Source organism: Cyprinodon tularosa, unplaced genomic scaffold (genome assembly GCF_016077235.1).
Source record: "Cyprinodon tularosa strain WSP-4 unplaced genomic scaffold, ASM1607723v1 ctg192, whole genome shotgun sequence".
In the NCBI taxonomy this organism is placed as follows: Eukaryota; Metazoa; Chordata; class Actinopteri; order Cyprinodontiformes; family Cyprinodontidae; genus Cyprinodon; species Cyprinodon tularosa.
In genome coordinates, this window is record NW_024038688.1 from 492,595 (window position 1) to 558,214 (window position 65,620).

The 65,620-nt window shown below is 40.5% G+C and overlaps 6 protein-coding genes across 6 annotated transcripts in view; 4 read left to right on the forward strand and 2 right to left on the reverse strand.

Moving 5' to 3' along the window:
• hnf1a (HNF1 homeobox a) overlaps nt 1-6,923 on the forward strand; it is a 10,429-nt gene extending 3,506 nt beyond the window's left edge. The window contains exons 2-10 of the mRNA XM_038283316.1: nt 175-374; nt 485-665; nt 1,053-1,255; nt 2,468-2,610; nt 2,678-2,819; nt 2,910-3,098; nt 3,175-3,290; nt 3,364-3,448; nt 6,379-6,923. Of these exons, the coding sequence (XP_038139244.1) occupies nt 175-374; nt 485-665; nt 1,053-1,255; nt 2,468-2,610; nt 2,678-2,819; nt 2,910-3,098; nt 3,175-3,290; nt 3,364-3,448; nt 6,379-6,509 (1,390 nt within the window). The 3' untranslated portion in view covers nt 6,510-6,923. The remainder of the gene's footprint in view (nt 1-174; nt 375-484; nt 666-1,052; nt 1,256-2,467; nt 2,611-2,677; nt 2,820-2,909; nt 3,099-3,174; nt 3,291-3,363; nt 3,449-6,378) is intronic.
• cunh12orf43 (chromosome unknown C12orf43 homolog) lies at nt 6,655-11,588 on the reverse strand. The gene is made up of 6 exons (XM_038283322.1): nt 11,439-11,588; nt 11,280-11,310; nt 7,645-7,743; nt 7,500-7,570; nt 7,324-7,411; nt 6,655-7,231 (listed from the first exon to the last, which is right to left on the reverse strand). Exons 1-6 carry the CDS (start codon nt 11,557-11,559, stop codon nt 6,916-6,918), a joined length of 726 nt encoding a protein of 241 aa, XP_038139250.1. The 5' UTR covers nt 11,560-11,588; the 3' UTR covers nt 6,655-6,915.
• A 2,237-nt stretch (nt 11,589-13,825) lies between these two features.
• unc119.1 (unc-119 homolog 1) lies at nt 13,826-17,717 on the reverse strand. The gene is made up of 5 exons (XM_038283336.1): nt 17,394-17,717; nt 16,013-16,126; nt 15,667-15,775; nt 15,422-15,594; nt 13,826-15,346 (listed from the first exon to the last, which is right to left on the reverse strand). The coding sequence occupies exons 1-5, from the start codon at nt 17,626-17,628 to the stop codon at nt 15,234-15,236; spliced, it is 744 nt and encodes a 247-aa protein (XP_038139264.1). The 5' UTR covers nt 17,629-17,717; the 3' UTR covers nt 13,826-15,233.
• Nucleotides 17,718-17,939: 222 nt separating this feature from the next.
• On the forward strand, nt 17,940-24,003 carry pop5 (POP5 homolog, ribonuclease P/MRP subunit). The gene is made up of 5 exons (XM_038283337.1): nt 17,940-18,092; nt 18,185-18,327; nt 20,931-21,080; nt 21,166-21,249; nt 23,482-24,003. Exons 1-5 carry the CDS (start codon nt 18,073-18,075, stop codon nt 23,583-23,585), a joined length of 501 nt encoding a protein of 166 aa, XP_038139265.1. The 5' UTR covers nt 17,940-18,072; the 3' UTR covers nt 23,586-24,003.
• A 2,286-nt stretch (nt 24,004-26,289) lies between these two features.
• On the forward strand, nt 26,290-36,132 carry zgc:101664 (uncharacterized protein LOC450064 homolog). Its single transcript, XM_038283368.1, has 3 exons — nt 26,290-26,446; nt 29,011-29,629; nt 35,090-36,132. The coding sequence occupies exons 2-3, from the start codon at nt 29,081-29,083 to the stop codon at nt 35,291-35,293; spliced, it is 753 nt and encodes a 250-aa protein (XP_038139296.1). The 5' UTR covers nt 26,290-26,446; nt 29,011-29,080; the 3' UTR covers nt 35,294-36,132.
• A 519-nt stretch (nt 36,133-36,651) lies between these two features.
• LOC119782413 (phosphatidylinositol 3-kinase regulatory subunit alpha-like) lies at nt 36,652-60,713 on the forward strand. The gene is made up of 17 exons (XM_038283367.1): nt 36,652-36,850; nt 39,535-40,016; nt 42,012-42,141; nt 45,721-45,813; nt 46,195-46,266; nt 46,345-46,461; nt 46,617-46,815; nt 46,978-47,060; nt 53,850-53,955; nt 54,047-54,145; nt 57,305-57,485; nt 57,565-57,690; nt 57,770-57,912; nt 59,408-59,584; nt 59,666-59,740; nt 59,875-60,048; nt 60,133-60,713. The coding sequence occupies exons 2-17, from the start codon at nt 39,825-39,827 to the stop codon at nt 60,320-60,322; spliced, it is 2,157 nt and encodes a 718-aa protein (XP_038139295.1). The 5' UTR covers nt 36,652-36,850; nt 39,535-39,824; the 3' UTR covers nt 60,323-60,713.
• Nucleotides 60,714-65,620: the final 4,907 nt, after the last annotated feature.

The window sequence follows — 65,620 nt, forward strand, 5'->3', positions numbered from 1 at the left end:
TATACATTTTAAACAGGCAAATCAATCGACAGATAAAAAATGACTTCGGATATTAGCCCAGTTGACTTTTCTTGGATCAAAATAAATTTCCGAAATCACCTCCAAAATTTTGTAACGGAGAGTTTTTAATTTTTCGAATTGTTTTTTTTAATTATTTTTATTTCTGCTGAACAGAGAGGACCCCTGGCAGGTTGCAAAAATTGTGAAAAGCTACATGCAGCAGCACAACCTACCTCAGAGGGAGGTGGTAGAGTCTACAGGTCTCAATCAGTCCCACCTCTCACAGCACCTCAATAAAGGCACACCCATGAAAAACCAGAAGAGAGCTGCTCTGTACAGCTGGTACGTCAAGAAGCAGTGCGAGATCAGCCAGCGTGAGTACAACAGCTGCAGAGGGGTGCAAGCCATGCTTTATTTAAATCCAAACCTAACCCAAGAACAACAGAAGATGTAATTAGTGAGAGATGTCATCTGCTCTATCTAGAATTTACCAATGCTAAACATGGTCTTGCACCAGTGGAGGACCATGGAGAGGAAACCAAGAAAGGACGCAGGAACAGGTTCAAGTGGGGTCCGGCATCCCTACAGATCCTCTTCAATGCCTACGAGCGTCAGAAGAACCCAAGCAAGGATGAAAGAGAAGGGTTGGTGGAGGAATGCAACAGGTGAGACAAGATCTTAATTTCATGCAGTTAAAGGGCAATATGGGCTTACATTATGACCACAGAGGGGAAGCAAATAACACAGCTTGTGTCTTTTTTATAGGACCTCTTAATGGTTTGGATGCAGTATATCAAGCAGCAGGAGAACATTTTGGGAAATTTTAGCAGCATTAGGAAGTGTCAAGAAAAAGACTGTAGCCCAATTGACGTGGTCTAGGTTGTAATGGCAATAGATTTGGGGTTAGGCATTTTCAGATTGCATTATTCGTATCTATTTAAGGTGGTCAAAGTAAGCATCAAGGACCAAGAACATAATGCCCAGTACTTTATTTTATTTAGTCAGTTCCAGTTGTTGAGGAGTGATCTTTGAGTTTGTTCCTAATGTTTCAGAGCGGAGTGTCTCCAGAGGGGAGTATCTCCCTCCCAGCTCGCTGGTCTGGGATCAAACCTGGTTACTGAAGTCCGAGTCTACAACTGGTTTGCCAACCGGCGCAAAGAGGAGGCGTTTCGTCACAAGCTGGCACTCGACACGTCTTTCAACAGCCAGTCAGCTTCATCCTCTAATGCAAATCTTGCTCCAAGTCCTGAGCACGGTAATTATCCAACCTGCTTATGCAACTTCACATGTCAATACTTGGGAGACAAAAAGTAAAAACAGAAGGCAGTTCCTTTAAGATGGAGACCAAGATGGTCTCAAAATCACTGGAGTTTTTATTTTCTCCAAGTTTGAAGACGTTTCGCTTCCCATCCAGAGAGCTTTCTCAATTCAAAATGTTTGGGGTAATGTGGAGCTCCAGGCTTTATGGAATTGCCCTACAAAAGCCTTGTTATGGCTTAGAAAGCATGCAAACTGAACCGAAGCAGCATCATCCCTTGTAATAGGGAGTCGTTAAGGTCGTTGTTGGCCTGCCAGTTAAACCGAAACTGGTCCAGGTATCTGTAATGGGGAGTTGTTGGAGTCGTTATTGGCCTGGATAGCAGGAGCGATGTTTTGGACATCTGTGTGGCGATGAGGATTGAGGAGATAGTGGGAAGGAATCAACTCCAAAGCTGCTTTATAGGTTTTCTAGAGCTGAAACCTGAGTCTTCCCCCTTTGTTTAAGGTTGTTTTTTCTCTCTTAATGTAAATGGCTTCCTTCGCACCTCTTTGAAACCACCAGTCTTCTTTGTCCAAAATGGGAAAATGTTGGTCTTCAAAGCAATGTCCTTCATCCTTAAGGTGCAGGTGGACAACAGAGTCTTGTCTGGAGGACAAAGTCCTGTGTTGAGCCATGCGTCTGTGGAAAGGTTGTTTGGTTTCTCCAATATAAAGATCAGAGCATTCCTCACTGCATTAAGCTGCATACACCACTCAGCTGATCTTAGGTCTGGTTCTTTTGTTCTTAGGATGCACTAGCCTCTGTCTAAGGGTCCTGTTTGGTTTGAAATATACTGGGATTTTGTGTTTGGATAAAATTCTCTTTAATTTTTTTAGATACTCCAGCAACATATGGGATGGCGATGTTTCTGCACTCAATCGTTATGTTCTGCTGCATGTCTTTTGAATTTCTTTGCTGATTGGACAAAGGCCCAGTTAGGGTATCCACAGGTTTGAAGCACGTCTTTGATGTTTTTCTTAGAGAAAAAAAACTTCCAGTGGTTTTGTTTTTAACTTTTTTTTTTTTGAATGACTACGACCTGGATGACTGAGAATCTACACCAGCATCGGATTTCTTAAAAAATAGTTGGACCGGTTCTACCACTGATGTGTGAAAATCTACAGCCTGTTTTTTTGTCCTGAATTCTTTTTCGTGTTACCTTTGTAGGTGTGAAATACAGCCAGCAAATCTCCTGCGAAACAGGCAGCACAGCAAGAAGCAGCGTAGGGGAGCGCATGGGGCGTCTTGTGGTCAGTCCTGTCCAACTAGAACCCAGCCATACACTCCTAGAGTCTCATAACCCCAAACTGGTAAGTGTCCTGCTGTTGAACCAACCCACTAATGCTACCACCATGACCAAACCTCTCCCCCATGCAGGTGTCTGGCAGTGGACCACTGCCCCCAGTAAGCACTCTGACATCCTTGCACAGCCTTTCAGCCTCCCCAGCCTCCTCACAGAGCCTCATCATGGCCTCGGTGCCCAGCGTCATGAGTCTGGGTGAATCTTCCCTCCTAATAGGTAGTTCCAGCTCAGGACTCACTCTCTTTACTTGGCTGGGAGGAAAAATAAAAAATTCTAAGAGTGAGGTCTATGCCCGATGTTTCACAGGTTTGGCCCCTACGCAGTCACAGACCGTCCCCGTCATTAACAACATGGGGGCCGGCTTCACCACTCTACAGCCGATTTCATTCCAGCAGCAGCTTCACGCATCCCACCAGCAGGCCCTTCCCCAGCATCTTCAGGGTCACATGGCCGCCAGCCCGTTCATGGCGACCATGGCGCAGCTGCCATGTCACAGTAAGGCCTCAACAGAATAACATCAATTCAGCATCACCCAGGAGGCAAAGATTCATTCATGTCTCCCTCGTGACAGTGTATAACAAGTCTGAGTCGCCTCAGTACCATTCGTCCAGCCTGCTGTCTCAAGCCATGGTCATTACCGACAGCAGCAGCCTGGGAACGCTGACCAGCCTCGCTGCAGTCCGACAGGTACGGAGACTCCTTTGGACTCTTAGATCCTTAGAGAGGACTTAGCCATGATCTGAAACTTTGCTTCTGGTAGATCCTGACGGCAGATCCTGACGAGGACACAGAATCACCTCTACAGGAGGACTCTTTACACCTGCAGCCACAAACACCTGTGCCAGGTAGAGTACAGCGGCAAGTAAAGCTTCAGCACTCACTATCCAAATACCACAAAGGGAAAAAATCTCTTTCAGGGGCAATCAGGACCGCAGAGACGGTTCATAAAGCTGAACTAAGTACTGATATGAACAGCCCACCAAGTAAGGATTGTCTAAATTAGCTGTGATGAAAACTTCTGGGACTCAAAGGAACTATGTGAGATCAAAGGTGTGATGACCTTTAGAAGAAACAACCTCTTTAGGCTCAGTCTTGAGCTGAATAAAGGTCTGGCTACCACATTTAACCCATCAATGGTGGGATTTGGGACATTTTTATTAACTATGTTAGTAAAAATGTCTTAAATCAAGTGTATTTATCCTTAATTTGAGCAGGTAAATAAGATGATCTACCAATGGAATGAGTATTTTTATTCTTCAAATAAAATAATTAGATATCCACTTGAAATAAAACAATGCAATTATTTTTTTCTTATTTCAAATGTAAATTGTCTTGTTCCATTTGGCAAAGTATCTCCCTTTCCCCCTCAATTCAAGAAAAAAGAAGTACCTATTTTAAGAAAAAAATATTTTTGCAGTGTGACCCTATTTCTGCCAGGCGTTACACTGCAGTTTTTTCTTAAAATAAGTGCATTTTATTCTTGAATTGAGGAGGTAAGTGAGACACTTTGAAAATGGAAAAGAAAATTTTCATTTAAAATGATAAAAAAATAACTGCAGTCTTATTTCAAGTTCATTTCAGTTTATATAGCGCTAATACACAACACGTCATCTCAAGGCACTTTAAAGATATTTACCTACTCAAATTGAGGGCTAATAAACCTAGTTTAAGATATTTTTTTATATCTAGAATTTCTTTGCAGTGTAGCAATCTGACAGTTAACCCTATTGGAACATAAAGAAGGTTTGATCTTCAGAGGAGTACAGGTCAACTTGTTTAGGGTGTTTCATGCAAATCTGGATTTCCTCTTAGCAAGGGGCTATGTGCTTTAATTTGGTCCATCCATCTAACAGACATTGTTCACAAAGTCTTCCGGTTAATTCTGAAGTGTTCTATAAAAATAAAAGACTCTCTCTAATGCCACCATCTCCAAAAAAGTTATTCCTGTTGAGTCCAATTCTAACTGTACTATCAAACACCATCCATTTCCATTTTCTGTCCCGCTTAATCCCAGCTGGGGTCGCAAGGGCTGCTGGTGTCTATCTCCAGCTGTCTACGGGCATGAGGCGGGGTCCACCCTGGACAGGTCGCCAGTCCCTCACAGGGCAACAAAGAGACAAACAATCATTCAGACACTAACACCTAAGGAGAATTTAGAGAAACCAATGAACCTAACGGTCATGTTTTTGGACTGTGGGAGGAAGCCGGGGTACCTGGAGAGAACCCACACATGCTCAGGGAGAACATGCAAACTCCATGCAGAAAGAACCTGGGCCGGGAATTGAACCCTGACCCTTCTTGCTGCAAAGCACCAGTGCTACCCACTGCTCAGCCCACTATCAAACACTTTCGCATTTATTATTCTGTTGTTCCCAATTTTTTTTTTTGCAAAATAACCTGAGCAATTCTCAACTGAAAAATGTTGTATCCTTATATTATGATTTTAGTAGTACAGGTCTTTGTATAGTGTCTTTGTAACCACCCAGAGGTGGTTTCCTAACAATTTAGAGACATTTACGCTTTAGTTTTTTTTATTAGAGCATATAGAACTGATGCATACTTGCTGATATAGGTTTATTTATGGGAATGAAATGGGAATAGAACGGGGTTAATGGCACTGAAGAGGGATTTAACTAGTGTAGAAATTTAACTTTTGCTGTTTGAAAACCTGTTTATGAGTTTATAGCCTGTATTTTTCCTACTTGTGCACTGTGATAGAGCACGCCTACATGCTCTGGGCCAATAAGCAATCAGTATATAAAATCCATTTTGTTTGAAGTAACTTTCACTTTTGAACCCTGTGGATCATTTCTTTATCTTTACTCCTGTTCTGTTTATTCTGTTTTTATAAATAATAGTTTATAGACATTTAATTGCTAAAAACTTGAAATAATACTCTATGCATTTATTTATACACATCAGATTTATACTTAAAGTAATTTATTGATTTAACCAAAGCAGTTCCTCTAACTGGAAGTATCATTGATGTTTTGCAGCTGCACAGAGTATTAGAGTGATGGCAAAGAGACATTCTAACCTCTAAGATTTGGAGCTCATCACTAAAGAAATATCATCCAAGAACCAGGAAGGTCATTTTAATGCTGCTCAGTAATTATGTCAAGCTAAACAGCATTTTCAGCTTCACAGGGGAGTGTCGGCCTAGTAGTTAGAGCAGTGCACTTGTGCTCTAAGAAGAGTGCAAGTACCCGGTTCGATCCCCACAACCTGGACTCTGGGTCCCTGAGCAAGACCCTTATAGACAACATCTGTCGTTTTTAAAAATGTGCAGAAATCCTCTTTGCAGCAGGGAGCAGCAGTCTGGGTCCCTGAGCAAAGACCCTTTACCCCACACTGCTCCCCGGGTGCCACACAAAGGCAGCCCTCTGCTGCCAAGGGGATGGGTTAAATGCAGAAATAAATTTCTGCAATGTGAGATCACATTGGATAACATTAAATTATTTATTATATTACTTTTCATTAAACATTGATTCAGGTAGAAGTCATGTTTAACATGGCTTTTTCTTTTAGTAAGTTGTAATAAAGAAATTTTTTTTTCTAAATTAAAGCCCCTCTATCGTTTAATGAGCTTCTATAGGTTTTTTTTTTTTTTTCAGAAACAAACCTCTTTGGTAGATATAAATATTTTAAATCTGAATTTTCCAGGGAAAATTAGTGATATTATTTGTTTACAACCCAGATCCTAAATCAAGCAAATATTCAAACCATGAGACGTCCAAGCTGATGTTTTCTAAAATCACTCTTCTTTCATAAACAGCTTCCTCTGAGAGCCTGGAGTTGTACCCTTCCTCCCAGACGACAGAGCGCCATCAGTCTCACCTCCTCTCACCTTCGCCAACAGACATCAGCTCCTACATGCCCACGCAGATGGTGTCCACAGCCCAGTAAGCCCTTAGCGGCATCATCTGCCATAGAGCTGGACTCAGAAGGTCCAGGAGAACCAGAACCTGTGATGTCTGAGAGGAAGACTCAGCTCCTAATGGTACCAAGAACTGATATATGAGAGAAAATTCAAATGCTAAAAACTGCTGAATTCAGATCAACATCAACATGTATTTATTCAAATATTTTGCTGTTCTCAGAAATTCTAACTTCGGCGACGGAAAGTTACCGACATTGTTTTTAATTTGCTTCTTTAAATGCTTTTTTTTCACTTTCCACAAGGATTTTTTTTTATATATATATATATATAAACTTGAACAATGGATGTAAAGATGTTTCATAAACAAGCGGGTGTCTGAGTTATTTTCGCCTCAACATAAAGCACAGAATCAGTAAACGGTAGAATAAAAAATTAGCTCGGAGATTCTTCTTCTGTATTTTTTTTATGCTTCTTCTTCTTTTTCCGTCTGACGTCGCCTGCAGGGCGTTCCTGCTCGCCGCTGCTTTGATAAAGAGCGGAGCATTCAGAGTCCTCCTGCTTTTCCTCTTCCTTGTTCCGTTTCTTCTTCTTCTTGACACGATGCTCTTCTTCTACTCTTTTCTTTTTTGCTCTGACCTCTGAGGCAGGAGGCTCTGCAGAGGAAGAGGAGTGTGTTGCAGGAGGTAACAGGTCAGTGATGGACACCGCTGCTTCTTTCAGCCGTGTCTCCATCTCACTGTCGCTGTCGCTGCAAACAGCAAAGAAACGCAGAACTTTGTGTTAAAGGGAAACATTTCTACAACTTAATGTTTTTAAAAAATGGAGGAAAAATCTAAAAACCTTGAGCTGAGAGGAGGACGACATCTGGGAGGTGATGAAGGCTTAGCAGCTTCCTGTCCTGGAACCGACGTGGAAAACAGGCGAAATCCTGAACGGAAAGAAGCAGATGAGATTAGAAGGAGTGAAGCAGGTTTCCGTGGCACCAAATCTGCTTAAATATAATCCTAGATATCTACCTTCATCATCCTCATCATCAGATTGGGACTGCAGACCTTTCAAGGCTGCAGGTTGAGTTTCTGAGATGAAGCTGAAAGAAAAGAAACGCTGATTCATATTAGGAGAAACTGTCATGGTGATCTGAGGGTTCAGGTTTTTCTCTACCTGTCCAGAAGATGCTCCAACTTTTTAGCCACATGTGTCCGAAACCCCTGGGTGACCTGGAGCTCGTTTCCATCGTGGTCATGCTCCGCAACGACAACACTGTTAAATAACAGCATTTACTCACTGTGCATTTTTTTGCTAATTAGGGGGCTGAGGTAATAAATGTTGATTTTTTTTGTTTTTGTTTATTTCACAGTCAAAATTAGTTTGAATGTGTTTCCAAAAGGCAGCATGAAGTTAATTAGAGAGACTTTGTTGTCATTTTGTACACAGAGTGTATAAAAAAAGAAATTTTGTTCAGTACAGCTCTCAAGACATATTCTTTTTTTTTTTTTACTGCAGCCGTGATAAAGGTAAGAAGATATATATATTTTTTTATGTTGTATAAAATGTTTGTTGTTGTTTTTTTTTACATTTTATACAACATTCAGCAGTCTAACGGCGGTGGGAAAGAAACTGTTCTGGAATCTGCTGGACCTGCATCGGGCAGCAGGGAGAACAGTCCATGGTGGGGGTGCGATGGGTTATGTTTTACCCGTCATTGTCAGGTCAGAGACTTAAGTCCCCGGTTTGTTTGTTTTTTAAGTCCCAACACTTTGCATTAATAGAAACACTGACTATTCTGGAAGAGTCTTTACTAAGTGAAGGAAAACTGAGTGTTAAAAGGTATCTGTGTCTGTGAGACGTGGTGCAGAGAATGTTTATTTACCGTATTTTCACGACTATAAGGCGCATATAAACGTCTTTTATATAGTGCGGTGCGCCCTATGTGTGTTGTTACTGCGGACGTTGTTGAGACCACCATGAGAACGTTAAAGGGGGAAGTGTGGGTGATGATTGTGTATAAAAGAACAGGTACGTGCTTTATGCAGAACGTTGTTGTCTTAACAACCCTGAAAATGGCAAAGAGACACGCCTATGAAGCACAGTTTAAACTGAAGGCTATCAGCTACCCTAAATCGAGCAGCCACGAGAGAATTCAAGATTAATGAATCTGACAGGTGAAGAAGATGCAGCAAAGGAACTTCAACCGCTCGACATCGGTGTGAAGCGGCCGTTCAAAGTAAGGCTGCGAGCGGCATGGGAGCGACGGATGACAGATGGAGACCACAGTTTCACAAAAAGTGGAAGGCAGCGCCGGGCAAGTTACGCCACCGTTTGCGGATGGATTGTTGATGCTTGGACTAACGTGTCTGCTGGCTCTGTTGTTCAAGCTTTCGCAAAAGCCGCCATCATTTCCGAGGAGCTGCCCAGCACGGAAAGTGACTCTGACAGCGAAGAAGGGGAAATTGGCATGTCGGATTTAGCGCAGCTGTTTAATTCAGAAACAGTGGATGATGACTATGATGGGTTTGATTAATACTTTGTAATAAATACATGAATAAAGCACAAACATACTCAGTTTTGCTCCCACTCTATTTTTAAATACGCAGTAGAGGTATTTAAACGTAGTAGAGGACATGTACCGGTATATAAAACCCGCGCCCTATAGTCCGGTGCGCCTTATGTGTGTGTTAAATACAGTAATGGCACACATAACTGAGACTGCGCCTTTTAGTACGGTGCGCCTTATGGTCTTGAAAAATACGGTAATACAGTGAACCATCTTGCATCTAACTGTTGACATATTTAATTAGGTTTCCTGTTAAACAGACATTAACTGTCATTGAAATTATTTTGTTACTACCAAACTACATCCTCTCCCATTTTTAAAAAAAAATATATATATATATTTTTAAAGTAATTACTGTAAATGACAGACAGTTGTGTGTTATACACAGAACCTTTAGAAAATCACATAGTGTCTCAGCATGCAGTTAAATATTGATCATATTTCAGAAATTATTTTCAGTTGCTCATTTAGTTTTTATCAAAACATCTAATCCCTAATCGCATTTCACTTTAGCTTGTTTAATAGTAACATCTCATGACAGGTGATTTAAAATACATTATTAATTATGCAGAAAACATTTGTAATATCCTCAGTTCTTTTATAACAATAAATGCATTATATCTCCTCTTAATCTCTCATTTGATCTTTCAATAAATATTCTTTCTTGGATTTTATTTTTATTGTTATTTTTCAGGAAAAACTATCTTGTAATTTGTAAGATTGTGTGCTCGGGTATTTAGAAATTAAGGTTAAACGATAGGGATCTAGGTCTAACGATTCCAGGAAATGATTGGATTAAATAATGTTCATCATGGCACTGAAGCACAACCTCAACTAAAATAGATCCTACTGGACCTCTTCCAAACTGGCAAGACTGAAACTCAGAAACACTGATTATGTGGGAGATGTAATGGAAAGGTTGGAACTCTGCATATGTTATATGAGTGTGATAAAACTAAAGACATGTGGAATGTGATTATTTTGTTTGTGAATAAGTTGTTGGTCAGAAACCCTGCATTATGCCTGTTAGGATTACTTCCAGATAACATTAAAATGTCAAAACATCAGAAATCTTGGTGCTGTTTATCTATGACAACAGGGTGCAGGATTACGCCACTGGAAATCTCCCACTCAGTCCAGGTTTAAGGAGTGGATGCAGGTTCTAAGTTCAATGGCCGGCTACTAATGGGTCACCTATAGGGTGGCTGGGAGGGAAGACACATTCAATCAGGTATGGGGTCCATTCCTGGCTCAACTGCTGGACATGTAAATGTGTCTCCTTATATTTTATTAGATACAGGAACAGGATTGCTATAATAGACTTTCTAGGGTGTTTTAGTGATGTCTTGTTTTGTGATTTATGTTATATATTGTAGGTCTGGTTTGCATGGAAGAGGATTAGGGCCACTGGAAAAAAAAGTTAACTGATTTTAAAATTTTATTTCAGTTTAGAATGGGAAAAAAGTCAGAATTCAATTAATGTAGATGGGCGCCATAAAGGAAGAGATGTGGAGCACTCAGCTTCACTGACAAAGATGTGAGTTGTTTGAGGTGGCCATTGGTGGAAAATGACGGAATTAGGCAACTTTTTACGTGCCTGAGGGGTCCCCTCATTAATGGAGGAGCAGAAGGTCATTAAAACAAGAGAGCTAGTCTCTAAAACAGACATGGCTATGGCTTGATGCTAACATGTGTGTTAGCTGTCAGAATTCTGAGAAAAAAGTTAGAATTCTGAGATTAAAGTCAGAATTCTGACTTTTTTTCCCCATACTAATCTAAAATAAAATAAAAAAATAAGTTAACTTTTTTTTTCTTTTTTTAGTGGCCCTAATCCTTTTCCGTAGGTTTGTTATCTACGTTGTTGCTGTACTGCTTTTTTTTATTATTATTATTGTTGCCTTGTTTTATGTTATTTGTGTAGGGAAGACAAAAAAAAGAAAAAGCTGGACAGTTGCTGATAAGTGCTCACTGCTCAAAGTATGTTGTTCTGATCAATGTTACTGTAACTAGATAATTGGTGCTTTTCTGTATCTGTCTGACAAAAACAACAACAAAAGAAATAAAGGTTTAAAATGATAAATGACTGAAATGTCTGATCAGAGCATCTCAGATTAAAACTCTCTCCTTCATCCAGCTGTAAAAATTTACTCTCAGACTTTCCTTCTTTAACTTGAAGCCCAGATCTAGACAGTCTATTTCTATGAGGTTTAGTTTCTATAAAATGTGTGAATCTAAAACTCACCGCTTTGACTCCAGTTTAACTCCATCCACATCTGAAAACAGACAAACATGCATCATTTAAAGTGAGACTAACTTTAATTTAGAACACAGACTGGTGTGTTTTAATCAAAGATCTGCCGCAGGTAGATTTACTCGCTGCCTCTTAAACTAAAACCTTCACCTTTAGTCTTGTTATTCTGGTTCTGGTCCCAAACAGCCTCCCTGCATCTTTTAAGCTCCTCATCGTCGCTGCTGCTGGACTCACTGGAAACTCTCACCATCCTTCCAGCGCCAGACGCCATCTTCAAACCACGTGCTGCTTCTTTCGCTCTGTTTTCAACCGAGGATTCTGGGTAATGTAGTCCTTTATCTCATTGGACGCCGCCCTAACTGTTTTTAATTCATTAGTTTTCTTTTGTTTTCATACTTTAACATTTTGTATGTTAGTATTAGGTCCAAATACATCATTTGGACATTTTAAGATTTTTTTTATTGCATTTTATCATTAAAAAAAGACAGTAAAAACAAATGTTATTAGTGTCATTTGAGCTGTTGATTCTATCAAAACTGCATTTCAGTTTTTTATTTATCTTAAATTTCCAGGTTTTAAGTGGGAATAACAGAAAACATTATCTAAAGTGACGATTAATAAAACAGCTGGATGGTTCAACCATGGGCTAAAAATCCAACATGGGATCCTTTATATCAGCGGTAACCAATAAAAAATCAGCAGGACCTGAATAAAGAAAATCATCAATTAGTAAAGGTCTGAAGGTATTTTTAATTATAATCTGTTACTTTAAACAGAATTTAAAACTGAAATAAAATGCAGGTGTTTATGCATCCATGTTAGACATTGAGTTTTTAAACAAAAAATATTAAAATAAATTTTTCCATTTTAAAATCTAAAGTGTTTGTTAAAGTAGAGAAGAATCTTTCAGTTCCTGATTCCCATATTTTATCAAACACCTGAACTGTGCGTTTGTTATTTTCTTTCTACTTACTGTCTTAATGAGAGCAGTGGGCTTTAGGCTGCCCTGCAAGGCTTTAAACCTGGGTTTGAATGGAGACTAAGCCATTCTCAAGCACATATCTATGAAGGTAGATTTGTTTCTTTATTATTCAATAAAAAAAAGGTTGCTTCAATCAAAAAATATATTTTCAATTAAAAAAATCTTCACTTCAATAAAAAACAACTTTTCAATCAAGCAGCAGCAGCAACCCAGACTGACAGCTCATTGGCTAATTTGGAGCCGGACGCTCCTGAAGACTTTACCGTATTAACAGGAGAAGCAGCGCAAGTGAAATTAGACACTGTCATTGGACAACATGCGGTAATTTATAAATGTTTTAAATCAGGTTGGGTCCAGATTAGCCAGCAGGTGGGTCTGGACTGCAGTGGCTGGAAGTTGGAGGGATTACGCTGGGAGTTGGAGCGAAGTGGGCGGCCATTTGGCTGGTGTTTGACTGGAAGGGCCATTCTGGAGGTGTGGATTTTATTGAATCATTAAATCCTTAAAGAACATGTTGCTAAAGCTTGAAAGTGCAAAATAAAGAGAAATGCATACATTTAACCTGTTTGGCTAAACATGCTAACAAGGACAATAAAACTGAGTGCTGGGGTTGCTAATTAGCCATTGCATATACAACATTTGTACAAAACAACAGTAGCATGCTTTTACCGTGTAATATTATCTTTTGCACTCTTCGATCAAATAAAGTCGACTTTGTCACCTCACTGAATTTATTAGTAAAGTCAAACATATTTATTCTAAATTAAAGCAGGAACATAAATAGTTTTTGGAGTAATTTAGTTTCTTGGGTCGGCATTAAATGAATGCAGGTTAAGAAAACCGGAACTTCTTTATTACCTCAGCACAGCTTCATCACAGATTTAAAACAAACTTACTCTGTTCACCCAGAACTAGAACCAAACATGGAGAAGCAGCATTTAATTCTTAAGCTCCACTGATCTGAAACAAACTCCCAGAAGACTGGAAAAGAGCAGAAAGCCTGAGTTCTTCCTATTCATTTAGAGCTGCCTTTGACTGTTAAACAGTTAGCTGAGGTATTATAAGTTTCAGGTTGAGGTTGTGGTTCAATAGTTTTATTTTACTACCTGCTTTTGTGGTGTTTTTAATCTTTACTTGCTTTTATTTTTTTTCTATTTCAATGTTTTAATCTATCTAAAGCACCACTAATCATCTTTGTACTGAATTGAGCTTTATTAGTATAGTATTAGTAACTAACTTGTTTCTTAGTTTTCCTGGACTAACGTAAAATCGTTTTTAGGGCGTCTGTGGGAAGGAACATAGAACGGAACTTTCTGAACAGAAAATACTTTTTGTTTTTTCAGTTGCAGGGAATTTTATTTTCTAGTTTATTTGCTGTAAGATAATCCTTGAATGATTCAATTATAACATTTTTGTAATAAATCAAAATTTCACCTTCTAAATAAACTTTACATTTCTTTCTTAACCATAAAGATGCATCTTTGAACTGCTGAGAAACTTCATCTAAACAGAACCAGAGTTTAGGAACGATGAATTCAAACTATGAACAGCAGGGTGGGAATTTGTCCAACAATCACTTCTTTTTATTTATTAATATCCTAATCAAATAAAAAAATGGGATATTATACAACAGCTTACAGGAAGACGGTCAAACAAAGAGCGTTTATGTGCTTATCAAGGCATTAGAGCAAAACAAAAACATCTCAGACGTCTGCAGCAGCCAGAGTAGCTCTGCTCTGTAGAAACATTTAAAACGACAAACATCAGAAACAAACACTAGAATGAAATTGTTCAAACATACGACTGAAATCCCACCGATCGAAGCCATTAATGGCCTCCATTATAATCTCCTAAGGGTTTAAAAACATGTAGCATCAGATTTTAAGGCACATTCCTGCTCCGTGCGTTGTTCTTACTTTCCATGATTTTTATTTATATTTTTTTTTAGGCACCTTTGATTTGAAAAGGCCTCCTTCTCGTAGATTAAAACTCCACAAAATCACAGTAAACAACAAAGAGAGGAGAAATGAGGCAGCTGCTGGGAAGGAATTCAAACCAAACCGCTGAACTACATGGAAGTAGAAAGCACTGCATTTTTTAACACACACATTAAAAGGTCTCCAATGCCTTTGAGGGTTCCCTCTGGGTACTCCAGCTTCCTGTAAGGGTCAGGAAACATCCCTGTAGGGATAAATGGGCTCTTTAAAGCACCATTTGGTAGAAGTGTGCACCTGGTTGCTGAGTATAAAGTATGGTGACCCTGTAGGTTTTATTAAATTAGAAGTTACTAATAAATCCAGAAGACAGATTTCATGAACTAAACAGGTAGAATCACATCTACAGGTTGAATCTAAACAAAACAAACTAAACATATCGATGCAGACGCTGTGAAAATGTTAATAAACCTAATCTTTCGCAATTTAACCTTCATTCCTTCTAGATTTGATCAAACAGCAAACTTCCCACCACAGCTTAGACAGATGAAGGAGATCTGTGATGATGAGATGGTCCTGCTTTTTCTAAACTGAAGGAAATCGTCTACTGTGAGTCAGAAAGAAAAAAAAAACAACAAAAAAAAAAACGGTCTTTTCAGACACAAACAGCTCCAATAAGGCATCGTATTTAAGGTCCACACAGCTCAGCGTTCATCTAACGTTTGAATTAAAATGTCTGGAAAACATCCAGTTTGCTTTTCCACTCAGGAAATCCAATTGTTTAAAAAAAAAAGAGTAAATCAGTGAGCGGAGGCGTCCCCTTCCAGCAGAGACGGCGGTGAATCGTTCAAACGGGGACGAGTCGGATCACATCGGAAATCAGAACTGTTCGCAGTCTGTGAAGCGGAGCTTCTCTGAGGTACTTTAAGAAGGAACCATGCTCTCGTTGTAAGGCAGAGGTGGTCTTTATTAAGGTGTCTGCTTTCTAGCAATAAAAATACTTCCTGGACCCGTTCCTTCGTTGGGGCCTTAAAGCCCCCCGTTGTAGGCGTAGTCTGCCTTGTTGTGCATGATCAGCTTGTTGTCCACAAAGTAGAAGCTGTCGGATTTGGTCTCGTATGGATGCTCCACCATTTGGCGAACTGGAAGGAATCAGACAAGAGGGTCAGTGTGGATCAGAGCGGCGAGCCCGATCCTTTGAACCGTCAGAAACTCACTCAGGTCTTCGGGAAGCTGAGGGAACTCGTAGATGTGTTCGCACGTGTTGCGGCTGTTGGGTATGCAGAAGCCGAAGTCAAAGTCGAAGTTCTTCAGGAGCCGACCCTGGAAGTAATGCCTCTCGATCATCCGGAAGCTGTTGATGGGCCGGTCCCCCACGGTGAACTCAACGCTGCGGTTAAAGAAGGATCAGAGGGAAGGACAGAGGGAAGGACAGAGCAACGACGGACTTGGGAAAACTTACGTCGCCCCGACGGTGCGAAGCTTGAGGAAGGCTGGTGTGAACTGGTATCGGACGAAGCGTCCCGCGCTGGAGTCTCCGTCCACGCTGTCCTCCTCTTTCTCTGCATGACCTGAGGCAGAGAAACGGTTCACTGAATGGATCGGAACGCCTTAGGAGTGAACCTGCTGCATACCACCATTATGAAACAGGACCTCAACTGGTCAGTTCACTTCAACTTATTTCACTTTCTATCACATTAAACTTAATCTTCTTCTCATGTTTGTCGAACTTGTGAATCAAAGATTCATCAGAAAAGCATCGGTGTCTCTGACTGAACGCCCCTCAGTGACCTGCATGCATCACCCACCGCTGTTAGGAGGCTTGGCTATCTCAAAGAGGACCGTCCCCGTCTCCAGGTCTCTGATTTTAAAGCGTGTGAAGTCGATGTTGTAGATGTTATCCTCAGGTCTGCAAAGATAATCTGAAACAGTAGATAGAAGCAGGATTAGAAACTCAGCAGAGAAAACCTGAGTTTTTTGTTTTGTTTTTTTTTCTGCAGGAAAGAGAATCCTCCCAAAAGACGAAAAGCAACTATTGTGGTGTCTGGAAAAACTCCCCAACAACAAGAACAAAAAAAGTCCAATAGGCTTCGCTGACTAACTGAAGGCTTCACTGGAACTTGGAGTGTTTTTATGACGAGTCATGAGCCTCAAACCGTCGCTTTGTCACTTTAATTCAACTAAACATTGGCAGAAGAATGTCTAACTCTAAACACTCATTTATATGCATTCAAATGATGCATCTAACTAAAGAATTGGCTGTAACTATTATTTAATACAAACAATACAGCAGAAACAAAGTTCAAACAAAAATAAAATAAAAAAAGACCAACTAGACAAATATTTTATAGGATAAATATTAAAAAAGGATTATTAAAAATCAGAAAATGTTCTCATTGCTTTATTCCCGTAACAAACACTGATGATTTTAAACCAAAAAAGTTTGTTTTCACAAAAAAGTTTGCACTTTTGAGACAGTTTTGTTCACATCTCAAGTTTAAACTGTCCGATTTACAAGTTTGCACTTTGTTTTAAATATAACAGGAAAAAATAAAATACATGAGTGTTTTGAAACACAGTTGAACCACTTTTAATATTGTAAAAACAGATCGAATGGAAATTAATCGATTTAGAGCTGTATGAATCAAAATCGAATCAATTAAGGACTATGGTGAAAATACCCAGCCCTACAAATAATTGACTTAGACAACTTTTAGTGTTGTAGAGCTTTCATGACATTTCCGTTTCTTAAGGTGCAGCAGTGATCAGATGTATATAGTGTGGGAGAAAAAACATGGTGCAAAAAACTGATTCTGAAATGAAACGTTTTTAGCATATTTTTATTTTATTTTATTAATTTTAGAATTCTTAGTTTGCACATTTATTTAACTAGAATCTGGGATTCTGTTGAGAAACATGTTTCATGGCGAGATTTTTTGAAAGGTAATTTTAAAGTTATTATTTTTTTCATGCCTTTAATAATTTCTCTCTTTTTTTTTGTCACAGTTGTATCTAAAATGGTACCGAGCATGGAATATTTTTTCTGGAGTTTGAAATGTTTGTATAAACAGCAGATTTCCCCTAAACAATAGAATATATTGTTCATATAACAGGGTTTAATTAACACATCGTCTTTAGTTTCCGTTATCAAACCGAACAACAAGCAGGAGTTTCGGGGACAGTAGATACCTTCCGTGACCACCCGCAGACCCAGAACCTGGTCCGGGGAAATATCGGTCCCCAAAACCCGGAGCTCATCCTCTGTGACCGGAGGCCACTTCTCCGTGTGGCTGCGCCTCGACTTCAGCTTCCTCAGCATTCCTCCGCCGGCGGCCTTCCTGTCCCGGTTGCTCTCCGTCGCTGTGTCCGCCTCCTTGTGGCTCTTACCGGCTGCCTGTGACGGTTTGTTTCGGGCTCCGTTCATATCACCCAAGGAAGCAGCGGAAGCGAGGGGCCGTTTTGTTTTGTGGGACTCTTCACAAACTGTAACTTCAAGATGGCGTTAAGCGTGAGGAGATGGAAACCCGAGGCTGTGATTGGTTGGGAGCTCAGGATGCTGCCATGGTTACCAAAAGGGGTGTGAATAGCTTGATGCTTTGCTCTTCCCTGTTTATTTCGACTGTAAATTCGATTTTTTTTTTTTTATATATAATTAAAATGCATAACAATTTAATAACGTTACGTATATTTTATTGCGCAGTTAGCTTTCCAGGCTTTGTCCAAATTGAAATCCTTTTTACCCCGTCGGTCTCAAAAGCACCCGTCAGTTACCATTAAAATCCACAAGGGGGCGCCCGAGTGGCAGCTTCAAACAAGCGAGTAAAGTTTTTGTTGACGGAAGTTCCCACGGAAATAAACAGAGGCAACGATGGTGCGGGTGAAGTCAAGGTAGACACGTGCTTTTAGTAAACATATGAGTTTTCTGATTAATTTAATGTATTTTCGATTCATTTGTGATTGAATCTGTTTTATATCGGCAGGTATTTGCTGTGTGAGATAAATGTGTCTGACAGGAGGGATCTGCTGAAGCTGGATGACCGAGCTGTTGCGGGGGCGGTGCGGGCAGCAGTGGCCAGAATTCACGGGGACTATGGGACCGCTATTTGCAGCACCAGGTTCTGGGGTGAGATCTAGTAGATGACTTAATTTATGGGTCTGACCACATAGTTGATTTAAAGGCAGACAGCTGCAACATCAACCAACGGGGACTGTGTTAAAATACAGATAATCAGTGATTGACAAACTGAAATCAGGTGAAAACGAGAGATTAAGAGCTAAAAGAGATACATTAAAGGGGCGATCTCTACAAAATTCATCTGCCATTAACCCCAAAATGAATGAATTCTGCTGGTTTATTTAAAGAGCAACAAGATATGCAAGAAGTCAGACAATCTAAATAAGTGATAAAAGTCTCAATCAACCATTAGATCTGAACGTTTTGATCTTTATTAGATCTGCAGAATAAAAACGAAAATATAAAAATCCAGTTTTTCAAAGTATGAACAGCATAAAAGGGAGGAAACATCTGGACATGATTTCTCTAGCCTGTAGTTTAGTTGTTAAAAAAAAGGAGGGGGTGGGGGATTTAATTTTTTTAATATATTTTTGGAAGCATACATAGCCTAATTAATATAGTCTATAACCTAAAGCAATATGCATGGTATAGTTGTACCATGTCAGGTATGTCGGTCAATATTTTCAATCGTTGGGTTTAAAAGTTCACAGCTCACTATATTTGTTCTCACACTGTGCGGCCCGAAGCTCTGATACGACATCACGACGGCCGATGGAATTTCAAACATGTTTGATTTTCTCCTGACCTCACGATTCCTGATCGGGAGTTGGTAGTGAGCGGCTGATCGCCCCTCATATCCCCCTGTACACTACATGATGCACAATGAGGCTGAAAGTCAGCACGACTGGAGAATCGGCCCGTAAAGGGCAAAAAATCGCACAGTGTATCTGTCCAATTAATATAGTCTAAAACCATTAAGCAATATGCATGGTCTAGTTGTTACGTGTCAGGTGCGCCGGTCATTGACCTTGACCAAGACACCTTACAGAAGAACTGCAGTCAGTCCCTGGACTGGCATGGCTATCACTGCCCCTACATGGTTAGGGACTAATGTCCCACTGGGATCAGCTTCATAGTCATGGTAGGACACTTCTTTGATTTGATTCATTTTGCTCAGGTTACTCGTAAGTAGTGTTGCGGTCAGTGTTGGGAAAGTTCTCTTTCTACGTGAACTAGTTCAAAGTTCAGTTCACACATTTTAAAATGAACTAGTTCAGTTCATAGTTCATAATTCAAAATTTTGAACTAAGTTCACAGTTCCAAAAAATTAACTAGTTCATAGTTCTTTTTTTTTTTTTTCATATATTGCTCAATTATACGGAGCCCCCCCCTGATGACATGATCAAAAAAATATTTTTAAATGTGGCCATGAAGTAGTATTTCGTGCGCACGAAATACTACTTCATGGCCACGCAATAAGTATAACGTGCGCACGAAATACTTATTAATAATATTATCAGTCCTGGACAACTGTATAAGCAAATCGAGCGCGCCTTCTCTAAGGTCTAAGGCGCGCTCGATTTGCTTACCCAGTTGTCCAGGAATGATATTAATATTATTAATGAGTATTTCGTACAATTACACAATTACACCATAGCCTACTGTAGAACCACAGACAGCAATTATTTTATCAGTTGTAACTCTGAAACTGTGCGTCAGATTTCATCTTCATATCCAGTTTTGAATCCTTATCCAACCAGGGTTTACATTAGCATTGAGGGGACAGCATTTCCCCATTGTTGCTTTAACGCTTTGTTGCTGTCCATTCACTTCACACTAGTAGCAGCTGCAGCTTTCACCCCTACAGTATATTCTCAAAAACATCAGGAAAAATGTGCTGCTTGAATGGTCTTTTTTATGAGGAATTATTAAAAGAAAAACAGGAAAGTAGTCTTTAAGGTGCAAATGTTTTTTTAATTTTAATAATTTTTTCAATTTGAAATTCCATTTCAGTACATACTAAAAAGGAATACTGGAATCCTGGAAAATTATACCAGGCAGGTTTAACAAACAAGTTACATGAATAGTAAAACCCTCAAGAACATTTTACTAACACAAACTGAGGGACCAGGCTGAGGTAGGAATTTAAGGTTACTGAAGTGCAGATTTTTTCCTGAAAGCCGGCGGGCAAAGTTTGGAGAGAAATGTAAGATTGTTGCCATCATCCTCACCGACCACCTGGTCATAAACCTGTTTTAAGTGATCATACTGCTGCTTTGTCGCCTCCACGGTCGCCTCCATGCTGCTGTGGCTTCCACGCTGCATTTTGTTTTGATGACGCACGCGGCTGTAGGCTACGACGCTGGTAGCTGGTGTTGCCAGATTGGGTGTTTTTCCCGCTACATATTAAGGCCTGTTTACGGTGTGATTTAGCCGGGGTTTCGCCTGGAGGACTCTATAGAAATCTGGCAACCTATTGAACGGAGTTGAACTGAGAGAGCAGACACCAGAATGAACGAGTTCACAATAACGTTCATCAGGCAGTAATGCAGTACGTTCAGTTCACGTTCGCCCAAAATATGAACGAGTTCATGAACTTTCGTTCAATGAACTCGTTCAGGCACAACACTGGTTGCGGTCCACATATGAGAACATTTTTAATCCCTGAACCTGTCCCCGTCTTTTTCTCTTGTATTTTTTCTCTTCTTCAGTGAAATACCTGAATGCCCACACTGGAATGGTCTTCCTCCGTTTACCCAAGCGTGGTTATGAACTTCTCTGGTCTGCTTTGCCTTTCATTACCTGCATTGAAAGTCGTGGGCAGATTATCCCGTGTGCCTTTAACTGTTTGCATGTGGGAGGTAAGGAGAAAAAAAACAAACAAGCAAAATAATGTTGAAGTAACTTTAAAATCTTGATGTGTTTAGAGTGTTTCTTTTTCTACAGGAACCATCAGAACATGTCAGAAGTTTCTGATCCGGTACAACACCCAGCAGCTCCACCGGATGCTCCCTAAATGTAAAAATGAAGGTAAAGGATTTGATTGAAAACATGTGATCTGTGAAGCAGTTGCTCATCCGTCCAGGATAAAAAGATCATTATGAAATCAAGCCTGAGCAGACGGGAAAGAAGAAGTGGCTCTCAGGAGCTCTGGTGTGGCTCTGTGATGGGATGCCACTTATGCAACTAATCCAGTCGGTTCATTTCCTCTCCTAAATATTCCAACATCAACTATCAGTGGAAAAATACGATGAAAGCAAATGGGAACGGGAATCCAAAACAACTTTTAATTTCTGATATGATGCTGATATCAGAGCTTTGAGTATTTTCTGATGCTGATATCTTCCTGATATATAAAAATGAATTATATATACTTGATCACTTATTCTGTATGAATGCTAGAAAAGGTTTGATCAATTGATGTTATTCAAACAAATGACAATAGTCAACAACAATAGGTAGGAGAACAGCTGAACTAAACAAAAGCAGATTGAAGCCGAAGCTTTAAATCAAAGAGTTTAGATCAAGGCAGATAAAATCTAATATTTGTTTTTCATTTGATATCAGACTGATTTCCGATATCGATCATGGATCAGGAGTCCTAACTTCAACCAGAAAGAATATATTAGGGAGGAATTGGAGCAGAAACTTAGAGCCAGGCCTTCTGATCCAACACAACACTGCAAAAAATGAAATTTCAGTCACTAATTTTTTCTTAAAATAAGTAAATTTTTCTAGAATTGAGGAGGTAAGTGAGACACTTTGCCAATGGAACAAGACAATTTACATTTAAAATAAGAAAAAACAATTGCATTGTCTTATTTCAAGTGTATATTATATAATTATCTTATTTTAAAAGTAAAAAGACTCATTTCATTGGCAAATCATCTTCTTTACTTGCTCAAATTTAGGTTAAATACACTTAATTTAAAATCTTTTACTTATTTCTGGATCGTGTTTCCAGTGCAGTGTTTGACCTTACATATGTGCATCTGAAATGTTCCTTAAACTAAGCCTTGTGGAGCGCCTTCAGGAGGAGATGAAGCTGTTATATCTGCACAGGAAGAACCCAGCTGACACTAAAACCCTTAGATCCCGCTGAGTTTTTATTAGTGGTGGACCGTTAACGGCAGACTCTTATCGGGCGATAACAAAAAATATCTCCGTTAATCTATTCTCACAGCTGATTGGGAGCTCGGGCTACACTAATGATGACTTTCATCTTGATATTTTAGCGTGGCTGTATTTCTGAGGGCGAGAATAAATCAGTCTTTCAACCTGTGTAGGCGTACAGTACTGCTAAATCATCATATTTAACGTGAAGCGTTATTGGAGCCTCTTGAGAATTAGGTTAATTTCTTTTTTGCTAAATTATTAATGTTATAGATCTAAGGGTATGGGAACGGTAGATCTATTGTTATTTGTTTATTTATCTTATTTGATCCTCCTGCTTGTCAATCTGCCTCCTGCTGTGATTAACAAGCAGAAGCAGCTGTGGTGGGTGATCTGATTGGTTGGTGAAGGAGGTAAACAGGTTTTCTAACGCCAATCAACCTTTATATTTAAAAAATGTATTGTTTTATTTAAATATAAACGCTATTTCTAGCTAGAAAACACCATCTAAAACCAGAAAACTCTCTGCCAGTGCTCCCTCCCCTCCTAAAAACTACTCTGGCATTTTTTTGATTTTTGGGAACTTATTATCTTGCACGAGTAGCCGTAACAAATAGAAAAACTTCACTGATGAATTGAAGAAACGGGTTTGAGTTTATGAATGAAAGCACTGCTGTGCTGCAGAGAAACAATTGATCACTACAGAAAGCAAAGTTTTTGATTTTGGAAAAGGATTGTGGCAAAGAAGGATGTTTGTTGGTGAACTTTTTCGAAATCTGTGTGATAATTAATGATGTCTGACTCTGAAACTCCACCTGCGTCTGAAAACATTTCAAACATGGATGCAGCTATAAAGACGCCGGGTTTGCTTCAGGGAAAATGAATTGAAAAGGTTATTTAGGTAGCAAACACTTATCATGAATTTCTTTGGCAGAATTCAAATGAGTGATTTTAATCTAGATTAATTCCAAGATTACAGTGAGATTAATCTAGATTTAAAAAAAATCTATGCCCACCACTAGTTTTTAACTAAACAGCCTCATAATAACTTTGAACCTGTTTGTTTATATTTTCTTATGTCTTTATAGTCTGATAACTTTTTATGCTGTGGTTTTCTGAAACCTTGTGTTGGATGTTTTTGTTTTGCAGAAGAAAAGCGGCAGATTGAAGAATCGATTCTGAGCTGCTCTCTAGTGGACAGAGACGACGACGGATTTAAAGATGAGCTGGAGAGCGAAGAAGATGAGGCGTAAAAACCAGCCGGGCGCTCAGAGCCGGTTCTATCCTAGAAAAGGCTGATTGAAGTAGTTCAGTTCAGCAGCTCTGATTGGTTGAGCTTCGTTTAGCAGCATTAGAAAGCCTGCTGGGTCCATTGTTACCAAACCCATCAGCAGCTGGTTATAGATGCATATATATCTGCAGAACTGTTTTCTTTTTTTGCCTTTGTTTATTAACTTGGTCATTTATGCTGCTGAAACCAAAGGAGCTCATTAGTGTAATTTATAGGGCTGTTCAGTGATAATAAAAACATCAGTATTAGTTAACAAAGGCATCAGTTTATCTAAGTCTGATGTTCAGAAATGATCACGTTTCTTTAGGAAAGAAGGTGTTATTTCTGATTTTTATAAAAAAAAATATTGTGACCTTATTTTAAGTTTGTTTATTTTAATTTTGAACATTTTTATATAATAAATATTGTTGTTTTTTTTTGTTTTTGTTTCTAATATGTCTTTTTTATTTGTCTATTTTTCTTTACATCTTCATAAACTTAAAACAACTTTAAATCAGAGTTAAACAGTGTTTACTAAACACGTTAGTCATAACAAACTGTTATATTTTTTTAAATGTTTGTTGAGTTTCTAAAATAAAACTTTATAGATCAGGTATGATTTCTGAATCAGGACGAAGCGTTTGCTGTAGCAGCTTCTATGTTGTGGAATAAGTTGCCAGGCCTCCTTTAGAAAAACTTTTTATTCCTTGGCTTTTAACACCATGGTCTAGTTTTATATTACACTAATGATGTTTATGAACCTGGTAATTGTTTCATCCACCTGTTATCCTTCACGTTTATTCCAAGTGGGTTCGTGGGGGCTGCTGGTGCCCATCTTCAGCTGTCTACGGGCCAGAGGCAGGGTCCACTCTAGACAGGTGGACAGTCCATCGCAGGGCAACACAGACAAACAACCATTCACGCTCACACCTAAGGAGAATTTAGAGAAACCAATTAACCTAACAGTCATGTTTTTAGACTTTTGGAGGAAGCTGGAGTACCCGGAGAGAACCCATGCATGCTCAGGGAGAACCACTGAATCTCTATTTATTCAGTGGATTGCTGATTGCCCGTTGGTATTACGGGGGTTGAAGTGAAGCCACCGGACGCCATATTAGTACTCCCTAGTTATAGCAGTCAACACGTAAACAATATGTGTGCTACAACATCAAACAATGATAATGTTCTCATTTTCAGGGGAAGTTAAGACTTTTAAAATAAAGATCAATTCATCACTTGGACACACACTGGCTGTTAGTAGATTAGTTTAACATCTAATAGAAAAAAATAGGCACATCATATTGCATAGTCATTATGAAGTCAGTGAACTCTATAAATCATGTAATTTAATATATTATACAAAACCTTTACAATAAAATAAATGTGTTAATGGAGCATAATAGAACAGACATGCCAAAAATGCTAAATTGATTAAGTAAATGTAATATACATGTATTTATTGCATTGTTATGGTAATTACATCCTACATATAATTTTAAGATTTTAGATAAAGACTGAATGACAAGTACATGTCTGTTATTGCTATAATATTTTTCTATTTGCAAATTGTGCATGCATGATGCCATATACTTTTATACTGTGTACATTAGCCTTTAAATCTGACAGATTTACAATGGAGCTAAATTATATTCATTGATGACATTGATGTTTCTGCATGTCGTGGTTTTCTCACATATTGAATATTGTTCTACAGCCTGGTCTCTTACAAATGAAACCACTGTTAAACAAATAGAATCATTATATAAAAAAGATTTAAAGATTTTTGATTTAAAAAAAAAAACTTTTTCGTACCACCGTTATCACATTCTTGACACTTTCAATCTCCTCAAGATTGAGAATTATAAACACCTTAAATTTGCTTGCATGGTTTATAAAGTACATAATGGACTGGAATCATGTTCTGTCAAAGCCACTCAGTTTCCAGCTAGAGGAGACTGGAGTGCCCTTCAGACGAACCACCTTTGGGCAGATTAATCTTTCAGTTAGGCGGCTGTAACATTTGGAACAGCATCCCTCTCACCATCACAGAATCCTCCACTTTTAACGCATTCAGGAGTCAGTTAAAAAACTGGTCAAAATCAAATCAACAATTTGCTCATTAGACCTTATTAGACTGATATCCTGGTGCATGACTCAGACAAATGTCAGTGTCAGGTGTTAATTTGTAAATATCTGTACATATTTATGCTAATATCTCTGTTCGAACTGACCTGCCCTTGCAAGTATGTAGCCTCATTTTTTTTTTTAATTATCTCTTTGTTTTATAATATTTTTGTAATTGATGTTGGCATTATAAACCTTGCCCAGGAACAACAGTTGAAAACTAGCTTCATAGCTAATAGTGACACATGTAAAGAAATATTCATTAATGTGTACTGCGACAAATAAATAAATACAAAATAAATAGATAAGAAGGGATAGACACAAGGGATGTAGGAGAGTTTATTTATTAAAAGGGGAATAAAAAATAAGTTTAGAAAATTGTTTAGTGATAAGATAAATATCAGTTAAAGATTACATAGAGGATAAAATAATTATTCAAATTGGTTTAACCTTATGGGAACAAAATATGAGTTAGAATACGTTTGTTCCACACTTTGTACCAGTAGGTGGCGGTAGTGTACCTTCGAGTTGTTCGCTAACCGCCATTAAACATTTCACAGAAGAAGAAGAACTTTCAGGTTTGCCCTTTGCTCTTTAGCTTCATCATGGCGCCGCTTTCTGCTTGTTTCTTCCTCTGAGTCCAGTTAATGCGAAGCTCTGATAAATGGCTCTTATTTTCTAACATGAGGTTTTTATCTTTACTGTGTGGTTTTGGCTCATGTGAGTATTGTTTATTATTATTTGAATATTCTCAGTTGGCTAACCGTTAGCAGACGAACAAGCTAAAAACAAAGCTAAAAACATTAGCTTCAGTCTTAGAAAATCTCTTTGATTTACTGTTTTTCATGCCTTTTACGTCTTCATTAATGAATTATATTATATATTATTATATGAAAATGTTTTCCGACTGTGAAAATGTTTAAAACATTTTTGTCTCCCTGCCCAGAGCAGTTCTGCTGGAGCTCTCACATCTTCCAGTCTTTGAACTTTGAATATTTTTTCTGCTTTTGCGATGATAAGTGATCATTAGATCCTCTGATGTCACTTTAATTCATAAGTTTGTTTTGATAAGGCTATGATCCTTTTTTGCGCCAGCCTGTAACTCATTATCATTCATCATCTTTATAACTAAGTCAAAGACTATATGAAAGAGTTTAGTTTGGTCACCAAAGATAACCAAAATTAATTATATTTTTTGTGCAGCTTTATTGTGAAACAGAAAATATTTTACTTGAGCTGTAAGGTCTGAACATTACCCATTCTGGACACTAGGTGGAGCGCTAATGGAATTATAAATTGAGAGCTTTGAGGCACATTTACCCCTTTTATTCATGCATGAACAGCAAAAGAACACATAAATGCAAAAATATGAAGATAATATACCAAAATTAAAAAAACTGTCACAAATGTATTCCAAAAATAAAAATAAAAAACAGTCCACTAAACTTTGTTTCGAAGTTCGATTATTTCTGTTCTTATGTTTCTACCATACCCATCTATGTAGCAACCCCCACTGCCTTAAAGGAATAGTACACCCAAAACATGATTAGCCTTCATTTTCTACTCACCCCCATGCTGAACAACACTCTGGAGTACTTTTTTGATATCTCAAATGCATCTGGAGATCTGGGAGGCTTCTTGCTGTCTGCTGACATTCAAATAATGGAGGTCTATGGCGCCCGAGACAGAGAGGTCCATAAAAGTCCATAAAAAACGTGTCAATATTCCTCCATACTGCTCGTCCAATGTATTCCAAGTGTCCTGAGTGGGTAGCGTCCAGAATTTACTCGAAACAAAGTCATTTAGAACGTTTTAGAGCCTAAACAGTAGTGTATAGGATTTCCTAATAGCGCCCCCATGCGCGCTCACGATTCTACGGAAGCCGGCAGACCAAACCGGAAGAAAGTGCGCATTCAGCGTCTGATCTGCCAATAATGCAAGCGTAGAAGAAGAAATGTGCTGTTTACCTGTGCAAAGAAAGAAACAACGAAAGAAAAATGTCTGAGGACTTCAGTGTTGAGGAAGAGCATGAGTTCTTTGCCGAGCTGAATGCGCTGGTTTGGTCTGCCGGCTTCCGTAGAATTGTGAGCGCGCATGGGGGCGCTATTAGGAAATCCTATACACTACTGTTTATGTTCTAAAAACATTCTAAATGACTTCGTTTCGAGTAAATTCTGGATGCTACCCACTCAGGACACTTGGAATACATTGGACGAGCAGTATGGAGGAATATTGACACGTTTTTTATGGACTTTTATGGACCTTTCTGTCTCGGTCACCATAGACCTCCATTATTTGAATGTCAGCAGACAGCAAGAAGCCTCCCAGATCTCCAGATGCATTTGAGATATCAAAAAAGTACTCCAGAGTTTTGTTCAGCATGGGGGTGAGTAGAAAATGAAGGCTAATCATGTTTTGGGTGTACTATTCCTTTAAAGGGGGACAGAAGACTTCGCCTGATTAGCCAGGCGAATTCTCTCTAATGACCCCCTTTCAGAGACATAGACAGGTATGGGGTATTGTAGGCTGACAAAGAACCCAAACGACCCCCATTGCAAAGGGGTGGACCCGTTTGTCCGTCGCAATCTGCATGTTTTCTAAGCCAAAACAAGGTTCTGTTGGGCTACTGTACAAAACCTTGAACTCAACGCTATTTCTGACATTTTTAATTCAAAAAGCTTCCTGGATTGGAAGGGAAACATTTTCAAACTTGGAAACAAAGTCCAGGGGATTGTTTTTTAACTTTTCTGGAATGACTATGACCTGGATGACTGAGAATCTTCACCGGCAATCGCATGTATATAAAACTTGGAAAACATGGAGCTTCAGATATTCCGCGTATCTGTATAACCTTTTTTTTTTTTTTTTAATGAGCTATGAATGAAAATGCAGAGATCTGCTGAAAACGATGGAAACTAGTGAATGTCAGTGTGTTTGCATTGATGGTTGGAGTTCAACTGCCGCTGGGAGAAAAGATCAAGCTGCGCATCAAGAGGCTCTTTGGTTACGGAGTTGTGCACGGACTGGGAGACATTGTTCAGGAGGCTTGTTACTATGGTTACAACGCTCCATTCTCACACCACCTACTTTGAAGAAAATGTCTAAATGTGCACATTTAACAACCACTGAGTCACATTTATTGTAAATATAGAAATCAACAAATGTTTGAACTTTGCATTATTTTATGCAACATTTTCCAAATGTGAATTTTTTTCCTACTTTTGTTTTATGAAGGTTTGAGTCATTTTTAATAAATCATCTTCCTCATCTGACCCTTTACACAGAGCTGCTGTCATGAGGAAGAGGAAGAAGAAGACTTTGGTTCCGTCTCTTCTGTGATCTCCATCCGTCTGGATGGATGATGTGGTTCTGCACTACCAGCCTGGTTCAGCTGTCAGGCTCTCCTGCCTGTTGGAGCAGACAGAGAAGCTTCTGGAGCCCTTTACCTGCCGGCCTCCTCCTGTCTTCAGCCCCTGGTTCCCCACCGTCGCCGCAGAGCACCGGCTGCCCATCAGGCCGGCCAAACCAGCTCCTCAGATCACCTCTGCTGGTGTCACACTGACAACGACGACAGCTACAGAAAATAAATTACAAACAGGAAACCCTATCATCTCTGCAGAGACACAACCTGAACAGACAGAAGAGCCTCTCTGCATCACAGAAACTCCCAACCACCTCCTGCCGGTTCGATCAACCCCAGCTGTATCTCCTAGAGAACATCCAGGGACAGAGGGAGACGGGTCACCGGTTCGACGCTCCTGGAGCGTCTTCACGCAGAAAGGAGTCCTGCTGCAGAAGTCCTTGTCCAAACATTTCCATCGCCTGGTGTCCGTCCACAGGCTCCACCTCCGCCAGCGGGCCAAGTGGGTGATTACACAGCAGAACTGCAGAGATGTGGAGAAGGTATGTGACTTTCTATAGAAACGAGAGGAGCTGTTTCTTCACACAGATCTGGTTTAGATTAACCTTAAACCTAATTTATACAAAAAATAAAATGGGTTTTCCTTCAAATCTACATAATGATGCTAAACATACGATTTCTGTGAACAAGACACTGGTGGAAATGCTACCATAAAGGTGTAATTTCCTGCTCACACCACTAGTGGGAGCTATGTCCTTTAAAACTGTGCTTGGCTGCAAATGCTGCTTAATTTCTACTGATCACAGTGGAACTGCACAGCGCCAAGGCTTCCCCAGATTCAGGTTTTACTGGAAACATAACAATTTATTAACACTTTCATTCTGGAACCAGTTTTATCTCCAAGCAGTTTTTAACATGCCAGAGGAATTAGCTTTGGTGCTAAGATGCTACACAATGACGCACCTACCGCTGACATTAATGTGAATGTATAAGGTGGAATAAATAAATGGAAGTTTGTGTTAAAAGTTTTATATAAAATATCGTGCAGCTTTTTGTAGAGAAAGATCAGCGAGGCAAATATTAGAAATGTATAATAAGAATAAAAATGGAGACGTTTTCAGAGAAAACTTGTGCAGTTGTGGTGTCGACTAAAGGACTAAAGACAGCAAAACTTTTCAGTGTTTATCAAAGAAAAGCTTGTCATGTTCAGTGGACCTCAGTAGAGATGGTAAATTTATTCACTGAGTGGAGGCTGCACCCCACCAGGCTGCTACTGAGGGAGGAAGAGTGATTGCTATCCTGCTCAGATGGGAATTTGATGCCCACATGTGGTTAATTTAGTCCCACAGCCTGGATGAGGCCTCTCTAGAGTGGTCAACTGGAACTGACCACGCATAATTCGCCAATACTTTTATGTTTGAATCCTATTTTCTATCTAGTCTGCCGACCGGAAACTACCGTAGTTGCCTAATATTAGTGATAAAGAATCCACAGGAGTGAGTGTGCAGCCATCTGTTTGTGATACAGGATTCAGAAGTGTGGCTTAAAGTTAAAAGCCCTCTAACTGATTCTGAACAGTTTAGTTCTAACTTTAAGCCCCGCCCCCAACCTTCTACCATTGAGTACCGTAGCTTTGCTTCTCACTGTGTGCAGGCGATAACATGCACTTCTTGTAATAAAAGTGATGAAATGTGTGTCTAGGAGGACTACAGCTAGATTCTAGTCCAGAGTCAATCTAAGGCTAAAGCTCAGCCAACCAGGAGTTGGCGGGTCTGAGCTTAGTTCCTTCTTTAGTCATTCTTAAGTTCAACTCTCTCTCTGTTTTGGTCCTTTTAAGCTCTCTTACTGGATATGCAGTGACAGTAGGTGGAGGTATCACAGCTTTCCATTCATAATTAACCATCATTCTTCCTAAAAGACTCGCCGTGCCACGCTAGGAAAAAAACCTCCCTCGTAGGGAAAAACGCTCTCATTAGCTGATTGGAAACAGGAAGGTCTACAGAATGAAGCTCATTCGTAGAGAAAAACGACACTCTTAAGTTAGAGCCCACACCAAAAATGCCTGGACTCCTGTTAATGTGCAATAGATGAGTATCTATTTTAATAAAATGATACCCTGTAAATAGGATTTTTCTAAGAGAGATTAAAACAGCTCAGACACTAAGCCTAGGACCGACCCACAGTCAGAATCTGGTAAATAAAATGATAAAATTGTCTTAAATTGCAAAAGTAGCATCAGAATCTGAATATATGTTAATGTGTTTAAATGAGGTTTTAAACGATTAAACTCCACGAGAAACTCTAACTGTGAAAAGCAAACCATACGATTATGTTAGAGTTCATAGGTTTGATATTTATATACTGGTTGTAAAATAACTATGTGATCATTTATAGTAACGTTCACATAAAGTTAGAAGTTCAATGAATTTAATTTCATTGAGAGATTCAGACTGTTGCATGAAGACAGTTTTGGTTAGCCAGCAAATTTAGGACATCTAATGATTGGATTCAGACTGAATGAAGGAATCTGAACCTGAATTGTTCAAATTAAAACGATGCCCAACCTTGATCACATCCAGTCGGCCATTTCTGGATGAAACGACTGTTTTCTGTAGGTTATATAATCAATAACCCAGCTGAGGCTCAGTCACTGAATGTTTGGCCCTCTGTTCCTTCACTTCTGGGCCCCGGAGCTCCTCTGAGAAAGTGGGTGGGGCCGGCGCACCTGAGCGGCGCTAATGACGAGGGTGAGGGTGTATTCTTTGGAATAGGGATGTCAGCTGTTGACTGGCAGCTGAAGAAGATCCAGAAAGACGGCTTTCAGGTGGTAAAACTGAAAATGAAAGAGATGTGATTTGTCTGATTCACAGCATTACTGAGTAACAGATGCAGGCAGAGTTTATTCTATTTATTCTAGAGTTTATTAACAATCAGTTATATAGAGCATTTCAACAATCCACACAGTCTGCTTCTAGTGCTTTATATGTTATACAAATAGTTCAAATTTTTAGTGTAAAGGCAACTAAATAAGATTTTTAAAAAATGCATAATAGCACCATTTAAGACCCTTTCTAAAAGATCTGTAGAAAATAAAACCACAATCTAAACAAAAAAAATCATCATCCTCAGTTGAACAGCGAGGAGAGAAATGTCTGTTTTTAGCTGGGATTTAAACACTGAAAGGTCTCTACTGACCGGCTTTAAGGAAAAATCTAAACATATTTAGAATTCAAACTTCAGAAAGTTCTTAAAATATCAAATTATTTCATCCTGTTCAATAAATGATCAGTGTTTTTAATTCAGAGTAATTTTCATGTGAATGTGTTTTACTGGAGGCATCCATGTTTGTCAAAGAACACTACTGCCACCTACTGGTTTGTGACGTCACGGTGCGGTATCGGCTGTTGATCAAGTCCCAGTGCTGTATCTGGTGTTTGTCACAACGCGCTATTATCCAAGTCATCTTGAAAACATTCTTCTTCCAAATGTTGGCTACATATTACGGGTTTTTTCTCTGGACAGAAGTTCGATGGCAAATCCTCCCTCTTAGAGTTGGCGATCCAACGACCAACCCGTCTGTCGAGGATCAGGAATCAGAAAAGAGGAAAAACATTTTTTTTTGTTTCACTTTTACCTGATGTATTCCAGCACGTGGGCATTGTCAGTTTCACTATAGCTCTGGTGAATTTCAATGGTGAAGTCCTCTGGAAATCTTCAATAATAGGCTCTATGCACAGCTCCACTACTTCCTGAATTTAATGCAGCTCCTTTGTTTCCTGTCTTTCATGATTGGATGCACTGATTAATCCAGGTGTGTATGACCTAAGTAACTGGCCAGACACACCTGGATTAATCAGTTCGTCCAGTAATGAAAGACAGGAAACAAAGGAGCTGCCTTAAATTCAGGAAGTAGTGGAGCTGTGCATAGAGCCCATTGTTGTTGATTGCAGATGTGTCTAGTAGTTCCCATTGATTTAGCTTGTAAAGCGGGGAGAATGGCGCTAGGGTTACCGCACCGTGATGTCACTGCTGGAAGATGGCAGGAGGGAGGGGCTATTAGGGGTGTAAATCACACCCATCATGGTGATTCGATTCAGTATCTATTTCCTAACCCAACGATTCGATTATTTTTGATACTCAAGAATACACTGCGATACGATTCAATTCGATTAATTGGTACATTTCTTTTTTTTTTTTTTTTTTTTTTTTTACCTTACAGGCTAGACAATGTTTCAAATTTGAAATAAATCACTAAAAGCTGTAACATTGTTAAGCTTTTTTTTTTGAGAAACAACTGCAAATAACAGAAGTAGAAAAGTTGCACTCCACCTATTCCTATTAAAACCTCATTCAGTGTAAAATAATAATCCCCCTGCGATATAGATTCTGAAAGGCCCTGCATCAAAAAATACTGCACAAAATCATTGCAATGAGTCCCAACCCCTCCACAGACGCTCCGCTGCTCCTCTCCCAAATTGTAGCTGACCGCAGACAGCGCCGCAGACAGGAGGCCGGCTTGTTTTGTTTTTATGACCGAAATTGCAGAAAACAACACGTGACGTTTGACCCGCTAGAAGAGCGAGGTGCGCGAGAACGCTGGGACCCTTTTCCACCTGGATCTCCGTTCTTTTTGGCCCTCATGTCCCTCCGTCGTCGCACTAAACTCGTCCCCACTTCCTCGCCGCCTCGGCCGTATCTAGACCCACAGCGTGTAGCGCAGACCACTTGCTACACAGCATCAAGCTCACTGCAACACACTGCTGTAAGAGTATAACCAGGAAGCAAGGTAGGAGGGCAAAATGGGTTTAGCGCCACCGCAGCATGGGAGGAGAATTACACCCAGGAGCAAATGGATAAAAATAGACCACAGGAAAAAAAGAACATGAATCGATTCTCTTGCGGACGTGTCGATGCATCGATCGTTAGCTGTTGGATCGATGCATCGATACAAAAGGATTATTATTCACACCCCTAAGTGTTACTATATTTGGGCAAAAATGTCCGCTCCTGGGCTCGGTGCTTGTGTTTATTGTTTTCATTTTTTACTAATTAAAGCCAAATTCATTAAATAACAGCGAACTTATTAGTTTTAGGTATAAATTAAGACCCATTGATTATTCCTTGCTGATCCGATTTTCCTTTAACAGATCAAAGCAGAAACAATAAGGAGACTTGCTTCTGGTTATTTTCTTGCTTGGAAAGTAATAATTGATTTAACTAGATTGTTTTAATACGACTGCAAACATCTCAGAAAATACGTAGCTGTTCCCCTGGGTGAGAACATCCTGATTGGTTTTATCCCACGGCTCCATCTGAATCTTTCTATATCTGTGGAACATCTTTCAGGATCTGATGGGAAAAGATCTCAGCCTGTAGAACCAGAACCCTCACAGAGGGAGACGGGAGGTTGTTTCTGCTGGGATTGTGGATCTTTATCTGTGCCTCCATCCCTCAGGTCGGTTTATTTTCCGCTGTGTTCAGCTGTTTGGACTCAGCCTCCTGATCTGATTTAGGTCAGCTCAGCCAAACGCCATCAGGTGGCTCTTTGTGACGCAACAAACGGGGTGGAAATATTTTTAATCTGGTCTGATGATCGCTGAGGTTAAACAGTGGTGCCTTGTGTGTTGGATGCTTTTGTTCTTATTCTTAAATTAAGTGTATTTACCCTAAATTTGAAGAGGTAATCAAGATTGCCAGTGGAATGAATATATTTACTCTTAAAATAAGATGATTAGACAGTATGCACCTGAAATAAGACAATTCAATTGTTTTTTCTTATTTTAAATGTAATTTTTTTGTTCCTTTGGCAAAGTATCGGACTTACCTCCTTAATTCAAGGGAAAAAAATCCCTTATTTTAAGAAAAATTACTTATCTAGATTACATTTGTTTTGCAATGCAGTCATTCCCTCCAAGTCTTGCTGGTTTTTTGCCTAATTTAAAGATGTTATAAAGAAACCTTTTTCCCTTGAATATGTAAATTAATTTGTTCTCTGTCCCCAGGTGTGGCGCTCCCTGAGCCGATCCGTACGCAGCTCCGGGTTTCCACCATGCAACGCCAACATCCGGCGGGAGCAGGCAGAGATCTGGGTGTTCTGCGACGTTCTGTACTCGGAGCAGGTGGGGCGTCTGCTGAAGGACGAGCTGCAGCTGTCGGGCCGGATCCACCTGTCTGTCCACAAACTGGGAACCATCTTCAGCATGTAGACGGTGTCTGCATTGAACGGTGTCACCTCCAGGGGGCAGTAGACAGAGTTTTTAAGAGGTTCCACTGGTATTAAAGGTAGAACATGTGGTGTGGCAGCCTAATCTGTGGAGATGTTCCCTACTGATGCTGGATTCATGTCTCACTGAAACGTCAACGTTGAGTTTGATCAAATGATGGTGATGCATGATGAGAGGAAAACAAGTGTCACAAAAAACCACGAATGATTAATGATCAAGACGATCCAATGAAATGGAACTTTGGTTAAATGTTATTTTAACATTTAAAGTGATCAACAACTGGAAGTTCATCTCTCACCAAACAATAAATGAGTTTATCCTGACAGAATGGATGAGATCCTCGGTGCGAGCAGCTGAAAATGTCTTCCTCTGTAGCGAGACGAGGACCTGGACGCATTTCCACTGTAACCTGACTCTGGATGAGTAGATTGAAGCCTGCATGAAGGAAGACTTTCAGTTAGATGTCAGTTTTCTCTCCTGATCCACCCTTTTTTAACCCAAATCTCTGATTATAAACTGGATGCTTTTCCAAATTTACAATTCATGTTTTAACTTTTTTACCGTTTACAATTTAAATGTGAAAATGTTTTTTATATCAGGAACATGTCGGGCTATGAATTGTTTTTTTTATTCCTCATGTATGAATATTTAAAGCTTTTAAACGAATCTGTTTTACTATTAATGAGCTGAGATGGGGGTTGAACCCTCAGACTGGCTTCATATTTTTATGATGAATTCCAGGATTTGTGGTTTTAATATTAAACATGAGGTTTTACTGTTTGCATGTCTGTCTCTTGTAAATAAACGACCTTGTTTTTAAAGGAGAGCCTCTACAGCGGTTAAAGTGTGGACGCACAGCCCTGCATGTGATGTGCAGACGGTTTGTTCTGGAAAATCAGCAGCAGACACATGATGCAGGAGTCTCCCACTTTTCTCCTGACACAGAAAACACGCCCACGCAGGCATTTCAAAGCCTGGGTGGAATGAATGAGGGCAGCTAGAACGCGACAACCCCCCACCCTGCCTTTGTCTGACAGCCCTGCACGCTGCATTAAAATCTAGGTTAGCGGATGTGACGTAGGAGGCCTGCCCCCGTGTCCAGCTGTAATCTGGCTTTAATAAAAGACACCGTTGTTTCAATGCAAATAATGTAAAAAAAAATTAGTTTAAAAGTATTTATTAATGATGACGTTTTATTTATTTGGCGATAAAAAAATCAGATGTAAAATAAACAGACGGGAATTATATTCTAAAAGCAACTATTTTAAAAGATTTTACGCTTGCGTCAGGCTGTTTGCTTTTATTTTGAAAGTCTATACCGGAAAAAGGTGTACGTGCCAGATAACTTGACGTCAGTCTGCTGCCGAGAAGCTGAACGGACGGTCGCTCGATCCTCCAGCGTCTCCATCCTAAGGATATTCGCTAAGTATTGGATCTATTTTGGTTCTGGAGAACCCGTGGAGACGGAACCCATCATGTTGTTCTAAGTTCTGTCTGCTGGAGGCTTTTGTTGGCGATAAAGCTTTTAAAATCTAAAAGGTGAGAGACGTCTTTTTTTCCCCCAGCTAGCACAGTTAGCTTGTTGGTTTCCTGTTTCCTGGAGCTTTTCTTGTCGGGCTCCTGTTTCTGTCCAGCAGCCTTTACTGCATCACGGAGCAGTTTCTGCTTTAAACCACCTTTAAGATTAAACGTTCTTATAGGGATTTAACTTTAAAACCCCTGAACTGTATTTAAATACCATCCTTACAATTCTCTTTTATATATGACAACTTTTAGTCTAAAAGTGCTTAAGAAATATTAAGAGTAAATTAAAAATATGTAAAGTATAAAACTCGACATTTTGAAGGAATTACATATAAAGTAATACTTGAAATGGAAAGTAAATGGCATTAATAAGGTGTTAAACATTCATTATGCCTGCGAGTCTGCGCTGATTGCTCTGAAGAAGAAAAGACAAAAAGATTGGAGGAAAATAATAAAATAAGAATCCATCTATACTGTAGTCTGATTAGATCTCCAGAATCAGAAAAAGAAAACTTTATTGACAATTAGTTCTTCTTTGATAAATAGCTTTATATAGACATATAATCAGTTGGTCTAAATAGATGTGTGGACATAGAATGTGTTTTATGTTGTTTATTGCAGCAGTTAAGGGGCACTTATGTTAAAATAAGATGCTAAAAAGACAGAAAATTTGCAGGATCAAGGGGCTTAAATCATTTGTAGTTTCATGTAGACATGTATACAGATTTGATTAGTTTATTAATCATGTCAATAAATTAACCAAAAAAATATTAAGATCAGAACCTTTTTTTTTTCAAATGAATTTCCTAATTCTTAAATTATTTCTAATTAACTTTTCATGAACTGTTAAAAGGGCTAAACTAAAATCTATAACATTGTAATTGTTGAAAACGTTTCTTAATTAAATGCATATATTAATATGGAGAACCTGAGTCAGCTGGTCCCCCCCACCTACTGAACGAAATCCCCAACATCCCCTTGGAAAAACTTCAAGTTTTGAAAAAGTACACTAATTTAAATCTTCTTTTTTTAAATTATATATATTTATTTTATGAGTTGCCAATTTTACATCCAGGCTGTAGAATTTCTGGTAATTTCCCCTGGTAAGACCCATGAAATACTTTTTTCTGTTAGGTTTTTCTTTAGTTTTAAATGTTTTATAGTAGATTTATTAGTTTGGAAATTAACCATGATTGTTCCAACTGCATATCTTTTAATAATTTGGTTGATTAATTAACTTGAACATTTCAACATCTTCATTTAATGATTCAAAGTTGATGTATTTTTGATTAAAAACTAAATATTTCAGGAAAAAGGATTGCTCAGTATTTTACATGTTATTAATTTAATGGTCATAGAGCTAAATTGGAACCTTCATACATGTTTCCCCTAAATAAGATTTGCCGCCTTTCCTCTAAAATAAGTGATTCAGCTGTGAAAGTGAACCAGTAATACCCATTTCCTGCCATGACTCACAAATAATGAATAATTAATAAAAAAAATTAAAATGTTAAAATCTACTTATTAGTTTTTTTCACTTTTCTGCTGCATTTAGCTAGGATTTTAATAACTTTATTGTTATTTTTTTCTCTCCATCTATTCTATGTGGCTCTAACAAAACTAGATAAGAAATTATTGTAATTATTAAGGCATCAGAAAAAGGTTATTCTGGAAGTTTTTATGCAGTATTTGCATAGAATTTCTAAAGCAGCAGGGCAACAATAGTACACAGCTTTTACAAGTAATGACTAGTCTTAAGCTTGCTTAATTTGCAAATTATATGTTTTTTTTTCTTTGTTAAAGGTCAAATGATAGATTTTCTTTTTTTCTGATTTTAGATGAAGAATTAAGTTTAATTTCCTAGGCTTTTAATATTAATACAATCCTCAGTATGGCTCTTCATGAATATATTTTGCTGCTGCTGAGGACAAAGCGGCTCTTTGAGTTGATAAAGTTTTCAGCCCCTCTGTTCATACTAACCAAAACCAGAGAGCTGGGTTTTAGTGCGTCTGGATCACCTGACCTGTTTGACGGTAAACTGTGTCCAGTTACAGTCTGAGCTTTGGTGCAAGTTAGGTTTCAGTGGTACTTCTGAGAAATATGGTGATGAACTCTGATGCTCTTGGTATCATTTCAAACATAAGCCTTCTTCAGCTGTTAATCAGTTATATAATCTGTAACTATTTTTATACGTATTTGCTGATTTAAAACCCAAAGATCCGGTTTTATCTGGTCTGCTCATCGCTGCAGCTAAACAACATCCTGGGGAAGCCCTGCATGAGGCTACGGCTGCATAACCGCTGCTAAATATACGAACGCCGCTGCATGCGCGCTGGCTGAGAGGTTGCTGCAAAGTCAGTGACATGCCACACGCTCACAGAGGAGCTATTTCTGCAAAGTCAGTGATTAGATGCAATCAGCTGGGTTTCCTTAGAAACCTTTTGACCAATCTGGACGATTTTCTTAAATAGTTTTTACTAAATCGCCTTTAGATAAAACATGTCGAGACTTTGCACTGTATATTTAAACAGAACTAAACTTCATATAAATTCTTAATATTCTAAGACTCTAGAAGCAGCTACAGTTTGCGGCTCAGAGTCAATGACATCGTAAATCAGTTGCAGACGGTTTGATGTGTCCATAAACTGCAGCTGCTCTCATCCCGTTGCTCGTTGCTAAAATCCTGTTTCTTCTCCCAGGTCGAGCCGTGGCTCCACAGATGTGGCCTCTACCTCCGCCCAGTCTCCAGTTCATGAAGGAGGAAGATGCTTCTCTGATCGAGCGACTGTGGATGGGTCTGGAGGGATGACAGAACATTAGCAAACATGGAGACAGGAGAGACGCACCAACAGCTGGAAACGCCATATTTACTTTATTCTCCACTTTAGACGCCCTCAGGACCGCAGAGAACCCTATTTTTCTACCGTTTTTTCTACCCCAGAGTTGATAAAGTTTTTGATAGAAACTCTGAAGCCATATTGACGTCAGGATGAGCACAGAGGGCTTTCAGTACCGCGCGCTGTACGACTACAAGAGGGAGAGGGAGGAGGACATCGACCTGCATGTCGGAGACATGCTGCTGGTCACCAAAGGAGCGCTGCTGGCGCTCGGCTGCAGCAACGGAGACGAGGAGCGGCCAGCAGAGATCGGCTGGCTGCCGGGCTTCAATGAGACCACTCAGGTACGCTGCTGTAGATTCTGCCCAGTCTGCCCTCCAGAACATCCTCACAGCTGTCTTATTGTTGTTTAGGGAAGGTGTAGAGAACCACTGGTGCCAGTTCAGATCTGTAGAATAGAGAACTGGACCATTTCAGGCCAATGAGTTTTAATTTTTTTGCAGTAAGAGATGTGAAAACATCCTAAAGTCTTCGTGTCAAAAGACTTCTTTCGATCACTGTTTCCATGAACAGACAGGGTGTGTCCCTCTGACATGCTGTCAGATTATTTGCCACCTTATTTCACTGCAGAGTATGCTAACTGATATAGCTCTGTGTGTTTATTGTAATCCATCATCCAGTGCTGGGACAGACTGTCCTGTTAGCAGCTCCTTTAAACAGCCAGTTGTGATCGTTCTCTGAGGAAAAGTTCAAACTTAGCTTCATGAAATGCATCAACTCACACAAGCCTTTTAAATCTACTGTGTTTATTGCTAACAGTTTTTTCCTGCAATGTTACAAATAGGTTTCATAATGCTCTTTAGTTTTCTATCATCACATCCTCACCTTCACAGCACAGAGAAGTCGATGCTGTTCCGCCATGCGGCGCGGCTAAATGGGTGCTTTGTATTTGATAACTTAAGGGATTAATCAACTGTTAATATTTACTAAGAGAACCGGATAATTTTCATTCTGAATCTTTGTCTCCATCAAGCAGATTCCCAGACTGGACTCTGGATCGATTTATATTCCTGCTCTAGCTTGCTTCCAATCTAGAATTATTTATCTAGCAAATACCAGTGAGACTCTTAGAAATGAACAATGGCAGCAGCAGGATTACAACGCTGAAATAAATTCCTTCTAAGCAGACGTTGTGTTAGTAAGATTGAACAAATGTTAACCTTTATAAACCATTAATTGATTCCCTGTAAGTCAATTATTTATTTACGTCCCTAGTTCATAAATATAAGAATTTATATACATGTTATGATTTAGTTCATAAACAACATCACAAAGGATGGAAAAATACCTGGAGATTAGGGGTGGAACTGTTCACAAAATCCACGGTTCGGTTCGCGGTTTCGTGGTCACGGTGTTCGGTTCGGTATATGTTGATTGTTAGCATGACATGTTGGTCATGTTGCTGTTAGCATAAACAAAACGTGTTGCACAATGCTTGCACACTGTTGCACTTTTATCCACAACTTTCTTTCCGCCGTTATCGTCTTCACTTCTTCTTCTTGTTTACTACTGGTGGTTGGCTTTGGTCGCAGTACCGCCACCTTCTGCTCTGGAGTGTAAACGCTTCGCCTATGAGAAAAAGGAGCAGCGCATGAACCGAACGCAACACACGCGAATCGAACCGAGACAGTCGAACCGAACGGTTCGGACGGTTTTCATAAACCCTTCCATCCCTACTGGATATATATTATTTTAACTGTTGGACGACTTGAAGGGGCCTTGAAAATGTTCTGCTTCCACTGGTTGTGTATTAGTTTGTGGTCTGTGCTCTACATTCCCTGGTAGAGTTGGCCAGAATATTAGGTACAGGAGGGTAAAGCAGCTGCCAGCGCCGTGCTCTGCGTTGACTCTGCAGCTGGACTCTGTTTGCTCTCTTTGATCTGCGTTCCTGTGGATCCTTCAGAGGGTTGATGAAAGAGCTGACAGAGTGGTCCAGAACCACACAGTGGTCACAGCAGCAGGGGTCTGACTGGGCTGAGATGATATCCGCTGAAATATGACGCCCCCCCCTGTGAATCAGAACCAGCTCAGTTAGGTTTGAACGTTTCAGGACTGGGCTGCAGCGTTCTCTCTTTGTGTTCCTAAGATCAGGCAACAATTGTTTTTCATGTATTTTCTGCAGCTCTTTCTATGTTTGAAGGTTCTTGTCTCCTTAATGAACCAATACACATGTGGTATTTCCTTCTCAGTGGTTTTTGTCTCTTACGGGTTCTGGGATCCATGGAGTCGGTGAAAATCATTAAACCTCTACTTAAAGCCTCTCTCTCTGTTTTCGGCAGGAAAAAGGTGACTTCCCAGGGACGTATGTAGAGTTTGTTGGGAGGAAGAGGATGTCCCCGCCCACTCCGAAACCCCGCCCACCCAGACCACCATCGGCAGCATCTGTGAGGACCGACTCAGAGTCGGAGAGTAAGTCATCATCTGCTGACGCACAGGAATAAAAATGTTTCCCTGTTTTATTTTAACTTTAATGTTTCTGCTTCTCGTTGAGCAAACATGTTTTTTTTTTTCTCCCCTGCTGTGACTCAGGCTGGTTTCCTTCAGCTGCTTCCTCTCTACTGTTTTATTCACTAGAACAGATAAATATCTGCTTCTAAACAGAACCCTGGTGCATAGTTTCAGGTCCAACTGGACCTTTTTTCTTCCTCTAATGACCCAGAACGCCCCCCCCCCAGCAGATCTGTTCCTCCTCCACAGTGTCAGATGTTGGCATATACACAGCTGGTGTTTAGTGAGGGCTGTGGTTGCTGACTGAACAGATCTCAGGTCTGTTCTGCTGCCATCAGCTTTACTGTGGAGCACAGGAAGTGTGTGTGTGTGTGCTGCTGTTGCTACCTGCCTTTTTCCCAGAACTGCTGTTCTTTCTTCTCTGATTTCCTCCTTTCAGAAACAAACATGCTGAGGTTTTTATTTCTTTGCCTTTTCGTTGTAAGATCGGCTAAAGAGCCAAACAGTCAGAGCCGTAAAGAGGATGGATTACTTTTTGAAGAACGCCACGTCCGTTTCTAAACCTGACGTTACCCACAAGCCTGATTCTCACCGTACAGTTATACAGAAACCTGGCAGCTTCCCATCATCTGCTGGGATCTGGAGGTTTAGCTTCCATTAGAATCAGATCCAAGCAGAGTTTCCTCCTCTAAAGCCGATTAACTTGTTTTTTTCCAGGCTTCTATTGCAGCTCCTGGTCGTTTTCAGATGTTCATAAGCAGTTTCCATAAATAACCGCTTAAATGTTTGCAGATGACCTTCTTGTTTTAATTAGCGGTTTGCTCATCTGGTTGTTTTCAGATTTTTTTTTTTTCTGATTCATTTCACACATGCATGGCTTCTTCTTTGTTTGGCTAAATTCCCCACAAAGCAGCCAGACTCATGAAACACATTTCAATCATCTGCCGCTTTCAGAGCAGAGAGCTGCGTTCAGAAGAGTCTGAGCTAATTAAGGCACAACTTCCAGCAGTTAATCACTGGAAGCCAACATCTGCTCTGTTAACTCTGGCCTACGTGCCGGTTTAATCTTCTAAAGCTGCTCTGCTGCCTGTGAGACGGAGATCTGCGCTCAGTGTTAGTGTTCAGCTGAAGCTGTGATGGTGGAGGAGCTCTGCTTTCTGATGTAATGTTTTAAAGAATCAGAAAGGAAAAAGCTTCCTGGATGGGAAGTTAAACATCTTCAAACTTTGAAACAAAGTTGTTTTTTTTTTACTGTTTTGGAAAGACTATGGCCTGGGTGACTGAGAATCTTCACCAGCAAAGATTAGAAAGGGAGCGATACGGAAGAGGATTAGGGCCACGGAAAAAAAAAAGTTAACTGATTTTTAAATTTAATTTCAGTTTAACATGGGGAAAAAAGTCAGAATTCTGACTTTAATCTCAGAATTCTGACTTTTTTTTTAAATCAGAATTCTCACTTTAATCTCAGAATTCTCACTTTTTATAGGAATTCTGACTGAATTCTGACAATAAAAAAGTCAAAATTCTTAGATTAAAGTCAGAATTTTGAGATTAAAGCTGAAGTCTGTAAGTTTTAAAAAAATCACTTTTTTGTCATATTGGCTAAAACTGTCCCTATGCCCAGACAGCAGTACATGTGATACGTAACCTGTGAAAAAAACTGCTTCAATTGGTCCCGCATACTGCCTGTATTTCAATCTGAAAAGAATAATTCGGGACGAGTCAAAACAACCAATCACAGCCAGAGGAGCGTCTAATGGAGTGTCAGGAGGACGCGCGTGGAAGTCATGGTGGAGCGACAGCCACCAGCGAAAGAGAAACTGCCCTTACTGCCCCTGCCGACAGCTGCTTACACGGCAAGGTATAACCAGCATCTTATATCTAGCTGCTTGTTATCGCTCTTAACGGTTCACACTCCATGCCGCGTACGCTGCTTGGACGCTTCTGGTCGCATGCGGTAGCCGCGCAGGTGCTGTGAGAGGGGTGGGGCTTGGAGGTGGGGCATGAGTGAAGCAGAGAGGGTGGGGGAGTCGCGTGAAACCTGTTTTTCTTCAAATTTTCAGTCGAAGTCTGCTCTCTTCTCAATGTTACAGACTGCAGCTTTAAAGTCAGAATTCTGATTAAAAAAAAGTGAGAATTCTGAGAAAAAAAGTCAGAGTTCTGACTTTTTTCCCATGTTAAACTGAAATAAAAATAAAAAAATCAGTTAATTTTTCTTTTTCTTTTCAGTGGCCCTAATCCTCTTCCGTAGAGCAACACAAATAACTGTGTGAGAGAACCTCAGCAGAACCAGAATAGGGGAGAATTTATAATTGTCTTCAGAAGTTTTTTCAGCAGTTCCCAGTTAAACGCAGCTGTTAGCGGAAAGTTAAATCTCTGAATTAAATCAAAACGATTCTCCATCAATCCATCCATCCATTTTCTAACACGCTTTATCCCAAGTAGGGTTGAGAGGGGTGCTGGTGCATATCTCCACCTTTCTACGGGCGAGAGGAGGCCGTAGAAACGTGGAGATTCTAAGTTGTTATAAATTTTACTAGATGTGTTTCCGTCAACTTTTTCTTTTGAGTTTTTTAAAGTATCGCATTAGAAGATCTTCATGGGAAAAGCAAAATATGAAGATACTTACTAAATCTCACAAAAAAACATGTTTCTAGTTATTTGAGGTGGTTATTAACTTAAAAAGGAACAGCATAAATGTGCTAAAGAGGAGAAGGAGTGGCATTTGTTAAACACGTCCTGGCTCACATGAGCAATCAGCTGGTTGTGCTGCAGCATTAGAATCTAAGGCTACGTTCACACTGCAGGCCTCAATGCTCAATTTCGATTTTTTTTGCATTGCTGTTCACGTTTCCAAATATATGCCACTTGTATGTGATCTCGTGTGAACTGCACAGAGGACGTAATGACGTTACAAGCCAGCGTGCTCTTTGTTTACGGAAGTAAACATAGATGCTAGTGCTGGAGCGCATCTAGCGATCTTTCTCAACCTTAAAAACAAAATCTTTTCAAGATGGTTAAACATAAAGACTGCTCTCCGCATCATCGTCTGCCATAGTTGTTGTTTTTGTTCTCGCTTCTGCGTAGCAAGATGCAGAATAATGACCTCCGTCACTATTCTGGTATAGGTTGGACGCATTTGAAAAGGTCAAATTCGTCTCGGATTCAGGACCACAAAGCCAAGTGGCCTGGGTCACACTGGAAAAAATCGGATCTGTGTTGTTCAGACTGTCGGATCAGATACAGGTCGCGTATGGGTAAAAAAATTGGATTTGGGTCACTTCAGTCTGCTGTTTGAACGTAGCCTCATTTCTCTGGATGTCATGCAGCGTCAGTAATACTAGCTGACATGATAAAGTTAGTAAAACTTATCTGATTACGTTCATTAAAACTTGGCTTTATGAATTATTTTCTGCTACCTCTACTTCCTGCTTAACCTGATTTACCATGACGTCACCTGGTTGATTTGTCTGCTTTCAAGGTTTTGGACCAAACATGGCTGCTGGTTCCTCTTAAACTTTGGTTTTGTTTGTTCCTCAGCTTTGGCGCTGCCGGACCTCCCTGAGCAGTTCGGACCCCCAGACACAGCCCCGCCTCTCCTCAGCAGACTGATGGAGATCATCGAGACCAAAGGTAGAGGAACCCTTCGTGTTTAAACCAGACTTTCCGTAGAACCCTCTGGGTTCTCTGAATTGACGTAAACATCCAATTTTAATTTATTAAACGAAGAAATCAGAATATTTAATTATAATTTATTTAAGTTTCCCTTTAGCTCCAGTTTTAGTTTTAGAAGCTGTTTTTTTTTTCTCCTTTAAAACCACAAACATCCGTCCCTAAATGACACCAGCTTCTGCTCTGCTTCCGTTGATGTTACTGTGAAATTGTTCAGAACTGACCCGACCCGAAGCCCCGCTTCTGGTTGAAGGGTTCGGTTTGTTTCAGTCAGATTCAGGCTCGGTTCTGTGAGAGGATTTCAAAAATGGTGACCGGGTCGATACTTTGCTCTCTGTCCAGGTTTTGACAGTCCGGCTTTGTACCGCAGCATGAGCGGAGGAGTTCTGGACACCCGGCAGCTGGCCGACACCGGTGAGGAACCCAAATGACTCCCGGGGTTCTACTTCAGCCGGTTCCCTTCAGGTGAACTGATGTGCGTTTGTTTTTCAGACCTGGAGCAGCTGGATGTGCCGTCTCTGTGTGACGCGGTGGTCCGGTTCCTGCAGGATCTCCCTGGTCCCATCCTGCCCCCCTCCTTGCAGGCTGACATGAGCCATGCGGTCCAAGGTCAGCATAATCCAGAACCTCCTGGTCCAAATAGCTTTTATAGAACCTAAGAACCTTCCAGAACTTGGAGGTCTAACATTTATAGACTGGGTAATGGTTCCTGCTGGTTGATGGGTGTTTCTGTCCAGATAGAAATCTCCTGTTTTTGTCTGCAGAGGTCCGAGACCCGGAGGACTGTGCCCAGGTTCTACGGGGCGTGGCCAGCTCACCCGCCTACCCGCCACAGTACGGTTTGACCCTGCTGAGCGTGGTCCGTCACCTGGCCCGCCTCTGTCTGCACGGCTCCAGGAACCAGCTGAGCCCCCGGATCCTGGCGGAGAACTTCAGCCCCGTGCTGTTCCGACAGCCGGCCGGGTCAGTCAGACTCCCCTCACTTCTAGGCTTAATATAGAACTTCAGAACCGCTGAACAGAACCTCTATCTGGGTCTCAGCAGGGAGGATAGATTGATCAAATCATTTAGGAACGGATGTGAGCGGCGCTGTCAGAACTCACAGATGCTTTGTTTTCCATCCAGGTCCGAGTCGGCTCTGGATCCTCTGATTCAGGTTCTGGAGGTTCTGATAACCGGAGAGCTCAACATGAACCAAGCGGCACCAGGTAAGTCCAAACTGTCTGATCCATATCAGAGGTGGCTAGGTTTAAACTGGATCACCAGCTGCTCGGTTCTGGCTCAGTTCTTCCCGCCTCAGTGCCGATGTCGAACGCCATGTTGGTCAGGGAGGTTAAGCTCAATGATGTCATCAGTGATGTCATCCAGAGCTGGGTTTTTATTGAGTGAATCTCAGCTAGTTCAAGAAACAAAGATGGCGTCTAAGCATCTGCTTCCCTGATAAACAAACTTAAAGGTACAGTGGAGGATGTTATTTTCCCAGGTGGATCATCAAAATAATTTTTCCTCCTAACTGTCAATCATTCTAGTGATATGTTTTTACGTAAGGCCGTTCTAGTGGGAGAAAAAAGTATTCAACTAATGGAGATGGATGGATTTCAATCAGTCAGCACTTATTTTCATATCTTTGCAAAGAGAGAACAGTTCATCATACAGATGTGGTAATCAGCCCTGTTCTGGGCAGCGTTTGTTTCCACTTACTTACAATAATGGAAAGTTGTCAAAATAGAGTCAAAACAAATTACGGACACTTTGGTTAAACAGTAATATGTTATGTGAAAAAATCTGTTTTTTTATGGGAAGGTGTGTTGTGCATGTGATTTTTTTATAAATGGAGAGGGTGTGTCTTTTCAAAAATCAGCAAAAATCCTCCATTATACCTTTAAAGCAACACAAACGATTATCTTCATTTAGAATAGTGTATCGATGCTCCTTAAAAACTCAGCTTAGTAGTTTGAGATGGTGGGATCCGTCTCTGACTGCGTCATGTGACCCAGAGCGCTGCTTTCTGGCAGTCTGACCTCCTTTATAAGACCAGAGCTGGTTAAGCTAACAGTTCTTAGCTGAACATCTGATCCTTACCTGATCAGACATATTTCTGGTTCTCTGATGTAAGGTTTAATCTAGAGGAGTGAATGTGGCCTTGAATTTACCAGGAGCTCAATGACTTCAAAAAAGCTGAACAAGGGAGGTTGTTTAACTTTGAAGTCATGGAGCTAAACCTGGAAGTTAAAGGTCTAGCACCTCTAGTGGACAGAAGTTGAAGTGTTGCTTTAATATTAAAGCGGTTCATGTTCAGACTCTATTAGTAACCAGATCAGTTTTACTTGAGTTCATGCTGGTAATAGTTAATCCAGTAAGCTATATTTAGATCAAACTAAATTAATCCAGACATATTTACATATATTTATTTTTACATCTGGAGTCCAGAATTTAATAGAAACACTAAATGAATTTAGTGAATTTTGGGCTGTTATGATGTTTTCAATTTGATCAAAATTATATTTGATCATTTAGACATAATTTTATCTTGACATTTTTGTTATGTTTTAGGGTTTATGTCATATGTAAACACTATATAGCTGAAACTATTCCGCTGTATCGCTGTCAGGTGCTGGGGTTTGTCTCCTCCTTTGCGATAAATCTGCACTTCATAAGCTGAAACATTTTATTACCTCCAAGCTTTGTTTGGCCTCCAGATGGACTCATTATCAGTTTATAGAGCAGATTCAAGCCTCACGTCACTGATGGCTAAGCATTGGTGTATAAAGCAACACTGATGGACTCTAGAGCTATGGAGGAACGTCCTCTGAAGTTATGAAGGAGGTTTCTCCATCTGGTAGTCAGATGAACCAGTCTGGGATTTTTTTAAAATTCTTATGAGAAAAGATCTGCCGGAAGTTAGATTGAGGGAGGATCATTGTTTGGTTTTCAGGATGTGGGCTTCTGCACCAGAGTTCCACCCTGAAAGCTTCAATGGACCAAAAGGTTCTGGATGATTCTGTGATCCCAGCTTTATAGATGAGCCCCTCCCTCCTCCAACGTGACTGAGCACAAAGTAACGACCATAAGGACGATGAAAGAGCTTAGAGTGGATCAGTCTTCTTTTAGTTCAGAGGGGTTTTCCTGGCTGCTTGTGCTTTTGGGGGGTTTGTTGGTCTGTTAGTCACATGGTGAAGCTGAATGTCTGTGCGGTGATTTTCATCCTATGGCTGGTCACATGACCTATGAGTCGCTAAATGGTGGTGAGAGTTCAGACTCATCACAAGGCTTCCTCTTCCTCACCCAGCCCAACAATCTGCTTTCTGCTCGTCTTCTTCGAGGCTTTCTGTGCTGCCAGTAGAAAAACTGAACATCTGGGGGCCGCAGCGCCCCCTGCTGTGCCCGCTGCACAATATTTAGCTCAAAATGAGCAGCAGTTTAGACTGGAGGTAAGAAGCTGCTTCAAAACATGATAGAAACTCCAGCAATCAGGGTTTCTGTAAGAAACTGAAAAGTGTTTATATTATGGAATAAATCAGCAGCTTCCTGTCAGGATGATGGGATGAGCTCGGAGCGCCGACCCTGATGCAGGTTGGTGTGTTTGTGAGACCATCCAGTTTCTTCCTTCTTCCTCCTCTGATTGTGAGTCAGTCGGTCAGCAGGAGCAGCAGCCGAATCGGTGACATCATCCATCCACACGGAGAGAGATGCTGCTGCGGAGGAGAGGGGGGCGTTGCCTTGGTGATATCACTGCCTTTAACGTGATTGGCTGAGGCCAGCGCTGATGTCACACATCTCTAAGCTGCCTCCCGAGCTTTGAAGTGGAGCAGAGACTGAAGCAGACGGACTGAAGGGGAAGTTGGGTTGTTTTTTTAAAATGACGGCAGCTCTGAGGTTCTGAGCTGCAGCGATTCGGATCAGAACCGAGCTCGGTGTTATTCCAGAGGCTTAATTCCACCTGTGAGTCGTTTGACACATCTGAGAGGGGTCAGAGGCTGTGATGGAGCGCCAGGATCGAGGCAGAGCGCCGTCAGAACCGGCGATGGGAAGAGAGAAGATCTTGTGTTATATTAACATGCAGAGTCCAGGTAGGATTGAGGACGAACCCCTGCGGGGGGGTCTGAGGCTGGGATGGATCCTCTTAGGTTCTGTGACGCAGCGTTATCTCTACCTGCTCCTCCATTTCCACATGTTCATGAGGACAGACAGCAGCTGCTTTTAGGCTGCAGCCTTTCTTAAAAGTTAAGCATCACTCCCACCTAGTTTGAGCCCACCACTGCTACCTAACAGGGAAATACCAGGATGCAGATGATAAATTATTACAAACCTGGCCAGGTGGTCCGACTGATTTAAAAACATTTCATCAATCTTAAATGTTTACAAATTGATCAGATATCTGTTTCATGTCCTGCAGCTTTAAGAGGCGTTTTTCAAAATCACCTCCTCATAGTTCTATAGAGGCCCAGAAATTGTCTGATTTAGGTTTTTGGACCGAGGGTGACATCTAGAACCTGTAGATCTTTCCCTCTAGGCCGGACTATGGACACCTCTGCCTCTGCCAGCGAGGAGAATGCACGCTGATAAATATTGAAATGTAAAAATATTGTTTGATGTTCGGAACAGTTCTGGTTCTGATGGTTTTCTTCTCTGAAACTGGAAGCACAAAGTTATCCTGTCAGAGATAAACCGACACGCAGAGGTTAGCCCCGTTCATCTGGAAAACTGCTAACGGGGGAAGAGCATTAGCACAGGGTTTCTGTCATTAAATTGTTATTTTTTTAAATTATGGCCTGAATTGGCATCAAAATGCATTAAGTAGGACTATTGCGGCATTTAAAATGATTTATTAAAAAAAAAAGTTGATTAAAAACGATTTCATCAGATATATCTTGATATATTTGCGCGGAACTGCTTCCGGTTGATCGTAAAGCAGCATTTTCAGAAAAGAAGCTTGAGGTGGAGAATGGGGAAAATGCTCATTTCAGCAAAAGTGGCTGGAAATAGAGGAATTCGGACATGGCTGCTGCCTGTCGACGGAACAGATTACGAAGGATTTTGCCGTGTATATTTGATATACTTGATGATGGCATTAAAATGAATTCTAAGAGCATTAAAAAGCATTAAACTAGAGTTACTCATTCCTGTATAAACTCTGTAGCATCAGCAGCTGGCTGCTAGAAGGTGCTGGAACAGGGACTCTTTTTTTAATCTAATTATCTTATTGTAAGAGTAAAAATACTCATTCCATTGGCAAACTCTCGTTTACCTACTCAGATTAAGGCTAAATACACTTGATTTCTAGATCGTTTTTCCAGTGTATACTGCATAGAAAGTATCCCACCAACACTACTTCAGCAGCTGATTGCTGCTTTCTAATCTTCTTATAATTTCTCATGTCTTGTTTTTGAGTTTGTTTGCTTTAATTAATTACTTTAAAAAATATTTGAGACAGCAAAATCTCTTTATTTAGTTCTGCAGAACGTATCTAGTTTTCCTTTTAAATTTGAAAGCAGTTTTATAAAGCTTGTTTTAATGCAGCATCTGCAGGACTTTAGATTCCAGAGAAGGTTTTATTATCCGTTTGTTGGGAATATTTGGCCAGTTGGACGGAGGTGTCATCGAAGGATTTACTAATGTTTTCCTGATACCATTCAGCCGTAGCTTTAGCTAATAAATGAGCAGAAATCCTCTCATTGTTGGTTATAAATAATGTGTGAAAGCTCATTTTTACAGACGGCTGTTTGACTCATCGTTCCGCTCGTGTTCCTTCAGCCAGTTTCTGCCTGCAGGTTCGCAGCAGTGGGACTTAAACAGCAGCAAGAATCAACCTGATGGCATCATGACAATAAAGTAGAGCTGTTCATGTTGGAGTCTACTGGATTTCTGAATACAGCTATGAATACGTGCATCATTAGTCGTTTATGGTTTAGAGATGAAGCCATGAGAATTTTTGAAGGCTGTGATGTTTCAGTGGTTGACAGAGCATCCGGTCAGTGAATCTGTGTTCTGTGTTCCTACAACAGATGGGAACTGAAGCTGAATCTTTTTAGTCCTGATTTTAAAGGAAAAAGAAGCAAAAAAGGAGCCTCAAACAGAGGATTGAATTAAAACCTTAACAGTTTTCTTTGATATTATTCTCTTGAGTTGTTTGCATAAAGGGCAGCTAACAAACAAATCGTTGCATTAAATGATTTTATTGGTATTTAATCCAAAGCATAAAATCCTGACAGATTTTTTTTTTCTGAAAACCAAACTATAACCAGATGACAGTTAATGCTTTAAACAGTTGCTTGTCCAGAGTTAATTCTAACTGATCTGCATAGATCTGCTTACAGCAAAACCCACTTTCATCTTATTGCCGCCACCTGAAAGGACAATGTGACAAATGATGAGTTGAATCTCTTTAAACGTAATGTGACAAACAGGTTTAGTCTCTTTGCCATTTAGAAATCTGCATTTTTTAATTTTTTTTAACAGTGTCCTGTCTGGCGATGTGACAATAAGAATAATTGTCTTGATGCCAAAAAGAGCTCAACAGATTTTACTTTCACAAGTGGAGCAGTACGGCTATCGCCATAGCGTTCAGCTTTATTTATGCATGTAAATAGCTTTATTATAATTATGCAGGGAGTTTTACAGATTTTATAGACACTGCAATGTAAGTGGATCAGGAGAGGAAAACAGGAAAAAAAGGAGGAAAGATGAAGGAATGAGGAGATAAAAGGGAGATAATGATAAAACATCTTTAGTCTGCTTCATCACCTGCAAAGAGAGATGTAAAATTAAAAACATTTGCATTTTTTGAACCAGAGATTTAATGTCAAATTCAGCCCAAGTTAGAAAACTGATTTGATCTCCTGCGTCCACTAAACCCCCAACCTCCCTTTCAGCTGTTTGATCTAAGATTGACCGATAGAAACGTTGTCAGGTCGATATGTTTGGATGATATTCGCTTTTGTTTCAGCCGATGCATGCATGCAATCTCTGATTAGTTAGTTCCTTCAGCAGCCTGAGATCATGTGAAAAGCACACATTCACACTCTGTCTATTTTCTATCCTTTGTTAAATTAGTTTTATTTGTTAATGTTTGTGTTTAAGAAAGATTTGGATAGAATTGATCATAATGTCATTTAAATCAGCTCAAAAAAATCTGCAAAACATCAGTTTGACTCAAGATAACCTTAAAGTAGCCTTAAAAACTTTCATCAGTTGATTTCTAATTTATTTTTGTTAGTTTTTATTGTTTTTATTATCTTTTTATTGAGTTCAGCCAGAGTCTGTTGGTTGCTGATGATTAGGGTTATGGTAAGGAGCCCCTAAATAATCAAACTTAAGGACGCACAGAGGAGCTGATCAGCAGTTAGAAACGGTCGGTTTTTACAAGGAAGGACATAAAAAAAGCTTTGAGTGAATTTATATACTTCTGCTCTCTGGACCAATCACAGCAAAGAAGTGTTAAGGCTGTAAAATAAGAAGTAAAAATGATCGGATGACGCAGAAACCAGACAGGAAGCGTCCTCTGGTTGTTTTTATAGCAGATGAAACGTCTCTGCTGTCTGAAACTCTGGTTTTTATTTCAGGGGTCAGAATGTCTCTTTTTAAAGGTTCCTGGCAGGAAGTGTTTAAATTGTTCATATATTCAGTAGAATGCAACAAAAAGTCTCTGACAGGTTTCATCTTTACGTTAAACACCCTGTCAGATGACCTGAAGAACTGAGGTCTAGTTCTTCAGGATCTGCTCAATGTTCAGCAGAGAAAACTCACAAACCAAACCTTTTCTCTGAAATTCATCTCCATTATTTTAAACCTTGTCTTTTAAGAAGTTTCTTTTAATGTGTAATCTAAATCTTGATGTTTTCCTGCAAGATAAAGGCTGTTTTGTCCTCCTGTACGTCTGTTAATATAAGTCCATGAGGTGTGGAAGATGAAGTCAGCTGTCAGGCTGATGATGGAGACGTTTATTTTTCCTGGTTCCACGTCCTCCACACGTTGAACCGTCTCTCTCTGTGTTTCAGCTCTGCCTCCCAAACCTGTGAAGTCTTCAACTCCTGCAGCCCCCAGCAGCTTCAACAACAGCATCTCCCTGCAGGACGCCGAGTGGTACTGGGGGGACATCTCCAGGTGAGACAGACCATCACATGTCCCCTGTGAGGAAGAGGAGGGAGAGTCGCGTGAGGCTGCAGAGAACACAGACGGCTGCTTGTGTTTGCAGGGAGGAGGTGAACGAGAAGCTGAGGGACACCGCCGACGGTACGTTTCTGGTTCGAGACGCCTCCACAAAGATGCACGGAGATTACACCCTGACTCTGAGGTAAAGCTGCCAGCTGTTCTGAAACACGTTTCTCTCTGATACGATCGTTCATGGGATGAGTGGCTCTGTGCTCAGATTCAGTGATGGACTGACTCTCAGAAGGAAACTGCACTTTTCTTTCTGCGAGCTGTGATTGGAGGGTTTAATTGTTTTCTGGAGGCTGGGTGTTGCTCGAAACACGTGGGTCTGCGTGCGAATACGACGCTCTTTTATTCTCCGTGTGGCTTTATGGGCGTGTACACCACCTCACAGCACCAAAGCCTCCGTACACGGTGACCCCTGCACCACCGCCGCACTCCTTTCCAACATTTTGATTAATCAATTATTGAAATAATCTGCAGCGAATTTAGAAATCAATTAATGTTTAACTGGACAATACAGACTAACACAGAGGCGCACTCAGAGCAAGAGTCAGAATGGTTTAAAATATCTAAACAGATTTAAGTCTGTGATTCTGCTCTGTCCAGTTTTTAACCATAATCTGGTTTAAAATAGAGATGTCCCGATCCAGGTTTTTGCACTTCCGATCCGATACCGATATTGTTTTTGGACTGCTAGGTTGACGTGGGGAAACAAATTAACGCTGTGCTCGCTGTTCAACCGCTCGACATCGGTGTGAACCGGACCCAGCAGGTGCAGCAGAAGCAGCGAGTTTACATGCAAAGTCAATGGTTGACGCGCGTATAGGTGCAGCAAAAGGTCCCGCAGCGCGTTTTGAGCAGCAGGAGCGTTTAAGCATCTGCCAACGCGCTGCTGCTCGAGATGGAAAAATTGAAGTTTTGCTGCTGGACGCGCCGCATCAACCAATCAGAGAAGCTGATCTGGGAGCTGACAGCGAGACAGACACAGCGCTCTGATGACATATGATATTAACGCAAATGGAAAAGGCTGGATGGATGAGGAGATGATGAAAGCGTAGCTGAGGGAGGTGTAGCCTATGTGAGGAGACCAGGTGCTTTTTTCCACGCATCACCATCGCTGCGTGCCCATCTCACAGCCGATGTGAAAAAAAGGTGAATCAAATGAACGCTGTGCTCGCCGTTAACCCGGGGGTCTGACAAAGGAACTTCCACCGCTCGACATCAGTGTGAAGCGGCCGTTCAAAGTAAGGCTGCGAGCGGCGTGGGAGCGATGGATGGCCGACGGAGACCACAGTTTCAGGATAAGTGGAAGGCAGCGCCGGGCAAGTTACGCCACCGTTTGCGGATGGATTGTAGATGCTTGGACTAACGTGTCTGCTGGCTCTGTTGTTCAAGCTTTTGCAAAAGCCGGCATTATTTCTGAGGAGCTGCGCTGCACGGAAAGTGACTCTGACAGCGAAGAATGGGAAACTGGCATGTCTGATTTAGCGCAGCTGTTTAATTCAGAAACAGAGGATGATGACTTTGATGGGTTTGATTAATACTTTGTAATAAATACATGAATAAAGCACAATCATACTCAGTTTTGCTCCCGCTCTATTTTTCTACCTGAAAACTTAATTCAACAGCAGCCTCTGGGCGGGTCTCCTCCTCTTCAGCGCGGTGGCTGGCAGGTGTTTTTTCATCTAAATGATCTAAATCTTGCAGCTATATTTGCTGTGATCAGTGGGAATAAAGTAGTTTTAATATGTTTTTAAGTGAGAAAGTCCACCTGAAAACTTCATAATTGCAGTCAGTTCATCCAGATTATCTATTTCTGTCGGAGGCGCTCAGACCCCCGCATACCAGCGGTGCACCGACAGCAGAAATCCTTTCATCAGCAGCTAGGCTGGGCAGCCTCCAGGTTCACCGGTGGCTGCTGGCAGGTGTTTTTCATCTAAATAATTTTAGCTGCAGGCACCAGGATACCGGTAATAAAAGCGAACATATTCCGTCGGCAGGTTTCAGGATTTTAAGTTAATTTAGGAGTAATCACAGCGCTGTGTCATCAGCGATGTGTCTGTCTCACGGCCAGCTCCCAGGTTTGATTAATACTTTGTAATAAATACATGAATAAAGCACAGTCATACTCAGTTTTGCCCCCGCTGTATTTTTAAATACGCAGTAGAGGTATTTAAAGGTAGTAGAGGACATGCACCTGTATATAAAAAACGCGCCCTATAGTCCGGTGCGCCTTATGTGTGTGTTAAATACAGAAATGGGACACATAACTGAGACTGCGCCTTTTAGTACGGTGCGCCTTATGGTCGTGAAAATACGGTAGTTTTTAAAAGATATAAATATAAAAAATATAACCTCTGATGTCTGGGCGACAGTGATTGGCCTCCATGTTCTGAATGCTGGCGTACCATAAAGAATAAATTATGAACAGTTTAGTTTGTGCCTTCAAGTCGTTGCCCATAGGAAGACGTTACTTGGATATAACCTAATGGAATATCTTCAGAACGGCTCCAAATGACACAAAACTTATATTGGTGAGTAGAACATGATGTAATAATGTAAAATCAAGGGACCAATGTAAAAAAAACAACGGCGTTCCCCTTTAAGTTTAATAACAAAAGTGACAAATGGGTATTTTTCTTTTAAAGGCCAGCTTTTACTCTTTCATCCTCTCTAGGAGGTGACATTGATTTAAATGGCAGCAACTCAAGCTGTGAAAAATGCTGTAAAAAAAATCGTATATTACAACAAAAAATTAAAAAGAACACAATGTATGTTAGCAGCATTGATGTTACACAGAGAGTTAGTTTATCAGATGACTAAAAACAGAAGTGAAGAACTGATGTCAGTCTGAGCTATGGAAGCCCACAGAGTCAATCTTCTTTTATTATTCATAGATAGAATGAATTAATCACCCTAATTTGAAGCGTTAACGTTACCAAAGTCTAAATGTTTGAAGTTTCCCTGAACTTCATCATGTTCAGACATGAAGCAGCAGGAAGCTGAAAGCGCTGTGATGTTAAAGCCGCTGCCTACAGCGCCGCTGCTGAGATCAGATAAATGCTCAGAGATACGATCACATGACTGTGATGGAAACACAAACTGCTGCTCTGAAGAATTACAGAAAGTCCAACCAGATCTGAACTTTAATCTGAAACCGCTTCAGAAACGTTTTTTTTTCTTCTGAGAGTCTAAAGGGTCTGAGTTTAATATTAGGGGGTCTGTCTGTTCGTCTGAAGGTGTTGGAACAAGTTCATGTTTAAGTCACACGTTAAAGTTTCTGATTCTGTGTTTACAGGAAAGGAGGCAACAACAAACTGATAAAGATTTTCCACCGCGAGGGGAAGTACGGCTTCTCCGACCCGCTAACTTTCAGCTCGGTGGTGGAGCTCATCAACCACTACAGACACGAGTCCCTGGCCCAGTATAACCCCAAGCTGGACGTGAAGCTGCTCTACCCAGTTTCCAAACACCAGCAGGTACGTCCCCTGCTCTGACGAGCCGCCGTGGCCTCAGCGGTAGCTCCGCCTCCTCTGATTGGTCGTGCTTTTTGTTCAGGACCAAGTGGTGAAGGAGGACAGCGTGGAAGCTGTGGGCAAGAAGCTGCACGAGTACCACCTGCAGTACCAGGAGAAGAACCGCGAGTACGACCGACTCTACGAGGAATACACCAGAACCTCTCAGGTAGGATTGCCAGCCGGACGCCAAGAAGCAAAGAAGATGCAGGAATGTAACCAACAGCGCCCCCTCTGGTCGCCCGCAGGAGATCCAGATGAAGAGGACGGCCATCGAGGCGTTCAACGAGACCATCAAGATCTTCGAGGAGCAGTGCCAGACGCAGGAACGCTTCAGCATGGAGTACATCGAGAAGTTCAGACGGGAGGGCAACGACAAGGAGATTCAGAGGTAGGCTGTTACCACGACAACTGTGTCTGGGACCACACTCGCACATGGAGCATGCAAAAAGGATGCTGGGTTGCTATAGCTACAGTGAACAGGAAGAAAAGACCTGCTGATGAATCGGGTTTGAAGCCGGGAGATAAGTGAGAGCTCATTGGCCAATCAGATCGTCTCGTTCAGACCCTATGGGCGGGATTTCTTCTAAAGCAGAGAGATTATCTTTAAACTGATTAACTTCTGCAGATCAGCTGTGAATTTTATAACAGAGTTGACCTTTAAACGTTCCATATTATCTTGTTTCTTTGATCCTCTGATCTATTATATTAATCTGAGACAGGATATTTATATTTAGGTCTTACTGATGTTTCTGGTATCATATGACTGTTACCTTTTTATTTTGGTCCTGTGAGTGTTAAAACTGCTCTAAAGATAAAGCTGCTCTGGATTTCACACCCCTTCAAACTGATCTAGGCTTCTTCTAAGCACCTCAGACCACCCTTCTCTGAAACCACTAAAATAAACATCTACTGTAACCAAGTGGGTTAGACTTAGAGCGACTTAAAGCAGAGGAAGAAAATCAGAGAACAACGAGCATCATGAAGAGGAAGGAACACTGCAGATGGTCTGGGAGGAAGTTCTGGACCAGTTTAGGTTCTAAACATTGAACATGTTCAGAGCTTCAGCCTGTTATCTGAATAAAGAGAGAGGATGGAGGAGCTGCAGATCCACCTGAACCGATAGCTTGGAGAACAGCAGCTCAGATGGAAGAACGTCCTCAACTCCACACGATTAAATAGTTTAATTGATTAATTGGTTTATTTAATTAATTAAACAGCTAAAAAATTAAATTTAAGAAAGTTATCTGTCCTGATCCAAGTTTAGTTTCCCCTGATTTAAGGAGGTCAGGCAGTTTAAAATAGTTTCTGTTATAAATAGGAAAATATCCATTATTTTCCTGCTCAAAGTAATGGGAAATTCACTTATCTTAAGATATTAGAATTTATTTTCAATCAGTTTTTACGGAACAAATGTCTCCTCAAAGGAACAGTTATGTTTAAAGGAACCAAAGAAAGTTCTGTTCCTGGTACCAAAAAGCCGCGTAGAAGATTGGTTGTTCCTTCTTCCTGCTTTCCTCCAGCAGAGGGAAGGAAATCAGATCGATGGTTGGAGATAAATCAGAAAAATCCAGGAAGAACATCTGAGACTGGGGTGAGGTTCACCTTCCAGCAGCTAGAGATACAATGGATGATTTAGATCAGAGCAGATCAGTGTGCTTAGACTGGCCTAGTCAAAGTCCAGACTAAAAAATCAAAAAACTGTAAAGAGAATTTTTATTTACAGAAGCAGAGATGTTTTTTAGATGTTTAAAGATGGAGGAGATAAAACCCCAGTGGACCTGCAGCTGGGAGCTCTGGGGTGTGAATACTTTCTAGGTTCTATTATAAGCTGTTGTTGCTGTGGAAACGGTCCATCACTATCCCCTCTTCCCGTGTCGTTGAAGGATCATGGAGAACTACGACAAGCTGAAGTCTCGCATCAGCGAGATCGTGGACAGCAAGCGCCACCTGGAGGTGGATCTGAAGAAGCAGGCCGGAGACAACCGGGAGATCGACAAGAAGATGAACAGCATCAAACCAGACCTGATCCAGCTCCGCAAGACCAGGGACCAGTACCTGATGTAGGCCCCGCCCACAGGAACCAGCAGCGGCCCGGGAGGAAGCTGCTCAGCGACTAACGGTTCTGTTTGGGTCCGTTTCAGGTGGCTGACCCAGAAAGGAGTCCGACAGAGGAAGCTGAACGAGTGGCTCGGTCTGAAGAACGAAACCACAGAGGAGTGAGTGTCGCTACCCGCCTGGCTTCCTGTTACGTTGCTTAGCAACAGCCAGCCGTATGAGCAGCTGAATGTTCCTGCGGTGTGCATCCTGTCTCTAGAGGATCTCTGTAACCTTTTCTCTTCGTGTCTCTCAGTGAGTACAGCATGGTGGAGGATGAGGAGGACCTTCCTCATCACGACGAGCGCCTGTGGCGTCTGGGGAACATCAACCGCCATCAGGCCGAGGCTCTGCTGCGAGGGAAGAGAGACGGAACCTTCCTGGTCCGGGACAGCAGCAAACCGGGCTGCTACGCCGCCTGCTCCGTTGTGTAAGCCCCGCCCCCTCACCTGTTCTCTCACAGCGACCCTCTGCAGGGTTCTGATGTTCACCCATGTCTGTCTCCTCCTCTCAGGGTGGACGGCGAGGTGAAGCACTGCGTCATCAACAAGACCAGCACCGGTTACGGGTTCGCCGAGCCCTACAACCTGTACGGCTCCTTGAAGGAGCTGGTCCTGCACTACCAGCACACCTCGCTGGTCCAACACAACGACTCGCTCAACGTCACGCTGGCCTTCCCCGTCTACAGCCAGCAGAGGCGGTGACCCCCCCGCCGACGCATCAGAACCGCGGTTCCAAGACTGGATTTTACTGTGAAAGTCTCCCAGTGACGATTGAACTTCCTGCCAGGATGAAAGGAGGACGGAAAACCAGACGATCAGGACTTTACTCTGAGGAGGGATCACATGGGACCGGTCCAAACCGGATCTAACTCAGTTTACAGTCCCGTTTATCACAAAACAGTCAGGATTTATGAATGAAATTTGTTACTGAGGTTCTACTGAAAGATCTGATTCGGCTCTCAGGTGTGATGCAGATATAAAGTCAGAGGAACCGATTCTGAAGCCTTTCAGTTGGATTTTATTCAGAGTCTGAAAACAGATCTTCTTTCTTTAAAAAAAATCTTCACCTGGTTGATCTTCACCAGTTTGCTTCCGCACGCCCTCTTCTGGTGGGTGAGGAAACAGCAGGTTCTATGTCCCGTGTGATCCTGACCTCGCAGGAACTGATTCTGTGAATCCTTCATCTCCGCCTCATAGCGTCAGACCTGGACGCGTCCAATCATCAGAACTGTTCTTAGCTTTTGAGCCGCAGGTCAGCGGAACCAGAACCAGAACCCTTAGATGATGTCAGATGGGTCGTCCAGAACTTCAGAGAACACTGTGAGAGCTTCAGATCGAGGTTTAAAACAAAAGAAAACTGTCCGCCGTCACTTCCTGTTTCATTTTCCGGAGCGGACGCAGAATCTGGAGCTCCATCGGAACCGCTGGGAACGGAGAAATCAGGGAACAAAAAAATAAAAAAGCACCAAAATCTCTGGAATCATTTCAGGACTTAAACGTCTTTTCAGACGCTCGAATGGAGCAGAGATATTTTTCTGAGGAAAACCAGGTACAGAAGCTGACGCGTTGTCATGGAAACCGCCTCCCCGCCTCCATCGGATTCCGAACAAGCTGATGTCTAAAAAGTGATCTTTGGTGATTGTTTGTTTTCTCTCTCAGACGGATGCATGAACTAAAAACAAAACTGTTAAACGGGAGAAGAAGGAAATAAAAAAAAATAAGAACAACTGAGGATCCAGACGCCTGAAAGCTGCTTCTAAACAGGAGAGACAAGCTTCCTCAGAGCTTCGCTCCTATCGCCGTCTAGTCTTTTATACGTCTGAGAGGTTTCCAGGAAAGCCACTGCAGCTCTTCAACCCAAAACCAGCAGATCTTCAGTCTGAAGAGCTCCTCTGCTGTTCGTTTCATTTAGAAAACCCAACAACCCTAAACACCAAGTCTGCAGCATTTTAAGGACTGTTACATGTAGATTGCTGTGCTATTGCTGCTTTGCTGCATCGTCGCTCCTCTGGATATTTTTTCTAAAGTTAAACTCTGATCTCCAAGCTTTTTGCAGCAGGAAACGTAAACCTGACTGTATTAAATCAATCAACGTAGATCTGCTTGTATAGAAGAGATCTGTTGAACATTTATCTTGTTTCTGGTTCAAAGTGAATGAAAACCTGGCAGCTGTAGTTTTTAAAAGAGAAATAATTGAAAAAATGGTGAACTAAGATGAAAGGTCAGAGGTAAAGATGGAGTCCACTGCAGCTTTAAAAGCTAATTTTTCAGCTGATCTGGTTTTATTGTTCTAACTAAAGCACCTGTCACACCATGACGATTTAGATCAGCATGATCAGGCAAAAACGCAGGGATACGATGGATGAGTCATTTGTTTTTTATAAGTTAGGAGCACGCTGAAACACCTCGACATATGACAAGTCCAGATTTATGCCAGCAGATGCTCATACGTCGGCCATAAAGTTATATGATCGTTAAGTCTAATTTACTCATAAGTCGTGGCGTCTAGCTTATCAAAAACCTACGAGTAAATCCTCCAGATTTCATCCCCATCAGAAGGTGAGCCAGAAGGTGTGATTATTATTATAAATACTCTATGTATACGCCCAGAATTGAGAAAATACATAGAAAGTTCAGCGTATGCCGGCGGTTTAGGAGATTGTGGCTAAATCGTCATGGTGTGACCGGGCCCTAAACCTGTAATGACAGCGGAGGTCGTCTTTACAGGTGAAACTAAAGTAAAGTATTATCAGATTCACAGAGAGTCTGTTTGGGTTTCCTCGTCTCATCTTGTCTCATATTTATTCTCTTTATGTACAGTAATCTATTTCTACTCGTTTTTTTGGTTTTCTATGAGCCTTGGAAGCAACCGGAAGCGTTCTGTGCAGCCGGACGGAGTTCTGCTGTCAGGGAAAACATGCTGGATTTGGGTTCATTTGGGCCGTTCTGGTTCAGTTAAAGGTCATTTTTTTCAGACTGTGATCGGTTTGCTCCAAGTTTCCTGTTTTCCAAACCTTCCTAACGGGATTCCTTTCTTTCATTAACTCTGTATTTTCTGCATCAGAAGTTTGGTTTCTTCTCCTCATGTTTTGCTCTTGCTGTTAATGTTCTTAATAAAGCACCAGACCCGATGCAGCTCACCGTAGTTTATTTACAGAAGAAACGGCTCGTCGTCCTGCAGGTAGGAGGAGAAGCACCGATTCCTCTGTTCCTGCTTCCAGCCCAGAGGCATAAAACCTCCTTTAATCAAAGTGAACTGAAGATATTATCCTCCGTAAATTAGGGTGATGGTGAGGAGGACCTCCTCCTACATTATTTTCTGGGAATTTTAAAATGTTTCATCTAAACCAAACTCCTTAATTTAACAAAGCATTTAAAACATTTTAATATTAAATCATTTTCCCTTTATTGTTTTTTTTTATTTTTAGATTCCATTTTAAATTTTAGGATAAGTGAAAGACAGAGCTCTGCGTGTCTAATAGATGAACTCTCTATAGTCTCTACTGGACCAGACACTGAAGAAAAGGCCTGAAAAAAAAAAGAAAAGAAAATTGTAGGAACATTTTTCTGGATTTCAAAATATATAGTTTTATATATTCATGAATCTGGGTTTCTTTCCAAGGTTACATATTTTTTATTTTCTTAAATTAAACCAATCTGATTCCTGTTATGTACGTGTAAGTATAAACTTTCCAAGTAAAATGCATCTAAAGTAATTTACCCATAGAGGCCGTCATAGTGGTCTCAAATAGTGAAGAATTTAAAAATAAATAAACAAAATACTATACTGTAAAGTGTTTTAGCAATATTAATACTTGGTTCCCAGAGAATAAATAACCAATATCCAGCTATGGACATTTTTACAGTAATGGATATTTGAAATCAGTAGCATCAGAGATGTGCAAAATGAAAGCAGCGTGTTAAAACTATTTTAAGGTTGAAACTACAAAATTAGCGTGAATGTAACAAATTCTTGAGCATGCAAGGTAAAGCAGAATTACAAGGAAATTGGAATTATTTGCAGAAAGAGACGGTTTGAAATGAGATCAAGGCTGCACAGTGGTCCAGTTTGTAGCACTGTCTCTGCATGGCGTTCTCCCTGTGTATCCCAGGTTCTCTCTTGGTACTCCAGTGGTTGTGTTGCCCTGTGACAGACTGGTGACCTGTCCAGGGTGTGCCCAGCCTCTCGCTTGTTTTGTCAACCATAAAAAGAAAACTCCCACTGAATTCATCAGTTTATTAATGACTGTAATAAAACCCTGAACCCCCCTTTAGATTATACTTAAGTTAATTTACTGCAGTCAGTTTTCTGTAATCATTGAAAAGCTTTTATGTTTCTATTCGCTTCACAAGGATCAGAATTATGTAATAAATAGAAAATATATAACTTACAGTAACGAAAAAATAAAACCTCAGTAAAGAAACCATTTTTATGAATTAGAGATGAAAAAATCAAATGAAAAAACATTTAAATTTAAAAAGGGTGCTACAGTGCCACCGTGTGGCCATAAAAATACAATGCAGAACATTTTAAATCCTCTACTAACAAGAAAAGAGGGAAACCATTAAAAACAACATAATTTTAACTAATGGAATAATGAATAAAAGTGATTATTATTTAAAAAATAATTCAGTATTCAGTTTCAGCTTTTACAGAATGAGTTAAGAGTTGAATGTTGGTTCTCTTTGTGCATTTTTTCCCAGGTTCTCTTGTTTCAAAGTTGACATGCAAGTGAGTTCATTAGTCTAAGTGTGTAGGTGTGTGTTAGATTGTGTGTGTGTGGGATCTGAAAGGACCTATCCATGGTGTGAGCAGCACCAACATATAGAGGTTCAGTACTGCAGACAAAATACTGCAGAGTTTGACAAAAAAAAAAAATGAGTATCACTAATATATTAGTCTTTTCTTTACATTACACAAGTAATAAAAAACATCTTAACCACTATTAAAGACTGAAAAAAGAAATACCCTTTATCTCATACACAGAGGAAGTGCAGGTGTGCCAGTAGCAAAGCAAATTAGTAAATGAGTGTTGGCCTAGTGGTTAGGGTATAGAGATTGGAATCCTGAGGTTGTGAGTTCTAAACCCACTGCCAATCTGTCTCTTTTGAGCCAGACCATTACTCCCCGGGTGCTCCACAATGGAAGCCCACTGGTCCCCAAGATGAAGGGTTAAATGCAGAAGTCAATTTCTCCAATGTGAGATCAATGAAGTTCAATTATTAATGTAGAATAAAGGACTAAAATTACAGAAGAAAACAGAAAATGAGATAAAATGTTACAATATCTAATGCAGTTAAGGTAAACCCACATCTCAAAATAGCAACATTGGTCAAAAAAAGAAATTTGAAAGATAAAAATAAAGGTTTTTTAAATTCTAATGTGACACTAAATTTCTACAGCAACTTTACCTTATAAGTGGCGCCACAGTGCCATCGTGTGGCCATATTAAGCACTGCAGGACGTTTTAAATTACGAATGCGAACAAAAATAAATAAATAAAATGTGGCAACCACATGTTTAATGTGGGGTTTTAAAGTTGTTTCAAATATTTCGGTTCTTTTAATCTCCTACTGAGTGAGTGATGAGTTTTTTTTTGTTTTTTTTTTACTGTTTTTGGCAAACACGGGTTCTATGTAGGTGAACCAGAAACCATCTGTGACCCAACATGCATGTTGAGTTCATCTGTATTTAAACAGCATGAAATCCTTGAGGACTTCTCTCTCTGTTATGATCACTTCTAAAGCAAAGGAAAAATAACATCCCATAAAACAATCCTTGTGCAGTAATTAAATACATCATTCTCTGATCAGATGAAAGATGTTTAAGGTAAAGTGAAAACAGCAGCCCCTGAAAAAATAAATTAGTAGCATTGACGTAAAACACCAAATAAACAGAAAAAACTTAAAGGGCGTAACTATTAACAGGTTATCACCACCATTATCAGATAACTAATTACATGACATTTTGAGTCGTTAAATGACTCCATACAAACCCCC

What these genes read in the sequence shown, in the direction of transcription:
- cunh12orf43 (XM_038283322.1), bottom strand. Translation starts at nt 11,559, where the DNA reads ATGGCGTCTGGCGCTGGAAGGATGGTGAGAGTTTCCAGTGAGTCCAGC. An exon ending in CCAGAATAACAAGACTAAAG is followed by an intron (nt 11,311 to 11,438) that starts GTGAAGGTTTTA and finishes GTCTGTTTTCAG; the next exon opens with ATGTGGATGGAGTTAAACTG. An exon ending in TTGGAGCATCTTCTGGACAG is followed by an intron (nt 7,571 to 7,644) that starts GTAGAGAAAAAC and finishes CTTTTCTTTCAG; the next exon opens with CTTCATCTCAGAAACTCAAC.
- unc119.1 (XM_038283336.1), bottom strand. Translation starts at nt 17,628, where the DNA reads ATGAACGGAGCCCGAAACAAACCGTCACAGGCAGCCGGTAAGAGCCAC. An exon ending in AGCCAAGCCTCCTAACAGCG is followed by an intron (nt 15,776 to 16,012) that starts GTGGGTGATGCA and finishes TCTCTGCCTCAG; the next exon opens with GTCATGCAGAGAAAGAGGAG. An exon ending in CTTCGCACCGTCGGGGCGAC is followed by an intron (nt 15,595 to 15,666) that starts GTAAGTTTTCCC and finishes CTTTAACCGCAG; the next exon opens with CGTTGAGTTCACCGTGGGGG.
- pop5 (XM_038283337.1), top strand. Translation starts at nt 18,073, where the DNA reads ATGGTGCGGGTGAAGTCAAG. An exon ending in ATGGTGCGGGTGAAGTCAAG is followed by an intron (nt 18,093 to 18,184) that starts GTAGACACGTGC and finishes TTATATCGGCAG; the next exon opens with GTATTTGCTGTGTGAGATAA. An exon ending in CCCTAAATGTAAAAATGAAG is followed by an intron (nt 21,250 to 23,481) that starts GTAAAGGATTTG and finishes TTTGTTTTGCAG; the next exon opens with AAGAAAAGCGGCAGATTGAA.
- LOC119782413 (XM_038283367.1), top strand. Translation starts at nt 39,825, where the DNA reads ATGAGCACAGAGGGCTTTCAGTACCGCGCGCTGTACGACTACAAGAGG. An exon ending in CTGTTCCGACAGCCGGCCGG is followed by an intron (nt 46,816 to 46,977) that starts GTCAGTCAGACT and finishes TTTTCCATCCAG; the next exon opens with GTCCGAGTCGGCTCTGGATC. An exon ending in AACGACAAGGAGATTCAGAG is followed by an intron (nt 57,913 to 59,407) that starts GTAGGCTGTTAC and finishes GTGTCGTTGAAG; the next exon opens with GATCATGGAGAACTACGACA.
- zgc:101664 (XM_038283368.1), top strand. Translation starts at nt 29,081, where the DNA reads ATGGATGATGTGGTTCTGCACTACCAGCCTGGTTCAGCTGTCAGGCTC. An exon ending in ACTGCAGAGATGTGGAGAAG is followed by an intron (nt 29,630 to 35,089) that starts GTATGTGACTTT and finishes CTCTGTCCCCAG; the next exon opens with GTGTGGCGCTCCCTGAGCCG.